Genomic DNA, 61,212 nt, shown 5'->3' with positions numbered 1-61,212 from the left:
CTCTGCTGCCCCTTTTGCCATTCTCTGGGTGTGTCCAATATGTTGTTTTTTCCAAGGCTCAGCTCACTGAACAATTTTGCAGTCTCATTTTCAGCACTTGTTTATCCCACAGCAATAACTTCTAGAGAGATAAGAGATTTCCTTGCAGGGACAAAAGAGGAGGGAGAGACAAGGCACAAAGTTTTATCACCAGGGAGGAATAAATTCTATAAATACACTTTATAAGAACCTGTTGTTTTATAAGAGCTGAGCAGCCCTGTAGATGTCAGAGTGCTTTGTAAACATTGGTTTTTCACGAGCTCCCTGACCTCTCTGGTTATGTGCTGGCCCCGAGTCCCATCTAGTGGAGAGTGAAGTTAAAAGGAAGGGAAGGCTTCAGCAATTCCTGACTGAATTCCCGGGGGCTGGATCCATTTAACACGGGTGTCAGAGACTGGGAACACGCTCAGCGGGTCAGCAAAGGGCAGCATTAATATTTCATGGGGCTCAGACACAGAAATCCATCTGTGTGTGGCCACTCAGCGCTTTTCCTACAACAGCAGCTGAGGAAAGTCTCCTTTCTAACGTGCCTGGGGTTCCTCCTTAGTCCGTGTCTGTGCTTTGTCTATTGTCTCATTGCTTTTCCTTCGCCTTTTCCAGGCCTTGAGGCTGATGCAGCCAAGCCACGCTTGGCCCTACAACTCCTGGGATTCGTTGTCTTTGCCCCCGTGTGCCCCTGGAGCTGGGCTGGGTGTCCTCACCAACTCCAGACAAATCCCAGACTGGCCTGGGTTAGGAGGGACCTTAAAGCTCCTCTTGTTACACCATCTCCCACCATCCCAGGTTGCTCCAAGCCCTGTCCAACCCTAAAGGTGCTGGAAGCTCTTAATTCTGAATTCCCCTGCACTTTCCTTCCACAGTTGTGTGGAGCAATTAGACCTGGGTTCCCATTCCAGGGGGTAAAACTTCACCCTCTCCCTCCCATTCCAAGGGCATGAAACCCCACCCTGTCCATCCCGTTCAAGAGGCCGGAATTTCACCCTGTCCATCCCATTCGAGAGGGTAAAACCCCATCCTGTTCATCCCGTTCCAAGGGCATGAAACTCCACCATGTCCATCCCATTCCAGGAGGTGGAATTCCACCTTGTCCATTCCAGGGGACGGAACTCCACCCTGTCCATCCCATTGCAGGGCCATGAAACTCTGCCCTGCCCTGCAGAAACTCCTCCAAAACACAGAGGGAACTAAACCAGCTCTTGGCAAACAAGGTTCACCTGCGCCACACTGAGGAGCTCCAAGCTCTCTGTGGGCAAGGAGAGCCAGGGAATGTCCTCCACAACTGACTCTGTATAACCTGTTTGTACCCTAAGGGACACAGCCAGGGAAAAAGTCCTGCCTGGGCCAGAGGAGAAAGAAGCCCCTGGGAATTCAGGAGCCCTACCTGAGTCCTTGGCTTTCTTGGCAGCATCTGAGATGTAATCCTGTGAGCGCCCATCCGTGAAGACAATGCCCACCTTGGGACCCGGGCCGGGCTCCGTTGATGATGGAGAGGAGCTGTCCACAAGGTACTTCAGAGCTGGCCTGTCATGGTCCCTTCTCCATGTAGGACATTTTCTTCACTGCTGCTTTGATGTCCTTCTTGCTCTTGAACTGCCCCAGGGGGGAACTCCTGCCGGACGGAGCTGGAATACTGCACCAGCCCCACCTGGGCCTGTTTGTCCGCACACCTCCAGAGAATCCACGATTTGGTGATGAATTTCTTCACCAGCTCGAAGTTCTCAGGCCTCACACTCTTGGAGCCGTCAATGAGGAACACAAGATCCAGAGCAGACCCCAAGCCACCATTGCAAGCTGAGGGGAAAACACGAGGAGAGGGCAGAAGAAACAGCAGCAAAGACCTCAATAAATGATGTAGGAGAATAGAACCATAATGCCATTTATTGCTGAGGAAATGGGGGTCAACTGTTGGAGTATGAATTCCCTGGGCCAAATCCACACAGGCCCAGGAGTGCCCAGAAATGTGAGGATTGAATTAGAACCTTCAGAGAAACTAAGATACATAATCCACACAGACATGAGGTAGAAATGCAAGCTTATTTTTAAATAGACAATGAAGTAGCTAGCAAGAAAAGGAACTAAAATCTAGCTTAAACCCAGTAGTTTTGCTTTTTGCAAAGCAAACCTCTAGACATAATGAAAACAGTGTAACCTTGCTAAACATTCCTAGATGGAACAGATAGAATTAAATTTGTAGAACTTGTGTAAGAATTTGTGTTTGCCTTCACACATCAATCTTAGCTTAGATAGGTCCAGCAAGGATGTAGAAAAATTCATGATTTAACCTGATTGGCCCAAAATAGAATAAAATGCACTACTTTGAGAAAGAACACACAGAGGTTCATGAAAAACCCAGCTGCAGTTGCTGCTGCTGCTGCTGAGACACTCATGGGACACAGACTGTGGGTTCTGTCACTGCTGCTGCTGCTTCTGCTTGGGGACTTGGAGACTTTATGATAGAGGCTTTCTGCACGCTGGCTCAGACTGTAACAAACTCTGCCTTCATAAGGCTGATCTAGCCAGGCAATAAAGGACTTTACTTTTACACCTACCCCAGTGCCATAGTCTTCAATTAGCCACCTCGAAAACTTGACAGTTAATGGAAGAAAACCTAACCAGAGATCACAGATGTTTGAGAGCGATTCTGGCTGGTGGGAGCAGGGGTCCCTTTTCTGCCATCTCTGCGCAGAACACCGTGGTGCTGTCCCCCCTGTCCCCATGTGACCCCTGACGTACCGGTGCAGGTCCTGCCGTCGCTGTTGAGGCTGAAGCCGTCCCCTGCCAGGCACACCTGTAGGTCCCTGGGGTGCTGACACACACCTGCTCGCAGTCGTGGTCTCCCGTGGCGCACAGGTCCGACACCACTGCGGGGACAGGAGGGTGGCTGTGAGCAGGGCCCAGCCCGAGGCCCCACACCCAGCACTGCACTGGCCCCACAGTTAAATCTGCCTTGGCACTGGGACACAGCTCAGCGGTCCTGGAAGTGGCTGAGGCACAAAGACAAAGAAGAAGTTTTCCTTGCAAGTCTCCCTGCTCCAAGGCAGAGCCAGGATTGGAAATCCTCCCCATCCTGAGGGCAAACCAGGCTGGGTGTGGGGCAAATGGCAGCACACCTCCCTCTGCAAAGCTCCTGGGTGAGGTCTGGGTCCCAGCTGCCCCCTGGGCTGGCCGGTACCCAGTTGTTCCAGCTCTGCAGTACAGTTCTGGGCAGGGAGCTCAGCTGCCCTTCCTGGATGGGATCCATGTGTGAGCATACTTGGATTTCACCTCAGAGCTCTCCCTGCACGTGCAGCTCTCAGATCTGTGCTCTCCAAACATTCCTGCTGCCTGTCCTGTGCTGGCTGTGGCTCCGGGATACTGAGCAAACAGCAGCCATGGCAGCGAGGATGGCAAACAAACTCCAGAGCAAACAGGGCTGGGAAGGCAAGTTCAGTTACAAATACGGGAAAAGGGTTCAGAAATACTTTTTGAGAAAGGATTTTCAGAATGGTTTTCAGAAATCCAGCACTGGGCTGGATCGAACTGATGGGAGGTGGAGCAGAGTCTTTCAGAGCTAAGGTTTCTGATTTTGAGCCATTTCTGTTCTGCTCTACCCATATTTTGTATGTTTTTTTGGTCTTTCCACTTCCCGTGGCTGTGCCAGCACTGGTAGATTGTTCCAGGCCAGCTCATTGGGAATTTTACTGCCCCTGGAGCTGCCTGCAGCTCAGTTCTGTGGTTAATCTCACCCTGGCTGGAGCACCAAGGATTTCCTGTTTCCCCAGGAGTTTGCTGAGCACTGTGCGGAGCACTTGGACACTCTTCCCTGCCCTCAGTCCCACAAATCCTGTGCTGTGCCTGAGCAGGGGGGTTGGGTACATCTCTGGGGTGGTTTGGGGCAGCTGCATGTGCAGGACACCATAACAGGCACTTGGACATTCCCCCAGGGCTGTCCTCTGCTCCTGCAATAATCCTGAGCACTTCCCTTATCTCTCAGGGCTTTTCCAAGGGAAGAGCTTTGCCATCTTCCAAGGGAGGCTCCGGAAGGAGTTTTCCCCACAATGGCAAATCCCATGGTGGGGCCTCTGCACCGCTGCTGCCTCCTGATCCCAGGGCAGCCAACACAAACTCCCACGAGGATTCACCGGCCTGGATTCCACCTCCTCAAATTCTGTCACTCTGCCTCCTTTTGCCTGAAGTGTTTGTTCCCCTCTTCTGTGAGCTCCTGCTGCAGTGACACCTGATAATACCTGACTCACTCTGTGTTATCACCTGAGGATAATCCAGGCCTCACTCTGTATCCAAAATTACCCTCCTTTCCACAGAGGAGCCAATTTCCATGACAAAAAGCTGCTCCCCTTCATCACTTTCAGCCGGGAAGCTGAACCAGGAGATTTTACACCTGTCAGAATCTGGAAGTTGTCCAGGTCCAGCCGTGTGTGTTTGGAATTCCAGGTGATCACACCTCTCAGGAAGTGTTGCCACACATTTTTCTTCTAGGGAATGACAGGGAGAAGCCCCTGGGCCTCCCTTGCTGACAGAAAACGGGGGTTTATGGCCCATTCTTGCTGCCTTGGGGCACATTTGGAAGCAATAAACATTCCCAAGTCTTCAGCAGCTTCTGTAGGAGCAAAGCTGCATTTGTAGGATGGTGTTTGTGGGATGCTGTTTGTACGGTGGTGTTTGTTTGTACGGTGGTGTTTGTGGAATGGTGTTTTTTTAGGATGCTGTTTGTAGGACAGGGTTTTTGTAGGATGGTGTTTGTGGGATGCTGTTTGTGGGATGGTGTTAGCGCTGCATTTGTAGAATGCTATCTTGGGTTATGTAACAACAAAAAAAAAGTCTTCTATTTCATCTGTTGAAAGCAGTTGTGGAGATGTTTTTATCTCTTGTGACTCCAGGAGGTTTTAAGGTGGGGCATTGTTCCTTATCTCTCCCACCACCCCTCCTCCCTCCGGGGGATATCTTCTGTTAATGGGCCACTGAGGCTCACCAGTGACATGACACATTTCATCATCCCATGGCAGATGTTCCACCCAGTGGTGGGAGCCAAAGTTCCTACCCAGATAAAAACTGAGAGTCAGGAACAGCAGATATCTAGTGTTCCCACTGGATTCCCAGAGGCAGACCGGGCCCATCTCAGCACCACTGCACCCTTCTTCTACAGGACCATCTCTAGTCCAGGCAGGACAGGACCACAACAGGACCACATCTGTCACTGCAGGAGGGCTGACTCTGAACAGCTTCCAACACCCTGACCAACAGGGCATCAGGTTGTATTTCTGACTCTGTCAGGGTTTTCTAGGATTTCGTGTTTGTTTGTTTGTTTGCTTGTTTTTGTCTTTTGGGGGGCTTTTTTGTACTACTACATTTGTATTCTTAATATTCCTAGTAAAGAACTGTTATCCCTATTCCCAAATCTTTGCCTGAAAGCCTCTAATTGCAAATTTATAATTGGAAGGGGAAGGGGTGGTTTACGTTCTCCATTCCAAAGGCCACTCCAGCTTTCCCTGACAGATACCTGTCTTCCCAAACCAAGACAGATGCTGTTTGTGGGATGCCATTTGGAGGATGCTGTTTGTGGGATGCTCAGGCTCCTTCGATGTGCTGTGCAGACAGGAATTAGATCCTGCTCCAGCCAGGAGAGATTCCTGCTCGACGAGGCTTCCAACCCCAAAAGCAACATCAGGCAAAGGCAACTCAGCCCTGACAGGTGCTGGGACTGTCCCATTCAGGAGGCAGTGCTGGCAGGGGGAATTACAAAACAAATTCTCTCAACTCCCCCAAAAGGGTCATAATTTCAGCTCTGCTAAAATCCTCTTTCCCAGGTTGTTTTCCAGCACCTCCAGGAGCGTGTGGATCGTGTTTACAAACACTCCAGTGCTGGTGAAATCTGGAGATTTCTTTAACCAAAACCTGAAATCCCCTAAACAAAACCCTGCAGTTCTGGAAAAGCAACTTCAAAGAGGCCCTGTCCCACAGGGCTCTGATCCTGCAGGGCTTGGAGCAGGAAAGCAGAGGGGTGAAGGGGGGTCACAGGTACAGCTTCCATGGGAAAGGCTGGAGGGGAATTTTGGAAAAAGGTTTGGAGGGATGGGAGCCAGGGAATGGCTTCCCACTGCCAGAGGGCAGGGCTGGATGGGAGATTGGGAACTGGGAATTGTTCCCTGGCAGGGTGGGCAGGGGCTGGGCTGGAATTGCCAGAGCAGCTGTGGCTGCCCCTGGATCCCTGGCAGTGCCCAAGGCCAGGCTGGACACTGGGACACTGGGAGCACCTGGGACAGTGGGAGGTGTCCCTGCCGTGGCACGAATGCACAGAATATTCTTAGCTGGAAGGGACCCACGAGGATCATTGAGTCCAGCTCTTAAATGACCCATACAGGGATTGAACTGACATTATTGATACAGCACCATGCTCCAACCAACTGAACTAATCTCAGGGTCATGGGATGAGCTTTCCAGTCCCTTCCCACCCAAACCATTCCAGGATTCTCTGCAAAGCTTTAAGGTCCTTTCCCACCCAAACCATTCCCAGTTCCCTCCTGGCTGGCAGTCCCGCCTGGGCTCACCACAGAAAGCCTCCTGGAACTTGTGGGTCAGCTTCTCGATGACGCTGTAGCTCTCCACGTAGTCCACGTGCTCATCCAGGGGCTCGCTGGCCATCTGCCTCAGCGTGCCCATGTCCACCCTGCCCACGCCGATGGCGAAGATCTCGATGCCCGCGGCCCTGGCCCGCGCTGACACGTCCTGCACCCCGTCCTGGGGCCGGCCGTCGGTCACCACGATGGCCACCTGCAGGGGAGGGATGGCCGGGTGGGCATTGCTGTCCTCATCCACCTTCCATAATGGTTGTGGATCAGGCTGGGCTAGGAGGGAAGGGTTTGCATTCCTAAAATGAAGGGAAAAGGGAATCCCGCCAGCTCTTCCCATTCTTTGGAGATCACACAAACCATGGCGTTTTTTAGGTGGAATTTGTTTCTTTCCAATCTGGAAAAATTAAACTGCCAAGGGTTGAATAGTTTCACCAAGGGACAACTGCCAGAGACTGATGGTTTTGCCAAGGGACATCTGCCAGGGATTGATGGTTTCACCAAGGGACAACTGGTGCATGCCCCTCTAAGGAAACTAAATTAAAATTTGTGGTTTTTGTAGCCAAACTCGAGCTCAAGCCAAATCAAAGATTTTCATGGACACTCAGGACAAGGCCAGCTGAGTGTGGGACTTCACAGCATCTCAGGAAATGTTGTGGAAAGGTGAGATGAAGGCTTCATCCTGTTTATAGGTGGAGGAGCTGAAGGATGGAACTGAAACCAGCTCCATGGGGAGAGAGGGGAAGGGGCCCGAGGTCACACTGTGTGACAGGCCCTGCTGGGATTTGTGATTCTCTGTTCCAAAATAAACAGCAGGGATTAAACCCCACCCCTGCTAACCTCAGCATTAAAGTAGCAGCTGGTTTAAGCGGGAACTGGATTTCAGCTGGGATTAAACGGAGCCCTGAACCAGTTAAAATCTTCCCAGAGTCCTGCATCTGGTTTGTCTCTTTTCCTCTTTATTTTTCTTCTGAAAGAGACTTTGCCACAAGACCTGAATTCTTGCTCTTTGCCAGTTCTTCTGCCCCTCCACTTTCCCTTACAACTGCTTTATTGTGACACCACTGCCGACCCCAAAGGAACGGCTTGGACTGGAATGCAGAATGGGGAAAGAGCTTCCCCTCTGTAAAAAACGGGAGAAACAGGAAAAATGAGGGGCTTTACAATCAAATTTAATCTGTTTATCTGCACTTCCTAAGGGCTGCACAACTAAAAATTCCCAGGAGCATCACGATTCTGCAGCTGGTGCCTCCAAGAGGTGAAAAATAAACAAATTCAAGCCTTTCTCTTCTGGCGTGGCAAAAACAAGGCAAAGCATCACCTGTGGCCGGTGTGTGCAGGGTGTGCGGTGTGGGGGGATGTGCCAAAGGAGCTCCGGGGTTTTGCTGCGGTGGGAGCGGGTCCGTCCGTGCAGTGGAGCCTTTTGCCAGGAGAGAGAGCCCTCGGCTCAGCCTCCGCGGCAGCCGGGCTGATCCCCCCGCAGCTGCCCGGGGCTGCCAGGAGCCCTCAGCCCCGGCCGGCAGCGAACCAGGAGTTATCGGATCAGGGAGCACGGGAGTTATCGGATCAGGGAACAGGGGAGTTATCAAATCAGGCATCTGAACAGTTATCAGATCAGGGATAAAAGGAGTTATCAAATCAGGGATCAGGGGAGTTATCAAATCAGGGGAGTTATTAAATCAGGGAACATAAGCATTATCAAATCAGGGATCTGAACAGTTATCAGATCAGGGATCACAGGAGTTATCAAATCAGGAATAGAGGAGTTATCAAATCAGGAACAGAGCAGTTATCAAATCAGGGATCTGAGCAGTTATCAAATCAGGGAATGAGGGTTATCAAATCAGTGATCAGGGGAGTTATCAAATCAGTGATATGGGGAGTTATCAAATCAGGAACAGAGGAATTATCAAATCAGTGATCAGGGGAGTTATCAAATCAGTGATCAGGGGAGTTAACAAATCAGGAACAGAGGAGTTATCAAATCAGGGATCAGGGGAGTTATCAAATCAGGAACAGAGGAGTTATCAAATCAGGGAACAGACGAGTTATCAAATCAGGGATCTGAGCAGTTATTAAATCAGGAACAGAGGAGTTCCTCAGGAACAGAGGAGCTATCAAACCAGAGATCAGAGGCGTTACCAAAGCAGGGATCAGAGGTGTTATCAAATCAGGACCAAACCCTGCCAGCAGGTCCTGTCAGCAGCCATGTGTCCTCCTGCAATTCTCTTTCTAAATCAAGAAATTCTCCACGTTTTATCAGCTCCACTCGATCTTCAGCTAAGCCCAAGCCCAGTTAAGCCCCAGACGGGGAGGAGCTGCAGTGTCCACACCAGGATGTGGTGGGAAAGCTCCTCATAATGCCTCTGTGACAAAATCTGCCATAAAGGACTCAAAATTCATGTTGCTTTCTGTCCTGCTGTTGGAGAGGACAAAACTCCTGGATACAGAGTCAGGATTGGGAATTAACCAGAGAGCCCATGGGGAAAATTAATATAACAGTGAGAGGAAGCCAGGGGACCTTTCTGTGACAGCCTGACAGAAGGAGTGTAAAAAATACTCAATATCACATTTGGTTAGCCCAATCATCAGGAAATCCTGTTTTTTTCCTAGGATTCCGACCACAGATATTTTCCCTGCATCCAGCTTGAGTCAATGTGAAAAAATGTCCATTTTCAAACCTACCTCCAAATTATTTGCAGTCTGAGGACCTCTGTAATTCCCTGTCATTGAAAAAGCTGAGTCCTGGTATGTGCCTGGTTTGGGAAAGGCTTGGAGGGAAGGAACAGGTTCTGAATCCTGGAGGGGCTGGCACTGCTCAGCCATGTGAGGGGAATTATGAAAAGGTGAAGCTTCTGTTTCCTCCAACAGCTGAATTTTGCCCTCACCCTCAGTTTTGCACTGGGAAAACTCAGAAATTTTGTTTTTCAAGGTCAAACCTCGTGCTTATTTAACCAGCAGCCTTCCCTGTGAATTCCTGACATTCTGGATCTCTCCTCCTTCTGTCAGACAGCAATCCCTCGTGTTCTGACACAGTTTATTCCTGGTTAGCTCAGACACCTGAGCATTCCTGAGTATTCCTTGGCGTTCCCAGGTATTCCCAAGCCTCGGGCTGGCATTTCCCACAATCCCACAGCTAATGAGGGAGCGATGGCTCATTATGCCCTGGGAATGTGATGTTCCAGCAGAGAATTGGGCAGGAAGCTGCATAAAGCCCAGGATTTGCTCAGCAATTTGCCAATTTATTTGTTGTTCTGTTCTTCCCTGAAAAATAAGGTGGAAGTAATTGGGCTCCCCGCGAGTTTTGAGGAAGGTGGGAGCAGGTTTTTCTCGGAGCTCCTGCGGAAACAAATTGTGCTTTTCCCTGGCTGGGGTTGACATTTGCTGCACAAAGCAGGAGCAAAGCACCGTGTGATGTTTTGGGATGTTGACAACCAGATTTGTGTGAGGATTTGTTGGATTTCTGCTGTGGGAAGGAGCAAGGACCGTGTCCGGTGTTTCTGGAAGCTTCACCTCCCTAAATCCCGGCGTGACCTGTTCCTCCTCCCAGTCAGGGATGGGGTAACCCTCAGCAGAAGGGGAAAGCTGGCTGGACTTCAAGGCAGAGGAAAAGAGCGAAAGAATAACCAGGGAACCAAAAATACAAAGGGTTGTGGAGTTTTGCACCTTGGAGACATTGAAAAGTCACCTGAGCACAGGGTGAGCTCCAGAGACCCCCGCACAACCCTTCCTGTGATTCTGCCTCTTGGATCAGCTCTGGAGTGGAAGGGAGGAGGGAAAAGCAAGGAGTGATTTCCCTTCCCTCCGCCCCCTCCTTTTTTTAATGCCTTGGATAAATCATTCCAAAGCCCACTGGGCTCAGCTTTTCCAGCTGTCCAGGAAAGGAGGTTTCAGGGACACACTGGAAATCCAGGACAGTTTGTTCCACACAAGCAGAGGTGACAGGGAACACCAAGGCTTGGAGGAGCTGTCTGGCAGCAGGAAAAGAGTGCACGAGGAGAGGGGACACTGAATGGCGTGGAAGAGATTCTGGAGATGAGGATCCAGCATTTTCATGGACATCTCAGTGGAAATGTCTCTCCAGTCTACAGGACTGGCAAATGCTGAGTGTAATTGTCAGACTGCATTCAGAACAAAAACTGAGACTAAGACTGAATATGTCAGAGTGAGTTTTGTGTCGTCTTTCACTAAATCCCAAGGATGAGCTTCTTTTTCAAGAAGAATTGAGAAGTTTGAACCTCCCAGAAATTTTCAAGAACTGAGAGATTTGAAGTTCCCAGAAGTTTTCAAGAATAATTTAGAGGTTTGAACTTCCCAAAGGTTTTCAGAAGAATTGAGAGGTTTGAACCTCTTGGAGGTTTCCAAGAATTGAGATATTTGAACCTCCCAGAGGTTTCTGAAAAGAGTTGAGAGGTTGGAACCCCCCAGAGGTTCCCAAGAATTGAGGGGTTTGAACCTCCCAGAGGTTTTAAGGAAGAATTGAGAGGTTCAAAATTCCCAGAAGTCCTCATGAATTGAGGGGTTTCAACCTGTCAGTGGTTTTCAAGAAGAATTGAAAGGTTTGAACCTCCCAGATGTTTCCAAGAAAAGTTGAGATGTTTGAATCTCCCTGAAGTCTTCAAGAATTGAGAGGTTTGCACCTCCCAGAGGTTTCCAAGAATTGGGAGGTTTGAACCTCCCAGAGGTTTCCAAGAAGAATTGAGAGGTGTGAACTTCCTGGAGGTTTTCAAACTCCACTTTGCACCTCCCAGAGGTTTTCCACCTGTGACAATCAACCCCCGTGTGTCCACACATGATCAAAGCCCAGAGAAAATCATCTTTCTGCTTTTCCCAACCACTCCATGATGAGTCCCAAGCAAGGAGCAGGAGGAACCAGACCCTTCCCTTGTCCCCCATACTGTCGTCGTTAGGGTGGACACAACACACAGTGACACAGTAAAATCTTCAGAAGGCTCAGAAGGCTCTTTATTACGGCCCTGTGCTGTCTTTTGTACAGTTTTTACAAACCTCAAGGGCAACTTCTAATTGGTTAACAGCTTTCTTGTTAATTATTCTATTGGTTAGTAAAAGGTATTTTACTTGTCCATCAGATCTCTCTGTTCTCGGATTGTTTGTGCATTTTCTTTACTGATTCTCATGGCACAAATCCCTTGTTATTACAGGTGCACTTGTTTTTCACCCTCAGAACAGATTGTTGTGTTAAAGGAACTTCTCATTCTCAAAACAGCTTCACATGGGAACTCACAGATTGCTTGTCAGCAGCACTTAGGAGGGACAGGCCAGCTTTTTACCCTGTTCCTACACCTTACTGCAGCCCTGGTTTGTGCTTGAGGTGCTTTGGTTTTCTGAAATTCTTTTCCCAGGGAATTTTCTGTAAACAGGAGAAATGTTTTTGTAACTGTAACTTTGTTATTCATTCCTTTCCCCAGGAGGGATTTCTCCTTGATGTCCCTCTGCTCTGACCAATGGCAGTGAAGAGGTTTGTCTTTGTGTCACGAATCAAATTGGTCTGTGTGAAATAGTATAAAAGGGAGACACATGACAAAAATAAAGGAGTCATTTTCAGCCTTCTGAATCTCGGAGTCTGTGTCCTTGTGGTGTAAAACAGCGCCACATGGGAACACACAGATTGCTGTGTTAGGAGGAACAACAGGCCAGCGTTTTACCCTATTCCTACACCTTACCTTTTTGAAGTTGGGTGTGCCATCCCTGCCGCCCTCAGCGGCGCTGAAGGCGCGGCTGACGGCGAACTGGATGGCCAGGCCGGTCATGGTGCCGGTGGAGAGGGGCTGGATCCTGCGCACGGCCTGCAGCAGGGCCGCCTTGCTCTGCGGGCCCCGCAGGGACAGCTCGCTGCGCACGGCGCTGGCGTAGTTGATGACGCCCACGCGGGTGGCGTTGGGGCCCACGTCCAGCGCCTCGATCACCCGCGACACGAACACCTTGATCTTCTCGAACTCGTGCGGCCGCACGCTGCGAGAGCTGTCAAGGATGAACACCAGGTCCGTGGGCTTGGTCCTGCACAGGGTGCCTGGGGACGGCAAGGACAGAGGGGAAACCTGAAGGTTGTGAGTTCCATCCTCACACGGGGCACCATTAAATGGTTATGTTAAAATTCATCTTCTATTCTGTTTGTTAGAGTCAGGACTAAATGCTCGAGAGACGGTGTTTCATATTCTGACTCAAATGTTTATTAATTCTTATCTATAGTAGAGTGTGGGAGTATGAATCCCCCCCTGAGCCAAATCCACACAGGCCCAGGAGTGCCCAGAGACGTGAGAATGGAATTAGAACTTTCAGAAAATCTAAAATACATAAATCCAGACAGACATAAATGTAGCAATGTATCCATATAACAGGCTGTTCTGATGCACCAGACAAATTGGTTGTGAGTAATATTATCAAACCACCTGCAGTTTTGTTGTTAGAGCTCTCAGGGATTCGTCAAGGTCACTGAGAAAACAACAGGATCAAAAATAGGAAGAGAGCCTGAGAAACTGTTTACAAAAAATGTAAACCCTGATACGGAAAGCACAAGGTGAGGATGGACATTGACCAATTGGATGTCCTGAAGGATGTGTGCCTTCCTCAGGAAGAAGCAGCTTGACCAACCCAGAGATGTGTGCCCATGTGGACAGCAGACCCAGAATCTGTATCTGACAAGTAAAGTCAACAATAAACGGCTTCTGTTGGAATCACATTGGTTCTGTTATTCAGTGGCCCATTTCCCCCCTGCACATAAAGTAGAAATGCAAGTTTAGTTTTAAATAAATTGAAGATTTTTAAGTGCCTTAGAAATGAAAACTTAGTGTTTAGTGTTAGTGAGTAAGAAAGAGACCTAGTACCTAGTTTATAGCTCAGTGATATTGCCTTTTGCAAAGTTAGTGAAATTCTAGTCATAATAAAAATAATGTTTCTTGCTAGAAATTCTGAGATAGAACAGATAAAGCTATATATGTAGAATTTGTGTAAGAATTTGCATTGCCTTTGCACAACAATCTTAAGATTAGTCCAGCAAAGATGTAGAAAATTCGTGTATATATCTAATTAGCCAAAAATACAATAAAATGCACTACTTTAGGAACACACACACAGAAGACTCACAAGAACACCAATACCACTGTTGTTACTACTGCATAGACTGCTACTAATAAGAGGGTCACGACACACAGACCACCAAAGCCTCTGCTGTTGCTGCTGCTTTTGCTTAGAACGTGGAGACTTCACGTTAAAAGCTTCTGTGTGCTGCTACAGACCCGAGTAACTTTACCCTCATAGGAGTAATGTAACAATGAAATAAAATATTTCTTTTACAATTAGCCAGCTTTTAGTCTTCAATGAAAACACACCAAAATCTCAGTGTCAAATGGTGCCCCGTGTGAGGACTGAACTCATGAGTACAGTCTCACAAGCTGTGAGTTCGAGCTAACAAAGTAGAAAATGGCTGTGTCTCTATCTCTCTACCAGTTCTTTTAAGGACAAACTGTCCAATTAAGAAATGACACCTAAATTACTTTTCCTTTTAACCTAATAACCAACCACCCATGGCCCGCAGTGCGGATTTTTTTACCCAATTACAAAACACCACCCAAACCCTTGAAAAAGAAAGTGAAAAAAGAAGGACTCAGCCTCTGCCCTAAAACCTCCATCTTGCTTTATATATATATTACTGTATTCTAGAATGTTAAACCACCCTGTGATATCACACACTTCTATTCGAACTCCACACCCATAATCCCAGTGCTATAATCCAGTTTTGGAAGCCTTTTCCAAGGCCTCAGGTCAATGCAGTGTTTGCTTGGGGGTCAGCACAGAAAGTCTAAAATTCTAAAGGGTTCCAACAAGGAAATCAAAGGGAAAGAAGGGAAAAGTGTCCCGGGAAGGAGAGAGAATGGCACTGGTAAAGCAACACTGAGCTGCGGGTTTCAGTCCTTTCTCAGCTTTAACTGAATATTTGAAATGTTCTTTTTGCTTTTCTAGGGAAGCACCTGTGGGAAAGCAGAGTTACCAGGGGGTGACACGGACTTGTGATGAGCAGGGTGTCTCTTGTCACCCTGGGCTGTCTTTGAGGGCTGCAGGAAACCTCGTCCCTCTACAGCAGCACGGAGAGAAGGAGGAAGGGATAAATGTTTGGAATGACAGAAAAAGAGAGAGGGATAAAGTTGAGGAAGGAAGGAAGGAAGGAAGGAAGGAAGGAAGGAAGGAAGGAAGGAAGGAAGGAAGGAAGGAAGGAAGGAAGGAAGGAAGGAAGGAAGGAAGGAAGGAAGGAAGGAAGGAAGGAAGGAAGGAAGGAAGGAAGGAAGGAAGGAAGGAAGGAAGGAAGGAAGGAAGGAAGGAAGGAAGGAAGGGAGAGAAGAAGGAAGGGAGAGAAGAAGGAAAGGGAGGAGGGATAAAGCTGTGGACTGAAACCTGAGCTGCATTTCTGCATCCAAAGGAGGCTGGAAAGGGATTACTGCACCTCAGACCTGGATAACCAACCCCCACAGATCTCAGTTAATGGGAATGGGACCAGACCCAGGCAGGACACTCAGCAATCCGCTGGGATTAGGAACAACACTTCCAGGTTCGACCCCCAGCACAGCAGGAGCCAGACCCCTGTTCCCCAGTGATGGCACCAATAATAAACCCCAGTAACAGCACGGAGCTGGTTCATGTCTGGGGGGGGAAGCAACAGAGAAATCTGGAACCCGTAATTGATAATTAATAGTCTATAATTTATCTCTACAGCCTCATGAATACCCACAGTGAAAAGGAGAGGCTATAAAAAGGAGGCATCAGCAATGCAACAAACTGAATGATTGTTATTATTATTATTTAAATTTCTCGCTTTCACTCCATTTTCCATCTTCGTTTTTTAGCTGTGGCAAGACATAAAAAAAGGCCTGGGATATTTTATGATTTCCTAAATGAATATCCCCATTTCCCCCAGCAGATCTATGGCATCCTGTTCTCTTTATTTTTTTTCCTCTCATTTAGCCTGTCTCTGTCAGGCACCAAGTGCTCTGTTAATATTTGATTTCTGCAAGGCCCAGGGAGTTCTTGTCATAAAGGAGATTTCTGTGGACAGATTTTTAAATGGGAGCTTTTGGGCCAACAAATCTGCTGCAAATGATGACATAAATACTACAGCTGGTCCTCAGTGTGAGATCTAATGGGGCTTTCAGTCTTTGAGGCAGATAAAAATAAATACCCTGCGATGGATCCGTAAAAGAAATAATCAGGTTTGTTTCCAGAGAGACATCGAGGCTGAGACTGCTCCAGAAAGGTCTGGGAAGGTGGGAGCAAAACAGGCAGTGGCCACTTTGTCAGGAGCTCTAATTCCCACTGAAATACAATCTAACCTTTTCCCATATGGATGAATTTCATTTCCCCCAATAATTCATTGCAGAGGAAGGAAAACTCCCTGAGAGATCCATCTGCAGCACTGGAAATCCCTTTTCCAGGGGTTGCTTGTGCCCAGTTTACAGGTGAGAAATGATGGTCCAGGGAAAGGCTCAAAGCCTTGCAATTAATTCCTCCAGAAATAAAACACAAATCCCCCTTTGTGCTGATGAATCATCCCTGGATTTAGTGACAAACCAAGCAGGAAAAGTTATTTTATTTCCCTAAGAACAGCTGGAGCCAATAGAAATTTTGAAGTCTATCTATTTTATTTATTTCTGCTCTATGATTTGGCCCTAAAGAACATTTTAACCTCTTTTTATGAGAGTGGAGTCCATTTCAGAGAAGGGAAGAGTAAAGAAAGGATATAAAGTGGGAGATTTTTGGGACTTCTGTCACAGTCAGGATCTGCAGGACAGGCCCTGTTCTCTCCAGGAGATGACAGTCACTCGCTCTGCTTGACATTTTAACTCAGCATAGTTTAGTTAAAACTGGAATTAAACCAGAAATAAAATCTTCCTCTATACTTACAAATACCCACACTAGGAATTAATGAGGAATAGACGAATTAATGCCCTGATTTAGCAGAAAATCCCTCTCAGGGCATCTTTGCCATATCCATTAAAACACCAGGAAAACAGCGCAGTAACTAAAAGGAGTTTATTGTAGAGTGGTGACTGCTCACAGCAGGGCTGAGCTCAGTCACTGCTCCGATTCATTTCTCAACTTTGCACAGCAAAGAGACGCCTCCTTTCCCAAATTCCTGAGAAGAAAGCGGCCAGTTTATCTGAAATCCCCCCTTCCTCAGCCCCAGGTACCTCTGCAGTCACTGTCACATTGTACAGCTCAGACTATGTGTGAGGCATCACCACCAAACCATCCAAACATTTTTAATTCCCAGAAGTTTGGCCTTGAGCCGACTCCTGCAGTAATTTCTCCAGAGAAATCTGGAGCCCGGGGAAGAGCAGAGATGCTTCTGAGGACCAGACTCCCCCTGCCCTGGGTGTCCATCCTTTCCCTGGGTGTCCAGCCTTTCCCCGAGTGTCCAGCCTTTCCCCAGGTGTCCATCCTTTCCCCAGGTGTCCAGCCTTTCCCCGGGTGTCCATCCTTTCCCCGGATGTCCATCCTTTCCCCGGATGTCCATCCTTTCCCCGGGTGTCCATCCTTTCCCCGGGTGCCCATCCTTTCCCCGGGTGCCCAGCCCTTGCTGGCACTCATTCCAGGCTGGGGTTCAGAGCCGTACAAGCTGCAGAGCAGGCAGCTCACCTGCTCCTGGCTGCCCTACTCCCCACCCGGGCAGCCAAACAGAGCAGGATTTTGCTCAGGAACAGATGAAGAAGGTCCAAGGAAAGTCCCATTCCCAGCAACCCGACCCAGACCTCCTGCTCGTGAGGTGACCCAGGGGCGTCCGGGCGATTCCTGCCCAGCTCCCAGCCCGGGCAGCCCCTGTGCGGCTGCGGGGAGGAGGGAGGCAGAGCCCTTGTCCCACCCGGGCCTCCTCCAGCCCCACGGGGGGACCCGGCGCCGCTGTGCTGTCCCCTCGGGAGCCACCCAGCCCGGGTCCCGGGCCACACTGGGCACGGGGGACACACTGGGCACAGCTCCTTCCCTTCCCCGCCTGTTGCCGGGCATTCCCTCCTCGTTCCCCGTGCCCGGCGCCGGCCGGAGGCACGGGGGGAGCCCAGCCCCGCCAGCCCCCGGTCCCCACTCACCGCGGGGCTGCGGAGGGGCCCCGCCGGCGGCCCGGCTGTGCACCAGCAGCAGCAGCGACAGCAGCAGCGCACAGCAGATCCTGGCCATGGCTGTGCGGGGCCGGAGCCGGGCCGGGAGTGCGGGGCACAGCGCTGGCCACGACTATTAACCTGCCCTTGTGCCGAGGCTCCGAGCCAGCCCCTGACACGCCGGGCCCGGGGGGGCAGCGAGGGGCAGGCGGAGGGAGCAGAGGAGATGCTGCAGGGTGGGGAGGGGGCGATGGCAGCCCTGCCCTGCCCTGCCCGGCCCCACAATGGCCCCATTGCTGCCGGGACAGCGGCGCTCTGACGGGCCCGGGGCGGGGAAGTGCCGAGTGTGGGGCTGGAACAGCGCTGAGAGCGGCCGGGCTGCGGCTGTGGGGCCGCAGAGCTGGGGAACGGGGGAGGGGACACTGCGACACACGGGTCACCTCTGTGTCCCCTGTGCCGGGGAGGGGACAGTGCGACACACGGGTCACCTCTGTGTCCCCTGGGCCAGGGAGGGGACACTGCGACACACGGGTCACCTCTGTGTCCCCTGTGCCGGGGAGGGGACAGTGCGACACACGGGTCACCTCTGTGTACCCCTGTGCCGGGGAGGGGACACTGGTACACACGGGTCACCTCTGTGTCCCCCTGTGCCGGGGAGGGGACACTGCGACCCGGGTCACCTCTGTGTCCCCCTGGGCCAGGGAGGGGACATAGGGACACACGGGTCACCTCTGTGTCCCCCTGGGCCAGGGAGGGGACAGTGCGACACACGGGTCACCTCTGTGTCCCCTGTGCCGGGGAGGGGACAGCATCCTGTGGGCTCAGGGGTTTCCAGCAGCGGAGGAGAGGCACAGGCAGGCAGAACAGGGTTTGGGCGCACGGGTGAAAACCCGGGATGCAGAAGAATTTTCCGGCAGGGAACAGGCGCCCCTCTGTGTGGCTGAGCCCCTGTGAGCAGAGCGGGGATGGGAGGGCGGCAGAACCCGAAGCGGGTAATCAGGAGGGGCTGGGGACAGACGGACAGACGGACAGACAGACAGAGGGACGGACAGACAGACCGACAGACAGACAGACAGATAGACAGACGGACAGACAGACAGACTGACAGACGGACAGACAGACAGACGGACAGACAGACAGACGGACGGACAGACAGACGGACAGACAGACAGACAGACGGACGGACAGACAGACAGACGGACAGACAGACAGACAGACAGACTGACAGACAGACTGACAGACTGACAGACGGACAGACGGACGGACAGACAGACGGACAGACAGACAGACGGACGGACGGACGGACAGACGGACGGACGGACGGACAGACAGACGGCTGCGGGGTGTGGTGGAGGTGGCAGCGCACCGTTCAGCTCCGTACACACGAGGGAGATGCAGCTCCTGTCAGAAAACCCAACAATCTCCATCAGCCACCAGGGCTGAGGGTGCTGCAAATGAGGCGAAATCCGATGTTTCCTTTGTGGAGGAGCAGCAGGGAGATTTGGTAGCGGGGAAAGAGAGATTTAATGATGGCTTTGTCACAAAGCAGTGCATCTTTTTCTGTTTTTTTGACGACTGTTTTACACTGCTGTCACTTGATTAAAGCCCTTCTCCTCGCATGGATTAGGTTTTGCTCACCTTCTCCAGCAGCACATCCTTGGATCCCTCATCCATTTAATCTGCATTGTGTGAGTGCAGGGCCATGCAAAGTGCCTTTAACTCAAAGCCCACTTTCTCTTCCCTTATCCAGAGTCATTCTTTCCTCCAAAAGCTCTTCAGCAGCCTGGGAGCTCCTGGGGAGAAAGGCTCTTTGATGAGGGGATAAAAGAGCCTGTCCTCACTGAAGATCCCAAGCTCCTCTTAACTCTTTAACATTAAAAATGTTAATTATAATACCAAAATCTGGCGATTTTCTCATGCAAAATCAGTATATGGATTTGTCCCACTGTCTTCCCACAGCACCAATGGCAGGCTTGCAGCCAGCTCTGGAGCTGACAGCTCTGGGGATTTTCAGTCAGGTGAGGGATGGAGCAGCTCTGGCATGAAAAAAGGGTGGCAGGACTGGGATTGTTCAGCCTGGAGAGGAGAAGGTTGGGGGTGACCTCACTGGGACCTTCCAGTACCTGAAGGAGCTGCAGAAGAGATGGAGAAAGACTTTGGACAAGGGATGGAGGGACAGGACCCAGGGAATGGCTTAAAATTGAAAAAGAGTAAGATTAGATGGGATGTTGTGATAGAATTCTTCTTTGTGAGGTGGGCAGAGGCTGGAATTGCCAGAGCAGCTGTGGCTGCCCCTGGATCCCTGGCAGTGCCCAAGGCCAGGCTGGACACTGGGACACTGGGAGCACCTGGGACACTGGGAGGTGTCCCTGCCAGGGCAGGGGTGGCACTGGGTGGGATTGAAGGTCCCTTCCACTCCCTTCCCTTCCTTTCCTCTATGGATGCTTTCATGGATATATTTATAAAATCGTGGATTTAGGGCAGTGCAAGCACATCAGTCACCTCCCGTGTTCACACACACAGAGTTTGCTCCCCAAATACACCAAACTGCCCCCGTCCATTTCTGACCATCATGGCCCAGAGTGAAATAAAAGCCTGAAATCTGGGAGATTTTGCCCTGGACCCATCTGGGCTGGGGTTGCTCCTGTTTTGCCTCCCTGCACACAAGGATCTCTTGGTGCAGACAGCACTTTGCTCTCTGTGAATGGGGATCATTCAGAGCTCTCCATAAATGAAGCCTCTATGGCTGTTCTTGCGGGGAAAATATAAAGTTGCTCTGTGTCATTCTGCTGTTAATTAGCAAAGATAAATACATTTCAGGTGGATATTTTCACCAGCAGAGCTTGTGGCACACAAGCAGCATTAAAGCCTTGAAAAGAGGGCGAGAGGCAAAGGTGTGCTGGGAGCTCTGGGGCTGCATTGATGCCTCTGGAAAAGCAGTGTTTATTTTTAAAATATGAAACATCATTTCTCCCCAGGCCCCCGAGAAGGAGAACACTGGAGTCAATATTTCAGGAGGAAAATATGCATTTCGAGCTCTTCCCCAGCCTGCCTGCAAGGTAAACACATGAACCATGAATGGCCCGTGCTGGCCCCAGCGTGGCCCTGCTGCTGTTGTGGCATTCACGTGTCCTGGCACAGGAAGGCTTTGCCTCTCCTCCAACACCCTCAAATCCATGGATCCTGACTCCAAAAATGCTGCTTTAAAACACCAAATCCGCACTTTCCACTGATGGAGAAACAGAAGATTTTGGTCCCACCTTGCTCCTGCTGAAGGCAAAAGGTTCAGAGTCCCCCGTGCTGGGCATTGGTGAGGTCACACCTCGAATTTTGGGGGCAGTTTTGGAAAAGAAAGGCACTGAGGCAGAGTGAACACTTGGAGCGTGCCCAAGGCAGGGAATGGAGCTGGGAAGGGTCTGGAGCCCCAGGAGGGGCTGAGGGAGCTGGGAAGGGGCTGAGCCTGGAGAAAAGGAGGCTCAGGGGGGACCTGGTGGCTCTGCACAAGTCCCTGCCAGGAGGGGACAGCCAGGGGGTCGGGCTGTGCTCCCAGGGAACAGGGACAGGAGGAGAGGGAACGGCCTCGGGCTGGGCCAGGGGAGGCTCAGGGTGGATATTTGGGAACATTTTCTCAGGGAAAGGGTTGTGAAGCATTGGCTCAGGTGGAATCAAGGAAGTGGTGGAGTCCTCATCCCTGGAATGTCCTAAGAGGTTGTGGAGGTGGGGACATGGTCAGGAGTGCTGGGTGACAGAAGGACTTGGTGATCCCAGAGGTCCTTTCCAGCCTGAGGAATTCTGTGATTCCAAGACTCCAACGTGAGCTCAGGAGCTGCAGTTTGTCCTCCCCAACATGGACAACTGGGAATCATCACCTGCACACAGGCAGGAGAGAGTTTTGGTTTGTCTTCATTTTCAAAGTTCTGCAAGATTCCCCAAATTCCTCATGGCTTCCTCGTTGTTCTTGTTCTTCTTTGGATCCTCTGTCATTTTCCAGACAAATTTCCTGGTTTGCAAATCCCTGCTTTGCCAGTTCCCCATGACAGAATCGCACTCTGCTGGATGCCTCCACCTTTGTAGTGCCAAATCTGACAGTCTTGGAGCAGGGAAAGCAAAGCCTGGGCTAAGGATAAATCCTGAAAGTACTCGTCTTAGGCTGCAGTGCAAGATGTAACCAGCCATGTGCATTCTATCACCATCTGTAAAAACCAGGTGGAGCAGGGTTCTTTATTCCTGCCAGGACCCATCCCTCATCACTCCAGGGGCAGGGGCTGGGGCCTTCTGTCCCTGGGCAGCTGTGAAACCAGCTGGGGCCGTGCTCTTTATCCCTGCCAGGACCCATCCTCCCTGCAGGGATATCTGCTGTTCATGGGCCAGCCAGGCTCACTGCAGGGCTCAGACAATCCCAGCAGCCCACTGGGACAGGCTCCACCCAGGGGGAGGAGCCCAGCATTCCCCCCGGGATCAGCCCTGGCATTCAGAAGCCCAGCACAGGCTGTTGGCACTGGATTCCCAGAGGGAGAGCGGCCCCAGCTCAGCACCACTGGGCCCTTCTCCAGGATCATCTCTGCTCCAGCAGAAGCACAGCTGGCACTGCAGGAGGACTGCACTGGGCTGACAGCGACAGCCACCAACAGGGCTCAGGGCGTCTGCTGACCCTGGCAGGTCTTTTTGGTGTTTTTTTTTGTTTTTTTTTTTTTTTTTTTTTTTACTACTCCATTTGTATTTTTAATATTCCCAGTAAAGAACTTTTATTCCTATTCCCATATCTTTGTCTGAAAGCCCCTTAGTTGCAAAATTATAATAATTTGGAGGGAGGGGTTTTACATCTTCAAGGGAGGGTCCAGCTTTCCCTGGCAGTCACCTTTCTTTCCAAACCAAGTCGGTACTGAAAATGAAAATATTAATGCAAAATTAAATCTGGGAGAGGTGGAAACTCCTAATTTGTCATCACACAAATAACTCTGATGGAATAAACAATGTAAGTGCAGATTTTCCATCACAGCCCTTCCCAGGAATGCTGATCAGCTGGGAAAAGCCAGGAAAAACAACACTGGATTTCCCATGGGACTGACAGTTGTTGTTTAGAGGTGGGATTGCACTCATGCCATTCATTCTGCTGCAGTTTTAGTTCAAAACTGCATTTTGGCTTTGGATTTCCATATTTCCAATAAACACCCCCTGATTGTGTTTAATATCTCGCTATAAATTTCACCCTGCAGTGAGCCCAAGTGTTAAATTCGAAATGCAGCAGCAATCCCTGAGTCACTGCCATGGAAATGACCCAGAAAAATGGGAAAGTTTTCTGGGGGAAAAAAGGAAATCAGGGATCTCAAGATGTTCCCAGACTTCCAGTGGAGCTCCAGCAGAAGGCAGGATAAGGAAATCGCCTCAGGTTGGGCCAGGAGAGGATTTCAATGGATATTAAGAAAAATTTCATCATGGAAAGAGTGCTCAGGAATTGGCACCGGCTGCCCAGGGCAGTGGTGGAGTCAAATCCCTGCCATTGCTCAAAAGGTGTCTGGATTGGGCACTTTGGGGTGTGGTTTAGTGGTGACCATGGTTGGACATGAGGATCTTAAAGGTTTTTTCCAACCTTAAAAATTCTGAGTTAAATACTGGAGATTTTTTTTTTTTTTTTTTTTTTTTTTTTTTTTTTTTTTTTTTTTTTTTAGCCCTGGACCAGAAATTCTTCTCCAGAGGGATCTGAAGCGTGCCTGAGTCCCACAGATGAGGCAGAATGAAAAGGCTGGGAAAGGAGCAGCAGCCAAACTCTCAGTTGTTTGCTGTTGGTTTTTATTTCATTCTAAACAAACCCTGGAGTTGTAGTAAACACAGCTCTGCTGCCCTCCAGCCTCCAAAAGCTCCAAGGTTTTACAAATGCTCTGTAATTTCTGCCTATTTCTGGCTTCCTTTGATGTTCCAGGTGAGTGTTCCAAGCTGGATTCCTAGTTCCACTTCTCACCCTGCAGAGAAAGGATGACAATAGCTCCAATTCTCGTGTTTTACCCCCATAATGTTTCTATTTTGGTTTGAGGGATGGAAGGATCTCTCCCAACCTCCTGCATGCCCATTTCCCACCCTGGAAAAGTGGAATTACAGCAGTGAGGGCAGAGCAAAGCATCCAGCAAATGATGCAAAGGAAAGGCTGGGGAGGCAGGAGTGGCTTTGAAAATAACCCCTGAACTGAGTCAGGATCAAAGGAATTTCTGTTTATCCTTCCAGCTGCAAAGAGCTGGCAAATACCCCTGGGGTTTGCTGCTGGAAATAGCAAATGCTGTTTATGGCTGGGCCTTGTTTGTGTGTTTTATGGGTCACACTTATTTCACAAGGATCACTTTTTGTTTGTTCCCCTGCCCGTACCTTCCCCAGGGACTGAGCTGCCTCCTGGGCACAGCTCCTGCTTCTGCTGTCCACCTGCAGGGCTCTGCTCCTCCAGCCGTGCCTGGATTTCTCCACCTGTACAATTCCCCAGTTCTGGCCTGGCCCAGGAGCCCCTGAGGTTGTTTCTGTGCTGGAAATGGCTGGGATGGCTGGAGAACTTGGGGTAGTTTTGGGTGTCACAATAGAAAAAAGGTCTAAAGGTGTTAGAGAGCAACCAAGAAGAGATGGGGAAGGGTCTCTGGAGCCAACTGCCCCAGGGGTGGAAGCACAGCCCCACCATCTGCCATGGACTGATCCAGGCTGGAGAAGGGTGAGGCTCCAGTACATCTACAGTACATCGATGACATCATTGTGTGTGGGAAGACTGCAGCTGAAGTGTTTGAGAAAGGAAAGAGGATCTCCAGATTCTCCTGGAAGCCGGCTTTGCCATCAAGAAGAGCAAAGTCAGGGGACCTGCCCGAGAGATCCAGTTCCTAGGAGTAAAGTAGCAGGATGGACGGCACCAGATTCCCACTGAGGTCATCAACAAGATCAAGCAGCTGAGGGCTCCTGGTGTGTCCAGCTGGAGCAGAGCACCCTGAGGGCAGAGCTCAGGGATCCGCAGCACCAACCCCTGCTCTGGGCCAGGGACAGCAGCCAGGGCAGGGCTGGAGCTGGGCCAGGGCAGGCTCAGGCTGCAGAGCAGGGAAAGGTTCTTCCCCCAGAGGTGCTGGGCACTGCCCAGGCTCCCCAGGGAATGGGCACGGCCCCGAGGCTGCCAGAGCTCCAGGAGCCTTTGGACACCAGGGGTGACAGGCTGGGGTTGGTGGGGTCTGGGCAGGGACAGGGGTGGATCCATGATCTCTGTGGATCCTTCCAGCTGAGGATATTCCACAATTTGATGATTCTATGAAAGAACAGCACGATAAGATTTACCAGTTGTAAATGTGGTCACTGTGTGGGCAGCTCCTTGTCTCCATGGTGAATGACCCCAAACACCTGACAGATCAAGGCAAGGTACACAAAAGCTCCAGGAATCAGAGGATCCCACAATCCTGGGATGGTTTAGACTGGAGGGGACCTTAAAGCCCATCCAGTGCTGCCTCTTGCCATGGGTAGGGTCACCTTCCACTATCCCAGGTTGCTCCAGGCCCATCCAAAATCACTGTAAAATGCTTCCATTGGCAGGAATGTTCCACAAAATCCCCTTTTCCACTGGAGCTTGTGCTGGGCTGAAAAAGCCACAGGCAGGCAGGGAATTTAATGGTCATTCCTGGAGTCCAGGAACATCTCAAACTCCAGGAGATGTTGTTTCAGTCAAGACCCTCTCACTTATCTGTGCTGCCGGTGCTGAGGTCCTCAGCTCAACCTTCTCACTCCACCAGAGAACTGCTGCTCATTTCTCCCCTGCACTGCCCAAAATCGAGCATGGAGCAGCACTGAGATCCTTGCGTGAGCTGTGGGGAGACGGCAATGAATCAGTTTGGAGAGGCCAGACCAGAATAACAGGGGCATTTTGAAAGACCTTTCTGAGTCTCCAGCCTGGCCCTGGTGGGGCCATGGTGGGCCCGGGAGCAGCCTGGGCTGGGCTGGGCTGTTTGTGTTGGCCGAGCCCTGTGGCATTTCAGAAACCCAAAGCCACGTCCTGTCTCGAGCTCAGCCCTGGCCTGGCTGCGAACTCACAATAAATCCATACATTTTATCAGCTTTGGGGTTTGGAGGCTCTCACGGGGAGCTGGGATGCTGGGATGCTGGAATGCTGAGCGCTGGAGAGAAAGCCCTGCCCCAGGCAGAAGATGGGCTGGGCTGGTTAGAGCCTGGCTCAGTTAGACCAGGTGTGAACCCTCGTCAAACCAACCCTGTGTCTGCAGACACGTCCTGACCATATTAAGCTGCTGCAGCTCTATTAGCCAAGTCAATTAAAGCCAGAGGCCCAGGGACTGATTTACCCTGCTGCAGCCACTCAACAGCCAGGAGCCTTCCCCATTATTAACGGGAATTTAATTAGGGGGAGAATCTGAACCACTGAAAGAGGTGGAGGAGGGGTTTTAACAGGATTGAGTGGGGTCACACTGAGGAGCCCTGCTCTGGTTTGGGAACGAGAGGATTGCCAGCATTTCACGTTTGGGCAGCCCTGGTTAATGGGGTTTTGGTGGAGCAGCCTGGTTGGATGCCCCAGAGCCTTCCCACACCGTCACAGGCTCTGATAAGGTACTTTCAGGGCAAGATGTGCTTTCCCAAAGGGAATCTCCACCGTCAGCCCATCCCAAGGCTCCTCCAGGCCTGGCTTGGGGCAGCCCAGGTGAGAAAGGAGCAGAGCTCCAGCAGCCAGCTCCTGTGGCTGTGACCAAGAGATGTGTGGAATGTTCTGTAACCAATTCCATTAACAATTCAAAGATCGTTTTTAATCTCTCCACAGAACAAAGCAGGAGACTGGGCTGGGCCTTGCTGCAATAATCTGGGCTCTTTTGCAAAGTTTCCTGGTTGAATTTCAAGTTGCTCTCTGCTTACAGTTAAACAATTAGCAGACGTGGGTGCAGAAAATTGATTTTCTGCTTGGAGGATTTGGAGTGGTTTGTGCTTTTGGGGGTGATTTCTGAGCATGTTTAGAAGCACTGGAGCCACTGAGATGTCATTTGGGGCACCCTTCCAGACTCCAGGTCTGCTGTGGAGCATCCTGGTGCCCAGAACAAGGAGACAGAACACAGAAAAATGGAGTTATTCCCCCCTTGATGGGACAATCATCAGGAAAATATACCACCAACATCATCCTCTTCATCTCCATTACAGAAATGCACATCCAGTGAAAAGAGCAGGGACAGTACCACATTTCTTATTCATCCTCTGCAAATATTCCATTGAAGTTTGCTGTTAAATATTCCATTGAGGCTGGCTCAGAGCAGAGCAGCCCCCCGGGCTGTGATCCAAGCTCTGCATGAGGCTGGAATGGAGACTTTATTTAAGACTGAGAAAACCCCACTTTTTTCACACTGTGATGTTTGAAAAGAGCAGGAAATGATCCCGAAAGGGGAGCAGGTGTGGAATTCCAGGGACATCAGCAGTGCCATCAGTGACATCTGCAGGGCCTGAGCTGTGCCGTCACTGGTGAGCAGGCCACAGATCCTTATCACTGCTGATAAGGCAGAGAGGCAGATTTTGTGAGGAAATTGAAATAGAAATATCAGCTTTTCCTTTGCAAGCAGCACAAACATGAGGAAAGATCAGGCCAAGGTCAAAGCACCATTTTTTGCTCGCTAATGTTTCAGAAATCAAATTATTTCTTCCTTCACTCAGCAATCAGACACCCTCAGAAATCAGACTCACAGTTTGGAAGACATTAACATTTTTATTTTAATTGAAACTCATCTTCCAAGTCACATAAAAGCACAGAAAATGCACCCACTCAGGTATGAAATGGCAGAGCAAGGCTGGATATTCTGGGTCGCTGTCAATCATCACAAGCAGACAGAGTGAGAGCTGCAATTTTTTTGGCCGATCCCTTTTCTGTAGGAATTCTGGCTGATGGAGCTGCAGGGCTGGGTTATCCCAGAGAAAATCCCTTCCCCGTTCATCCCTCAATCCCACGCGCTGAAGGTGTCCCTGCTGCGCCAGGGGACAGTCGCCGGCGGTGGCACCGGGCTCAGGCCAGCCCTGCACCCACAGCAGCCAAACCCCAGAGTGCAGGGATGGCAGCCGGAGCCAGAGTGGGAAATGGAGCTTCCAGAGCAGTTCCCGGCAGGGTGGGGCTGGGAGAAGCTGGGGCTGCCCCGGAGTGAGCCCTGGAGCTCTGGGTGGGTCACGTCCCCAGGCTGCGCTCACACCGTCCCGTAGGGAGGGGGACAGTCCTTGGAAGGCAATTCCAGAGCTTCCTCATAGGACGGCAGCGCGGCCTGGAAGGGACCAGAGGTTATGGGATGGCGGGGATTCCATCCTGGAGGGCTCCCCTGCCCGCCCCAGAGCACGGACACTGACCCCGGTGGGGTCTGGGCACCGAGGGCAGGAATCCAGCACAGCCAGGGCCAGGATCCGCCCTGTGCCAGGGCCACCCCTTCCCGGGACAAGAAATGGCCCAGGGACCCCGAATGGGCCAAACCCCTGCCCCATTCCCAAAGAAAGATGAGGAATTTTGCAGAGGAGCACAGCTGGGGCACCACTACTGGCACAGCAGGGCTCAGCAGAGGTGCCAAGATAAAAACCATCCCTCAGCATTCCATCTCCTCAGCATTCCCTGTCCTCAGCATTCCCTGTCCTCAGCATTCCCTATTCCTCAGCATTCCCTATTCCTCAGCATTCCCTGTCCTCAGCATTCCCCATCTCCTCCATCCCCTCAGCATTCCCCACCCCTCAGCATTCTCCATCCCTCAGCATTCCCTATCCTCAGCATTCCCTATCCCCCTCTTTCCTGCCCATCCATCCTCTCAACACTGAAATTCCCGAACACTCAGACAGAAAGGTGAAGAAAAAGCTGATTTTAAACACTCTTAGCTATGGAAGCCAAAGTCCAGCTGGAATGAACCCCAAATTCCTGGATCAGGGATCACATGGGATTCATTCCCATTTATCTGCCATGCCTGAGTTTCACTTTCCTTGCACATTGACTTTAAATATTTTATGCAGAGGTAAAATTAAATGGATATTTTGTAATTAAAAAATGACTATTAGCACTTGCTTCTGGGGATTTGAAGAGTTGGAAATTCTCCTAGATCCCAAAAAAGCAGAGATAAAGATCACCAGTCTACAGGATTCCTGACGACAGAATAAATCCACTTTTCCTCACCTTTCCAACTGCTTTTGAGTCCATTTTCAGGAGTAAATTCACTTTTATGCCCCTTTTCCACTTCTTGTGGCTCCACTTCCAGGAATAAATTCATTTTTCCTCACCTTTTCCTCTGTTTTGTATCCACTTTCAGGAGTAAATTCACTTTTCCTCACCTTTTCCACTACGTGTGGCTCCACTTTCACCTCCTCCCTCCTGCTGGCTTTGATGTACTTAAAGCAACTCAGGACACACTTGAACATGTAGGCCTGGAAAAGAGGGAAAAGGGAAGGAAAAGAGCAATTTTCCATGGCATTTCCATTCTTGCCACCAGCTTGGGATTTTCCTGCTCTTTTCTCTGGAGGGAGAAGTTTGGGACCGTGATCCCAAATCCGGGTCTCCGTCCTTCCCTAGGGATATGATGGTTCCATGGATTCAGAACAGGACTGGGATCGATAACCCAGCAAATATAAAGTGATTAAACATAAACCCCAATAAACACAACACTGAGAGCTCTTGGAGCACAATATCCTGACTAGGAAAGGAAATGGTGGTTTTGAGGTAATTTTTGTTATTTTTTACAGGTATTTTTTGTATTATTATAGGTTATAAAGTCTGGATTCCATGAATTCAGAGCAATGCTGGGATGGGACTGGGGTCAAAAATCCAGGAAATATAAAATGATTAAACATAAAACCCATTGAAACACAACATTGAGACCTCTGAGATCAGAATATCCTGAGGTAGGAAAAGAAATGGTGGCCTTGATGTCATTTTTCAGAGCAGCTTGTAAAGTCTGGATTCCTTGAATCCAAAACACTGAGGTGGGACCGGAAATCCAGTAAAGATAAAGTGATTAAACATAAAATCCATGAACCACAACACTGCACCCCTCTGAGATCACAATATCCCGAGGTAGGGAAGGAAATCGTGGCTCTGGTCTCATTTTTCAGAGCAGGTTACAAATTCGGGATGCCTCAGGAAAGGCACCACAGCGATCCAAGGACTGCCCCCAAAATCCCTTCATTCAGCAAAATCCCATTTTCGCACCTCCCTGGCAGCACCTCCTGGCAGCCCGTGGACTCCTCCGTGCAATGAACGGGGCTTTTCTGAGGAAAAAGGGCTGATTGAGGGGTTGTGGCCCAGGGAAATAAGCGGGGTCTGTGGCACTGGCCCTGGTAAATCAATATTTTCCTGCTCAGAGCAGCACGGCAGAGTCGTGTGACTGGTGTTTGTGTTGGCCTGGGAATGGGCTCGGGAACACACTGGGATTTTCAGGGAACACAGGGAGCCACAGATCCCAAACCTGGGCTGTGCAGCTGAGCACTCCCAGGACAATGAGGGCTGTTTGTGTTGACACCAGGCCAAGGCAAAGAGAAAAAGAGGGACGAAACATCTGAGCTGTAAAAATCAATCCCAGCATCCCAGAGATCGGAGGTGAATCCAAACTTCGAGCATCTTTTGGGAATATTGCAAAACCCTTCCTGCTTCCAAAGCCTCTTCATCCAGAGAGCAAACCTGGAGCTGTCACAGAAACTGGGTAAAAACCTCCACTCATCCATGAAATAAACCCAGTAAACCTAAAACATAAATCAAAATCACACAGCAAGGGAATGCACTCCCTGATTTTGGTTTTGAAATAAAGAACATAGAAAAGGACTGCATTCCCTGATGTTGGTTCTAAAATCCACCAAAATCATACAACAAAGGAATGCATTCCCCAGTTTTGATTTTGAAATAAATTAAAATCATACAACAAGGAATGCACTCCCCAATTTTGGTTTTGAAATAAATCAGAATCATAAGGGATGTTTTATTCCCCTTAATTTCTGCTTTCTTCTTCCTGTGGTGCTGGAGGACTTTATGATTCCAAAGTGCAAAAAGATTATTGGAATATTTGCCCACCTCCCATCCCTGGAAGTGTCCAAGGCCAGGCTGGAGCACCCTGGGACAGTGGAAGGTGTTCAGGGATGAGAAGAAATGAAAGGTTTAGGGTCTCTCTGTGGATTTAGGATCTCTCATGATGCAGAGACCAGCACGGGGAATTACAGGTGCCAAGGCAGCATCACCCTGCCCTGGGAATATTTTTTCCAAAGAATTTGGAACTGACCCTGTCAGGGCCCTACAGACAACAAAGACCCAGCCCCACACTGCCCTTGGAATGTTTCTTGCATGGAATTTTGAACACAGGAAGTGCAGACCCAGCCCCACACTGCCCTGAGCTGGGAGGCTGCAGGGAGAGAATTCCATGGGATTTTACCCATGGAAGAGGAGAGGGATTAGCCCTGGGATTAAAGGATGGGAGTCCTGATGGCATTTTGGGGAGTCCTGGGGGTTATATTATCCCACCCCATCCCTCCTCTTACAACCCCAGCACAAAAACCCATTGCAAATCCTGCATTTTGTGGGTAAAGCTGTGGAAAATTCTAATTAATCCATTTGCCAGGTCAGGGAGATTCCTGCCAGCTGGGGCTCAGGGTTATCTTTGCTCCTGCTGCACATTCCATGTACATATTAAAAGATTTTAAAGCCATGCCTGAAGTGCATCCACACAAAACTCTCCACTCCTCACTGGCTTATCTGGCCCACCTGGAAGGCTCAGAATATAAAATGGTTCCCAACTCACAAGCAGCACTTGCTGCCCAAGTACCTGGAAGAATCTGGTTTTCTTCGTGGGGCTGAAGGTGAAAAATCAGTTCTCTGAGCCACTGAGGCAATAAAAGAATAAAAACCCCTCTCCAGTGGAGCTTCCTGAGGCACCAGCAGGGTTTAGCTCCTGGTTTTAATGAATTTTTGGAGTATCAGGGTGGAGAACCCCTGTTCCCATCAGAGTGGGCACAGCCACTCACAATGAAAGATCTCAGCTGCTGCTCAATAATCTCGTTTATTTGGGTTTGTTTGCAACCTTTCTCTCCTTCTAGAGAGGAACGGGCAGTGATGATTTGGGGACATAAGAGGGATTTATCTTTGTAACTCACACAGAAGTGTACAAGGAGATATTTGGATAAATAATCTCAGATAATCTCAATAATCTCGTTTATTTGGGCACATTGCAGCAGAGGACTTTGCTGTGTTTGTTTTCAACCTTTTTCTCCTTCTAAAGAGGAATGGGCAGTGATGATTTGGGGACGTAAGAGGGGTTTTGCTTTGTGACTCACACAGAAGAGGGAAGGCAGAGATTTGGATAAACCAGACGGAGGCACAGCTCCCACTGTGCCCGAGGAGAGCCCAACAAAGGCCGATTTGGGAGAGAATTAAAGCCGAATTTTCCTGGGGGAGCCTCAGTCCAGAGCCTCTTACCTTGAGGAACAGCACAGCCACGAAGGCAACGGTGAAGGTGATCATCACTTTGGCATATTCCTCTGCTGGCAGCTTCTCCAGGGCTGGCAGGGGGCCCTGGGGGAAAGGAGAAGGTCTCAGCCCCAGACACTCGTTCCCTGAGCCAGGGGCACCCACGGGGAGGGGTCAAGGTTCAGGCAGAACAACACACAGAGGATTCCCACTGGCAGCAGGATCACAGGGATATTGTTTTCCTCCTGCTGTTTCCACTCCTTGGGCAAAGCCCTGTTTAAATGAGAACTTTGAAAATTTTAATTTCCACTCTTGCCACCAGCCTGAGGTTTTCCTGCTCTTTCTCTGGAGACAGAAACTTGGGACCATGATCCCAGGACCTTAAATCAGTGTCCCCATCCATTGCCCAGCAATGTGGTGATTCCATCTATTCATAACAACACTGGGGTGGGGCTTATTAAACATGACTGTTTAATAAAGATGAAATTGGAGGATTTGAGGCATTTTCCATGCAGGCATGGAATCCCCACCTGAATCACTTTCCTCTGCAATTTGCATCCATCAGAATCCTACAGGGAGAAACCAGGTGTGTTTATGAGGAACACAGGAGCTGTCAGTCAGGAGCAGCACTGGGGAGAACACAGAAACCCCTCTTTGTTGTCAGCCTGAGCAGTTCTGGATGTTCCAAAGGGCTCAGAGAAGCTGCACAGCCATGGAATGGGACTTTATAGGAGTTCCCAGTGTGGAAAATGAGCAGAGCTGGGTCCAGACCTACCCCGCTGTCCACAGGCTTGAGGCTGAGGTAGGTGGGCACCTCCATGTAGGAGCTGCACAGGGTGAGGATGCTCAGGCAGAAATCCAGCAGCTGCAGCGCCAGCAGGGGAATCTTGGAGTGGCCCTGCTGAGGGGGACAGGAATTGGGTTACAGTCACAGCATTGGGTCACTTCTGCAGATTATTCACACTTCACACAGAGCCTGGGGTTGGTTCGCCTCGAGTCTAAGTCCCTAAATTCCCTTAAATCCAACCCAAACCTTCCCTTCTGCTGGCCCAAAGAGCAAACCACTTGTGGGGCTCCATCCGAGCTCCACAGACGCCTCTGGCTGGAGCAGTGACAATCCCAGCTCATCTCCAGCAAACCCCTCCAGAGCACCTCCCTCAAAGCCAGGAGGAAATCAGCACTCCAAGGCAGGAGTGAATAAATATCCCAGCTGCCACTGGTTTCCTTCAGCCTCCAAGGACTGCATCCTATCTCCAGCCTGCAGAAACCACCTCATATCTGGATTCAGGATCATGAAAGTCTTTTCTATCCTAAAGGATTCCATGACAAACCCCAGCCCCAGGTAATGATCCTTTAGTCCAAGCTTCCAGGATCCTAAAGGTCTTTTCCACCCTAAATGATTCCATGAAGAACCCCAGCCCCAGGTAATGATCCTTCATTCTGACCTGAATGATTCCATGTGGAACCACAGCCCAGGGTAACCATCCTTTATCCCAACCTCCCAGGACCCTAAAGGTGTTTTCAGCCTAGAGGATTCCATGACAAAGCACTGCCCGGGGTCAAGATCCTTCATTCCGGCCTAAATGACTCCACTGTGAAGCACCCCAAGGCGGGATGCTCCATCCCAAAAGGCGAAAGGTGTCCTGCCCCGGAGCAGGAGCTGTCACAGCTGTCACCCACCGTGTGGCCCAGCGAGGACACCGAGATGATCACTGGCACCTGGATGTAGGAGCTGAACATGGTCAGGAGGCTGAGGAGGAAGTCGATGACTTGCAGGGCCAGGAAGGGGATCAGGAGCCGCTCCCTCATCTGAGGAGGAGAAGCAGTGCTGGTTATTTCCACCTGGAAGGGCTTAGCTCGTGCTTCAAGGATTAACTCCCCTGGGATTTCTGATTTCAGTGACAGCTGATCCAGGGAAAACAGGGCATCAAGGCTGATTTTTTCACCCCTTTGGAAAATTCCTGAATTCTCACTCTGTGACACTGGCATTTCCCATCAGAGCTGTCACCATTAGCTGTCCCTAAAATTCACCTCTGCAGAGGGAGAACTGGGTTATTTGGGTGGTATTTAATACTTAAACCTCTGCCACCATCAGATTCCTGAGGTTTCCACCCCAAGGCCTGGTCATTCCTCCTCCTGAACTGGGAAATGAGTCTCCAGTGCAAGAAGGCAGTGACAGTTCTCTCACAGGACCTGACTTGCAACAGAGCAAGGAAATGAGGCAAGAAAACCTTTAAAATCATAAAATCTCCTTCATTCAACACCAAACATAGCCCAGAGGGAAACGTTGCCCAGATTTGGTAAATCTGGGTGTTTGAAACTTTTCATAAGAACCTGAAGCTTCAGACTGGTCCCTCTCCCCCTCTGGGACCAGAAGACATTTTTATTTGCCTTTTTTTCCTGTTGATTTTGGGATTCTGGGATTTTTATTTACCTTTTTTCTGTATGATTCTGGGATTTTTTTATCTCCTTTTTTCCCCCTGTGTGATTCTCTGATTCTGTGATTTTTATCTACCTTTTTTCCCTTGTGTGATTCTGGCAGGTTTTCCTGCTTTTTTTGACCATCATTCCAGTGGGCACCATCCAAACCCTGAATGTCATTCCTGGGGAACGTACCTTGAGCACCCCAAGCAAGAGGTGGAAGCTGATGATAAACAGCATGAGGATCAGCAGGAAACTGGTGGTGACATCAGCTGAAAAGGATAAAAATGATGAGAGGAATCACCACATCACCAAAAGATGTCCCAACTCCACCAAACCCTAAGGGAGAGTTCAACCTGGCACAAAGAATTGTGTCTGTGGAGGAATTAATGCCCTGCAGCTGGAATTAACCCTATTTTCCCTTTCTACACCATTTTTCATCTCTCGTTGAAGTCCCTGTATCCACCAGGCCATGCAGGCTGTGAGGGAACCAAGGCCTGAAATGTTAAATATCCCTAAGGCTACAAAATGAGGCATTAAAAAAACCCAGAGGGCTTTTGGCTGATAGCGATGAGCTGGAAATTATCTAGAGACTGAAAGGCAGATAAGGGAACCAGCAGTGAAATGCTGAAGGATCTTCAGAATCTCTCAGGTAAGATTTAAATTAAGAAATAAATTTCTTAATTAAAATTTTAACCCCTCCACCATGGCAGCAGCAGTGCCACCCCTCCCATCCTCCCTCTGCTGACAGAGTTCATTTAAATGCAATTTAATTCATTTCAATTGATACAAAATGGATTTTCAATTCCCCTACTGTCTTCTCTTTAAATCTCCTCCAGAAATGAGTTTGCAGATGATCGGAAACCTTCAGCGTGGAAAGCAGCTCTGCCCAGCATTTCCTCCCCACAGCACAAGGAGCCTCTTCCTTCCTCAGGCTTGGGGGAAAAACCGTCTGGGGAGGCTGCAACCCCCCAGGAAGCCAAAAAAGCTGATCCTGAGGGGGAATGGAGTCATCTGGAGGGGTGGGACACAGGGAATGGTCCAAATTATCCACCTGCCCTGCCCCAGGCGAGGAGGGCTGCGATGGTGTGAAGCAAGGAGAGTTTTTCCTCATAACCTGTTACAGCCCCAGTGCAGGAGCTGCTCCTCCCCAGGATGTGGGAATCGAGACCCAGAGGAGGGAGAAATCTCCATGAACAATGAAGAGAGAACCCCCAAACTCAGCCAACCCTGAGGGAGAGGGGGGAAAGGGCTTTGCCTCTTGGAAAAAACCAGGAACACGAGGGCAGCTCCCTCCAAAGGCAGCTGCTCTCCCTCTGCTCCCAGCGGTGTGGGGAAGCCACAGTTCCAAGGAAGAACAACAACCCCACCTTTGAGGAGCAGGGGAGTAGAACCGAGGCAGGGACGTGGTGCACAGAGCCAAAGATTAACAGGGAACAGCTGAACCCAAAACAGAGCTTAACAAAGGAGCCAGACTCTGCCTTTGTGGGACCAGCCCTGAAGAGCCAATCCCAATCCCATTAAACCCCAAACTCCCAAAGCCTTTTCCCTAAAGGAGCCAATCCCATTAATCCCCAAACTCCCAAAGCCTCTGAATTTTGCCCAGCACCAGCACTCAGGAGTTTGCCCAGAGAGGATTTCTCTCTTTATCCCAGGATTTTCTGGGGTCCAGCACAGCCATGTTTTCCTGCCTCTCTCTCCATGGGTCCTGCTCCAGCTCTCTGGCAGGATCCCTAATTAATTGGGAAGGGGCCATTGCCAGCTAATTGCCCAGATGGATTTTCCAAGCAGAACCTGGATCAAAACCCCTCAAACAAAACAACAAAGAAACAAAACCCCCACAACCCCACAAACACAAAGGGATGGAAAGAAAAGGAAAACCAAGGGAAAACAACTTCCCACGAGCTGGCTGCCTCCAGTTTGCTCCCAGGAAAGAGTCATTCTCCTTCTTCATTCTCCATTCCCCTGTCAGCAGGGATGGGTCGGTGCAATGACAATAACCCAAAAAAACACAACCCCAAAAACCCCACAATCCCCCCAGACAAACAAAACAAAAATCCGCAAACAAGCAAAAAGCCAAACAGAAATCCACAAACAAAAAGCTAAACAAAAAAAACACCTAAAAAACAAACAACTCCCCAAGCAAACAAACAAACAAAAAAAACCCCAAGAAACAAAACCAAACAATCCAAACAAACAAAAACCCCAAACAAGCAAAATTCCCCAAACAACAAACAAAAACAAAAATAAAAACAACAGAAAAAAAAATAAACCAAACCAAAAAACCCAAGGCAAACGAACAACAACGACAAAAGAAAAACCCAACCCAACCCCCCGCCACTAAACAGCAAAACAACAGAACCCTGAAAGAGGAAGGAAACCCTTGAGGTCACACTTGGATCAAGTTCTTCAATTCCCATCAAAAACTGAAATCAGGAACACGTTTTACAGGGAGGGATGGATGGATGGATGGATGGATGGATGGATGGATGGATGGATGGATGGATGGATGGATGGAGGGATGGAGGGATGGATGGGAGGGATGGATGGAGGGATGGATGGGAGGGATGGATGGAGGGATGGAGGGAGGGATGGATGGATGGAGGGATGGATGGATGGATGGATGGATGGATGGATGGATGGATGGATGGATGGGAGGGATGGATGCTCCCATTTCCTTGTGCTGATCTCAGCCCTGGCTCTGGAGCCTGCAGGATTATTCCCTGCAGGATTATCCCCTGCTGGATTATCCCCTGCTGGGTTATTTCCTGGGAATGCTCTGCAGGAAAGGGTTTGCACCCTGCACTGGGGGCTGAGCTGAGCAGAGCAGCCTCCAACACCCCCACAGGAATATTTGGAAATATTGCTCCATGGGAAACATGGGAACCATTGCACTGCCCCTTGCTCGGGTTCCTATCATCAGGACTCACCCAAATTCCCATTTTTTTGCTCACTGATGATGCCCTTCCCCTTGGAACTGGGTGATTAAAGTCCCTTCCAATCCAGACATTCCATGATTCTGTCAGATGAACCAAACCTTTCAGTGCTGATGTCAAACAGCCCTGGGGGATCCCAGTGGTTTTTCCTTGGAAAAACGTGAAGCCAGCTTTTATAACTTGACCAGGCAGTGCCTATCCCTGGTTTGGTGCTTTTCCCTCTTTCTGTCTCCTGTCCTGGGGGCAGGAGAGTTTGGAATGTGCAGGAATCCATACCCAGCCTCCTTTTCCTCCACATACAGGGAACTGCAGCCCAGGAACAGCCTCTCTGGAAAAGCAGGGAACGGCAATTCCTGGCTGCCAGGGGTCGTGTTTTTCTCTCTGTGGGCAGGGATGGTTCAGGGAGGGGGCTGGGTTCCTTCTTTTGCTCCCAGGGTTATCTCTGCTTGTGGTTTTACACGGAAAATGACTCAAAAACAGAAACTCTCCCCTTGCACTTGTTTCTAAACACCTCCCACAGAACATCCTGGTTGGGCAATATGTTGGGGGCTGGGAAGTTTTGTTTTTTGGGTTTTTTTTAGATGGCACCTCAAGAGACAGCTCCAGATCTTTGCAAGGATCTGAGCTGGATCCTTCTGGAGGAATTCAATCCTTCAGGAATTGTGAGCTATGGGACAGCCTGGCTGCCTCTTCCAGCCACCAATGTTCTGGAAAAATACACCAGAGGCTGGGAAAATCTGGAAATGGGGGTCCTGGGAGGAGGAAGGGGTGGAGAGGGTCTGTCCAGCTGAGAGGCAGGAGATCCATGGGAATGGCTCCATGACATGGAGGGGTGTTGGTGGCAGTGTCCCGCAGCCCACACATCCGTGGGATCAGTGTGGGGTGGGATTTGTCCCCTCTGTCCATTGAGGAGTTCTCGGACACTTCGGTGTTTCCCTGGCAGTGCCCAGAATGTGGAGAAAGTCAGGAGTGTGTGTGATCAGGCTGGAATGATCCACAGCTGGGGGAAAGGGCAGGGAATCCAGGATTGCCAGAGGAATCCACAGGAGATTCCAGAGGGAGCTGAAGGACTCCGCAGGTGCTGCAGAGTTTGGATTGATCTTCTGAAATAAAAACTTCTGTGGGCTCCACATTGATCATCAACACAGCCTAAAGCAAACCCAAACCCAGCCTAAATCCCTCCCTGAGCTTTTGACCCAGAATTCCGAATTCTTTGGTGGAAAAGGCAGAGGGAGCAATGCAGGACTGAGGGATCCCTCCCTGCCCCACAGCTGCACTCCCAGGACTCACCAATTCTGTAGTAATCCTTGCCCAGGTCCTTGCAGAAGCCCTTCCCGTTGGCCACCTCCAGGGAATACTCAATCAGGAGCAGGACGCTCATGACCTGGAGAACAAAGCCAAAAACACAATTCAGGGGCCTTGGGCTGAATTCCCAGCAGTGAATTTATTTCCAGGGAACACGGGTTGGATAAGTCTCCAAATGAGCCAAACACAAAGGGTTTAAATCCCAGGGAATTCTGAGACAACAGTTATCAGTTTATTAATACTTTGGGTTTAACTGCCAGCAGAAGGAGGATGGAGAAATGACAGAAGCAGTGAGGTTTGTTTCATTGGTTTTTATCCTGGTTTTATGTTTTGAAATTGCCTTTTGCTCCAGAGTTGGGGAAAATGCAATACCAATATTCCAAAGTGTAAAAAGAAACACAAAAAAGATTAAAGATCCCCCTGTAAGTGTAGCTGTGCCACTCCACTGGCAAAACCATCACCCTCCTTCTTTTATTATTTGAGGAAAACCTCCATATGCTCTTTTTTCACATTGAACCATAATGATTTTCCCCAAGTTTTCCAACAGGACCTCAAACCCCAGCCTCCAGAGTTCATCCTGTCCTGAGTTTAAGGAGCTGGGAGATGGAGGGAGGTCCAGAGCTGTGGGCTCAGTCCTGGCCCTGAACTTCTGCACTCCCCCAGGGGTGATGTGCAGTGAAAATTCCATGTCTGAGCCCAGCTCAGGAGAGTTCCATGGACTCAGGGAATCAGAAAGGATGGAACTTGCTGGGTTGTTCCCTGTTGCCATCCTGGGAGAGCTCTGCAGGAAGGGGTTCCCACCCTGCACTGGGGGCTGAGCTGAGCAGAGCAGCCTCCAACCCAGCCACAGGAATATTGGGAATGGTGTTCCATGGGAAACATGGAAACCATTGCCCACATTTGGAAGGGATTTGCCCATGGGTTGGAAGGCACTGGAAAGCTCATCCCATCCCACCCCAGTGCCACGGCAGGGACACCTCCCAGTGTCCCAGTGTCCAGCCTGGCCTTGGGCACTGCCAGGGATCCAGAGGCAGCCACACCTGCTCTGTTCATCCCTGTCTGTCCCTGTCTGTCCCTGGGTGTCCCTGTGTGCAGGGAGGGGAGAGCAGCCCCAGGCTCTGCTCCAGGCCCAGCGATGGCCCCAGAGCCCAGAGAGGGGCTGGACTCTCCTCCCTGGGGCATTCCAGAGCCATGGACACAGCCCTGTGCACTGAGCTCGGGGCTGGCCCTGCTGGGGCACGGGGTGACACCAGTGACCCCAGGGTCCCTGCGGCTGCCCGTGTGTGCACATGGGGCTGCACAGAGCCAGCTGTGCCCGGGGGTGACCATGGGGCTGTAACTGCACAGAGCCAGCTGTGCCCGGGCTGTGTGCTCAGAAGGGTTCTGTGTGTTCAGAGGGACCCGGGCAGGGTTTAGGAGGCCCAGCCCGGGGCGCTGAGCTGCCCTGCACAGGAGCTGTGGGAGGAAAGGCTCTGCCTTGGCCGGAGAGAAGTGAGGCTGGGAGGGGACGGGAGCTGAGCACAGCCTCTGCCTCTGTGTCAGCTGCAGGAGACCTAGAAATAACCTGAGACCAAAGTCATCAGCTTTCTGTAATCTGAGACCAAATTCATCAGCTTTCTGAGCCTCAGCTTCCAGAAGAGCTGTGGCACCCCAGGGCGAGCACCCACCGGGCACGCTGGGCTGCACGGGGCACTGTGAGCCCCTGGCCCTCCCTGGCCCTCCTGATTTCAGATTCTGTCCGGCGTCTGAATGAGAAGGAAGGATGTGTCAGGTTTTCCCTGGGCCTGCCTGACACCAGCTTGTTCAAGAGTCACTCTGCTGTCTTCCCTTTTTTTGACGAAATAAATGAACTTTGCAATTTGCTCGTGAGCTGGCAGGGAAGGGAGGAATATCCAGATCTCATTACACGAGGACACGACAAAGTTAACACGAGTTCAGCTTAATGGAACAGCATTTCAGCTCCCAGGGCAGCTCTGAAGCCTGTCAAGGATGAAATTGCATTGATCTGAAGTGTCTTTACAGCTGCTGGTGCCCCTTGAGAGGGGAGGGATTTCTTAATGAAGACACATGGAGATCACACCGGACTGCAAGGTGGCTGAGAGGCTTCGTGTTCAAGCTCCCAAACAGGTTTTGCTTCCTTTACTTCTGCTCTTGGTCCAACCCCTCAATTGCCAGCATGGGAAATACGGGCAGAAATTTCTTTTTCAGCTTTCACTTAAAAGAAGGCCTGAGCAAAATGGATGAGCTGGGCCCTAAATATCAGGTTTTTTTCTGAAAGAGGAGTGGGTGAGAGCAGGACAGCAAACCCCCAATTCCCCCATCCCACTCAGCAGATCCAGAGGGTGAAGGTCAGCATCAGAGGAACCCTCTCTGGTGTGTGTCAGAGAAAAACAAGGCCCTGGTTTTGTTGCTGGTGTGGAAATGAGCCACACAACCCAGACCAGGAGCAGTCACACAAGATAAGAACATGGCAGGAAACCTCAGCCCCGCCTGAGAGGTGCAAGAGACTTTTAAGGCAAAAGATGGTTTAAAATTTTCCGTTTTGTGTAGAAAGAAAGAAGCACTGAGCTGTGAGCAGGCAGAGAGCTCCAGGCCTTTCCCTGGGCATGGAGAGCCAGTCCAGCACCAGGACAGCTCTCCAGCAGCTCTTTGGCACGCTGGAATGGGGAACCTTCCTTATTCCTGCAGGGAACACACATCCAAGGGCGTGAGCCCCCTGCAGAGGGGCCTTTTGCAGAGGGGGAAGAAAGCAGAGGAAGGATGGATGTGGTGCCTGCCCTGCACTCCTTGGTCAGCTGCTCCCACTGCAGATCCACCCCTCAGCTCCAGCAGAACCAAAAACTTCTCATTTCAGACACAAAAATACCCGGTTCCCTTTCCCTTTGCAATGCCATAGCAGGAGAAAGGCAGGTTTAGATTTCACTTCCAGATGCTCAAGTTCCAGCCCCTCTCCAGCCTTTCCTCCCTTATCTTCTACAGCTGGAGCTTTTGGAGCAGGCCATTAAAAGGAGCTTCACATTTCTTGGTGGAAGTAATTTGAATCCCCAGGAAATGAACGGCTGGAGCTGGGCCAGGGCAGGCTCAGGCTGCAGAGCAGGGAAAGGCTCTTCCCCCAGAGGTGCTGGGCACTGCCCAGGCTCCCCAGGGAACGGGCACGGCCCCGAGGCTGCCAGAGCTCCAGGAGCCTTTGGACACCAGGGATGACAGGCTGGGGTTGGTGGGGTCTGAGCAGGGCTGGACTGAATGATCCTGGTGGGTCCCTTCCAGCTCAGGACATTCTGTGATTCCATGATATGCTGAAATAATGTAGGACTGAGATCAATCCAGTCATTAAATCAAGGGAGATAAATTGGGGTGACCTGGATGCAGAATGTGGCACACAGAGCCCCAGTTCCCTGGGGATAATCCTGCTGCAGAGGGGTTAAACTGCTCTTGAGGTCGTGCTGTGCCTTTTTCTGTCTGAAATATTTGCAGCTTGACTGATCTCTAGCTGATTTATCTTCATGCACGTCACCCTGGTGTGAGGCTGCTCCTCTTCTGCTGCCCAAGGGGTTTGGTTTCTGCAGGGGGAGCCTGAAGGCGTGGGGAGCAGGGGACACTGGGGTCAGGGTGCTCTGGGTGCTGAGGGCTCTGACACGAGCAGGGGACACTCAGCACAAAGAGCTCTACACAAAAACACTGCCCTGTCACAGCTTCACCTTCTCTCTCTTGAATTTCCAAGTGGCTCTGGTGGCAGCTGAGGGTGAAGTGAGGAGTGCTTTGAGCTCTCATTTGGTTTCCTTTCCCAACGTTTCATCTTCTCCTGCTGCCACCTTGGCTGTGCTGCTTTGAGAGAAGCTCTGTGAGACCCTGGGTCAGCCCCAGCCTGGTGAGAGCTCAGTGAATCCCACTCTGGGCTCACCTGAGTCATGTCCAGAGCTGAGGACAGGAGCTGGGAGGGTTCCAGAGGAGAATTTCTGCTCTCTGAGTTGCAGAGCTGCCAAAGAGAGGAGCTGGAGTGCAGCTGAGGCCAGACAAGGTGCTTCCCAAGGCTTCCCAAGGCTTCTCCGGCTCCAGTCAAGGACCAGCAGGAAAGGAATTCTGTGCCTGCACAGCAGCAAGTTTCTTGATCCTGGATCTCTCTGTCAAACACCTTGAGGCCTGTTCATGGCTGGAGGAGCTGATGAGCAGGACAAAGTCCCCAGTGCTGTCTTTGAAAGTCACCTGCAGGTCACATACCCGCACCCAGTGGAGCTTTGCTGATCACAGCCCCATCCTCTCCTCATTCCCCTCCTTCCTTGTCTGCTCCACAATGCCCAGGATTTATTCCTGCTGTCTCTGGACATCAGCAGCGAGGCAGAGCTGATTTATGGGAGGAGAAGGCATTGTCACAGAGCCTGAGAGCTCTTCGATGGCACTGCTCTCACCCAGCATGGCTGGGATTCATCCCTGGTGCCTGCAGCAGGAATTTATCCTGATCCAAACCCCCAGCACTGATGGAGCCAATCAGCCAAGGTATAAATCCCCTTTTCACTGTCCCTCCCCCTGCCCAGCTGCAGCTGCACCATGGGGAAGGGGGAGAAGAGGAAGGGGAAATGGTTGGTATTGTGTGGTATTCTTAAAGAAGGAAGGCAAGGCCTATCCAAAATTACCCTGTTTGCCAAGGGCAATGGGATGGTACAGCCCCTGCTGCTCCAGGGAAGAGAAGGGACCTTGGAATGTCCTTCCCATGCCACAGCTGCCATTGCCATGGGATTTCTGCAGGCTGCAGCTCTCCCTAGTGCCCCTCTCTAACGTGTCAGAGCCCCATTATGACCCCAAGGGCACCAACCCCTGACTGTGCACGCCCAGAGCTGTGGTGGAACCATGGAATGTCCTTCCCGTGCCACAGCTGCCATCCCCATGGGATTTCTGCAGGCTGCAGGTCCCCAACTCCCCTCTGCTGTCCGAGGAACCTGTGAGAGTCCCGTTATCCCCCCAAGGGCTCCCAAACCCTGACTGTGCACACCCAGCACAGCACAGGGGTTATTTTAATAACCCAGCCGTGCAACAAACCACATCCTCAGGATGGCTGAATGCACCTAAAGCTCCTTAGTGCTGCCTGGAGCGTGGGAGAGAGGCCTCCAGGCCCTGCTGCTCTGCCATCCCTGACCTGAACAGCTTCTCTGGCTGCCTGGGAGCTTTACACTGCCGTGATCCCAATGGAAACCAAAAGAGACACAGAGGAGGCAACTCTGCCCATCACTCTCTGCTCATCCAGCTCCCAATTCCCCCCAGTGCCCCATTCCCACGTGCCCACTGCCAGTGCTGCCCATTCCCACCGTGCAGGTTTGGGATACAGTCGGGCAGGAGCTCCTGCACTGAGCAGGAAAACAGGAAGCAGAGCAAATTTCTCTGAGCTCCCATTGGCAGAGCCAGGGTAAAAATCGTTCAAAACCCCTCCCAGTACAGAAAATTCCACTTCTCCCTGTCCCCCACCACCTTTTGTTCATCCCTCTTAACTCACTGGGTTTTCCTCTTGGGAACAGAGAACATTCCAGTGTCAGGGAACCCCGTGAACAACAACAGTGCGCCTCCTGGAGAGCTTCCACCTCTGTTTTCCTGTCCCTGTCCCCCTCCCAGGCCCAGCACTCACCATGTGGAAGACCCCCAGGGCCACAGTCGCTGTCTTGATGTTGAAGCAGCAGCATTTGGGGGGCTCAGGGTGGGTTTGGGGGGTCATTTTCGGGTCCCTCTGAGCACTGCGGAGTTAATGAGGTCGAATTTGCAGCCGCCCCACGGAAAGCGAAGCGAGAGCGGCTCGGCTTCCTTCCTGCTCTCTGAATGTGTGAAGTCATCTACAAAGTCACATGAGGCCTTTGGGTTTCTCAATCACAAAGAAAGCCAAACTGGGGGGCTTTTAGAAAACAGCCAGCTGGGAAATGGGAGCCCCAACGCTGCTCAGGTGCCCAGCACGGGGTGTCAGGGAAGGAGGATCAGGAGAGGACGTGGCTTTGTCCTACAAATATCCTCGGGAACAAAAGCAGGGGCCAGGAATTTCACCTCAAACTCACCCTGCTGATTTTGCAGCGAAGCATCCAAGTTCCTCCCTTTGGATCTGGCGTTCCCTGCTGCCGAGGCACCATCCCCTGGAAGTGCTCCTGGAGCTGATGCTGCAGCAGCCCTGGGCTCTGGCAGGGGGAGGAGGGCAGAGGGTGTTGGTGCCTTGTTGGGACCACCTAAACACAGAGGCCAGACAGAATTAAGGGGATCAAAAGCAGTTGTATTTATTGAAGGGCCTTCAGGTACATTTTGGGCAGACAAAGCCCCCCCCCCAGGGCTGCATCCAAAACTGGACCACCAAAAATTTCACACTTTTATAAGTTTGGTTCATTTGCATGTTGGGGGTTAATCTTCCAATTCCAGCCTCAGGTAATGAAGTCATTTACCCCAAGTTTGCTTCCCCCAAGTCACTTTTGTTTTAGGCCCTGAGGCAGTGAGGAGTCCCTGATCCCCAGGCCTGGAGAGGAATTGTGTCTGCCCAAAATGGGGAAGCAGCAACTCACACTGTGTGTGTGAGAGTTACACAGCAAAGAATTGCAGGATGACAAACAGATGAAGAATATAAAAGCTAAAATCCTAAGGCATCAGTGTTAGCTGAGGGATCAGCAGCTCTGGCCCCATCTCCTGGGGATGTGATTTGTGTCCTCATCTCCTGGAGAGGAAGCCAGCAGGACCTGAGCCTGGTGGCTTTGTCACTGTGCAGGCCATCGGGCTGTCCCCCTGCCTGAACTCAGCCAAGTGTGCTCTTTGACTGAGATTTTTTACCATCATTTAAAACTCCATTTTTAATTCTCTTTTCCTCTTCCACCACCCCACAGGGCAGAAATTCCATTCTAAGACCCCTGTGGAGTGGATTGTTGGGCTTTCTGACCAAGGTTTGATGTGTCCCAGCAGGGGACACTTCTCCAGCAGGGAAATGCAGGTAAATAAAAAGAGAATTGGGCAAACACTCAAATGAGCTCTTTGGGTGTCACATCCCAAAAACGCTCCCTGAATTTGCTGTTTGATGTCTCTGGGAGTGCTCCCAGCACAGCATCCCTGCAGTGCTTCAGCAGTGGGGTTTCTCGGTTGTTTTTATGGAGTTAAATGCAGAAATTCCACCTGGATGCTTTGTAAATACAATCCAGCTGCAAATGTTCCCTGGTGGAACCTTGGTAGAGCAGGAAAGTGAAATCTCTTCACCAGCAGGAAAAGCACAAAGCTGTGTGTGGGGACTGAGGGCACCACATCCACCAGCACCCCTGGATCTGCATCCACCCCTGACAAATAGGGTTAAAAATCACGTTTATTTTTAAATATAGATAGTTTTGAGCATCTTTCCTTTACAAACCAGATGCAAATATGGGCTTGGCTTTGCCTTCCCCACATAAAATGTGTTTTCTTTAGGGGCTGCCTCTCCTCCAAGCCAGTCTATGGAATGAGGTGCAGGAGGATGAAGAATTTCCTGCAGATCTGAAAAGCTGGTTTATGATCTGACCCTGTCTGTGCGTGGCAAATGCTCCTTCCCTCTGCTCTGCCCCTCGTCCCCTGAGAGGCACACAGAGCTCTCCTTGTGTGCCTGAGCATTCCAGCCCCACACTGAGCTCTGGGTGGGGAAAAACAAGCACAAAACGTGCCCCAGGCTGGGCCTGGAGCAGTGCTGGAGCCCTGGGGGTCACTGAGGGGCTGGCAGTGCCACCACAGTGTCCCCTTTGGGGACTCCAAGTGTTGGGAGGTCACTCTGCTCATAGGGACACAGCCTTGGCTCTTCTTGAAATGCTGGACATGGATTTTAGGTGTTTGGTGGTTCCTTGGCTGTGACTCCTTTCTGGCAGCAATTCCTCCTTGAGAATTTCTGGCAGAATTTCTCCTTGGAGAGGTCACCAGAACATCTCCCACCAGGAAAGGACCAGGAGAGGCTGGGACCAGTCCCTGTCCCTTGTCCCCAGAGCAGGGACAAGTTCCCAGCCCTGTGTGAGCTGCTCCTCAAGGAAAGCTGGGCTGGAGGGTGGGGCAGCCGCTGGGAATAAATCCAATATGGCAAATAAATATAAACATGCCAATAATAAATAAAAATAAATAATATTTTAAATAAATATAATTATATGTATTATATACTTTCCCAAATAAATAAATATGCCAAATAAAATAAACATATCTAAATATTAAATAATAATAATATGATAGATATGATACATATTATATAATGTTATCTAAATACAAATATAGACAGGCCAAATAAGATAAATATAAATAAACATAAATATAAATTAACATAAATAAATATAAATATATGTCTTGGTTCAGGGCAAATTTGGGAGGAAACTTTTGAAGTGGTTTTCTTTATAAAACAAATTCAAGCTGCCCCTCCCCTAACTGGTTCAGAAGACATGAATCTCCTTTGAGAAAAGTGGAGAAAACTGTTTATTTATTAAGCAAAATACTCACAAAACATGAAAATAATTAATAATATTAAACAATGGGACCTCTCATTGTTCTGAAGAGATGGGAAATTCAGAAAGCAAATTCAGGAAGTCCTTTTGTGGACTGGGGAGAGAACGAGAGACGGAGAGAGAGAGGGAAACTCATTTTCGTGGAGCATCCTCGGCATTCTCTCAGTCTCTCCAGGCTTGGATCCGGTGTCGCAGCCGCAGCTTCGGGACCCCTGGACCAGTGCTGGTGTTTCCAGAGTGAACAATTCCAAAACCCTTGTGGCCTCAGCTGACAAAGCCAAAACTCTCAGAAAGCGAAGGCGAGCTCTGTGCCGCTGTCCGTGAGGAGTGCGGGGAGCAGGGCGGTTTCTGCAGCTTCTCCTTTCCTCTGGGAACCAGCCTTAACACTGCACAGCTTCACACCCAGCTGCCTTGGGCTGCAGTGCAGGAGGGAACCGGGGTGTGTCCTGTCATCATCCGCTGAACCCGGGCAGGGAGCTGTGAAACCAGCTGGGGCCGTGCTCTTTATCCCTGCCAGGACCCATCCTCCCTGCAGGGATATCTGCTGTTCATGGGCCAGCCAGGCTCACTGCAGGGCTCAGACAATCCCAGCAGCCCACTGGGACAGGCTCCACCCAGGGGGAGGAGCCCAGCATTCCCCCCTGGATCAGCCCTGGCATTCAGAAGCCCAGCACAGGCTGTTGGCACTGGATTCCCAGAGGGAGAGCGGCCCCAGCTCAGCACCACTGGGCCCTTCTCCAGGATCATCTCTGCTCCAGCAGAAGCACAGCTGGCACTGCAGGAGGACTGCACTGGGCTGACAGCGACAGCCACCAACAGGGCTCAGGGCGTCTGCTGACCCTGGCAGCGTGGCCAGGAGTTTTGTTTGTTTGCTTGGGTTTTTTTTTGTACTACTCCATTTGTATTTTTAATATTCCCAGTAAAGAACTGTTATTCCTATTCCCGTATCTTTGCCTGAAATCCCCTTAATTGCAGAATTACAATAATTCAGAGGGAGGGGGTTTCCATTGTCCATTCCAAGGGAGGCTCCAGCTTTCCCTGGCAGACACCTGCCTTCCCAAACCAAGACACTGGCATAAACAGAGCAGAGCACTGGGATACTGGTGCCCTGGGAGGCTGCCTGGAGCAGAGGCTAGACACAGCTAAAGGAATAAAGTAGGGATTTATTCAAAGGCCTTCAAAGGACACACTGTGAGAGCCCAGCCCAGGTTACACCCAAGATGTGTGGACATGGGATGTGGATTTAATTAGCACAGCCAGGTTTTGATAGCCAAGGTGCCTTGGCAAGAACAAACAGCTTTGAAGATTACAAGAAGATGGGATCAAGACTTGGGACAGGAAAAGAACATTGAATCAAACTTCTGCAAGCAAGAGATGTTGTAAAATGTATAAATTTCTCTGTGTGATGTTTAACCTAATCATTGTGGTAAAAAATAACTGTGATGGTTCTGGCTTCTTTTTCTTCCTTGCCAAGGTCAGGATGAATAATACACAGGGTTTGTAGGTTTTGAGTTTGGGCTTGGATGTTTATTATTTCTTACCTATTTACAGACCCACGAGCCATGAGCTCTAACCAGCAAGTCAGAAATGAGGTAAAATGGAGCACCTCTGACTCTTTCCAAGGTTATTTAAGTGATAATCCCCCAATAACGAGGTGACACCTATATCATTTATATTTCTGACCCAGTAATGACCACCCAAGGCCTCTAATTCAGACCTTTCTCACCCAGTTACAGAAAACCACCCAAACCCATGGAGAAGCAGGAGGAAGAAGGACTCAGGCAACATCCAAAATCCTCCCTTTTAACTCATAAGCATTACTATACGTGGAGGTGGGCGGAGCCCCGGCTGCTCTGCCCTGGAGGGAGCTAAGTTGAGGAGTCAAGGAAGAATTTCGCAACTTCACCCAGAGCACCTAAGACAAAGACAAACCTCTTAGCTACGGCGACCTGGTTGGAGACCCATAAGCCCCCTCGGGATTTTATGTAGATCTGTTACAATTGATTGGTTCTGTACCCTTTTCCTCCCACCCTGGTGTCCCATAAAAACCCCTGAGTTTCCTCTGGTCAGCAGAGGTTCTTCGTCCCTGGATCCCTTTCACTGGTACCCTCTCAATAAAGTACCACCTGCGGAAATTCCATACAAGACCTCTCTCTCTCTCTTACTACGATCGGCTAAAAGAGGGGCTAACTCACAAGGGCATGAGCTAAGAGCACTGGGCTGAAATCACTGAAAGCTGAAATCACTGAGCTGAAAAATCACTGCTCTGCCCGATGCTGAGAAGCCCCTCTGGCCAGCTGAGGAGCGCCCTGACCCCCCAAGGAGCTGTTTCTAGCGACACTTCCTTTGGGGTGGCTGTGGCTCTCTGGGTCCCAAGCGGCGGACCCCATCCACCAGCTGGCATAACTATATACTAAAATCCCCAAATCCCAGTTTCCAGAATTCCAACCACGAGCCTTCCCAGGATAGTGTAAAAGCATTTGGAAATCACTGTGAAGATGAATTCTGATCAGCAAATCAGTCTTTTCATCTCTCTGTCAATCGTCAATATCCAAAGGACACACCTTAGGCAGTACAGGAGCCTGGCCAAAGCTGCACCCAAGATGGACCCAAGGTGGACCCAAGATGGACAACGGGTCATGAGTTTTCACACTTCTATATAAAAGTTTTGGTCCATTTCCATGTTGGGGTCAATTGTCCAATTACACCTCCAGGTTATGCAGTCCCATTCTCCCAGTTTGCTCTCCTCAATTCACTGTTTGCACGTTTTGGCCCTGAAGCTGGAATGGTGTCCTGGGGCTGGGAGAGGATTGTTTTGTCTGACTGAGCTGTGAGGAGACCTGGCTGACACGTTAAATGAAGTTCAGAGTTATGTATCAGTGCAGTACAGAATCTGGAAAATAGGAAAGCTGAAACTTAATCATCATGAAGTCACCCTAGGACTATATAATAATGCATTTGGATAAATGCATTTGTTACATTATCTAAAGATACAGAAATATAAAAAATACAAAAAAAAAATCCATGCCAAAAAAAATTAAGGAAATATAAAATCCTTGGGGGAATTTGGGAGAGGTTTGGGGAGGAGTGGGGGGCTCATGGGGGATTTGAGGGGGGCTGGGGAGCATTTGTGGAAGTTTGGGAAAATTTGTGAACTTTTGGGAGGGCTTGCAAGGGTTTAGGAGGCTTGGAGAGGTTGGGGAAAATTGGGAGGAATTTGGGGGGACTTGGGCATGGGGAGGTTTAGAGGGGATTTTAGGGGGTTTGGGGAAAATTGGGAGGGATTGGTGGTCTAGGGGAGATTTGAGAAATTTAGGGGGGATTCGGGTGGGGTTGGTGGAGAATTTAAGGGGATTGGGGAATTTTTGGGGGGGGGGGCTTAGGGGGAAATTTGGGGATTTGGGAGGGACTTGGGAAATTTCCCTGCCTAACCCTTTCTTCCCTTTCTTCTCAGACTTGGTTTGGGGCATTCATTGCTCCAATGAATGGAAGGGACAGGAATTAGGGTTAGGACACAGAGCTCTGGCTCTGTGCTGCCTTCACAGGTGGGCACCCAGAGCACAAGGAAATTCCCGAGTTTTTCCCAGAGCCCAGCTGGGCTCAGCTCCTGCACAAACCTCCTGTCCCCACCAGCCCCAGTCCTGCTCAGTCCTGGGAAATGTTTCCTCTGTCCTAATTGGCTTCTCCCAAGGCTTTGCTCAGTGGATTTATCCTGCACCAGGAGCCAAACAAGGTGAGAGCCCTAACGAGGGAAATGTTGCATTAATTGCCAGTGGTGCAATAAATCCCTGCCTGAGCTTGGCACTGCGGCTGCCACCACAAACTCCTGCTGCAAACAGGGAGCCTCAGGCAGCTGCCAGGGAAAAGGGAGAATCTGGGTGAGTGGCTGAGGAATGGTTTCTGCTACTGGAATGCCCTAATTAAATGAAATGGATTTTTGAAAACCCCAAATTGGTTTGCACAGGGAGTTTGGTAAAAAAGCATCGATAATGGGATGGGAGGTGAGGAGCTGTGCAGTTGTGGAATCACAGGAGCTGCCAGATCCCAGCTGGAAGAGTTGGGGGGACAAGGGTCAGGTGGGGCTCTCTCCAGAAGTCACAGAATTATTGTCATAGGATCATGGAATGGTTTGGGTGGGAAGGGACCTTAAAGCTCATCCCATGGCAGGGACACCTCCCAGTGTGGCAATTCCAGCCCAGCCCCTGCCCACCCTGCCAGGGAACAATTCCCAGTTCCCAATCTCCCATCCAGCCCTGCCCTCTGGCAGTGGGAAGCCATTCCCTGGCTCCTGTCCCTGCAGCCCTTGTCCCCAGTCCCTCTGCAGCTCTCCTGGAGCCCCTTTAGGCCCTGCCAGGGGCTCGGAGCTCTCCCTGGAGCTTCTCCTCTCCATGGAGCACCCCCAGCTCTCCCAGCCTGGCTCCAGAGGGGCTCCAGCCCTGGAGCAGCTCCGGGGGCTCCTCTGGGCTCTCTCCAGCAGCTCCAGGTCCTTGATTTTGGATGTTCCAGGGCCGGGGCAGCTCTGCAGGTGGGGTCTCACCTGAGAGGGGCACAGAGGCACAATCCCCCTTTTCCTGCTGCCCACTGGGATCAGCCCCGGGCTGGGGGGTTCTGGGCTGGGTCATGTCCAGTTTCACCCTCTACCAACCCCAAATCCTTCTCCCAGGGCTGCTCCATCTCTCCTCCCCAGCCTGGATCCATTCCAGGAGTTTCTCCACCTCAGGGGCAGCAATGAACTTGGCCTTGTTAAACCCGAGTGGTTCCCATGGGGAGGGGGCTGTGGCTGGTCTGGATTTTCCAGCATTCCCAGTTTTGTCCCCCCAGGAGCAGAAGTTGCTGTCCTGTCCCTGCCCTGAGTGTCCCCAGCCTGTCCTGCTGTGTCCACCCCCCTGAGCCCCGCACCAAATGTCCTCAGCCTGGGAGGGCTTAGAGCTGCTCCTGGCACTCAACAGAAGGGTTTGCAGGTGTCAGAAATTATTCATTTCTGAGTAAGGAACCCCAGCCCCTCCCAACAACAGCTCTGAGGGCTCCAAAGATAAAATTATCATTTTGCTTATTTGGAGTGACAACAGAACCTCTCCATTAATGTGACTTTCAGCCAGCAGCTCCTTACGCTTTATGTCTGTGCTGATGTGTGTTTGGCCATTTATTATTCTTGTTCTCCTCATGCTGGGCCCTGCTTTAGGATTTATGGCTGCCCTCTTCCCTGCTTTATTCCTTCATTATATTTTATGGCAGCTTTGCTATGCTTGATGTCCACACCGCCTCCCTGTGGATCCACCTTCCAGGATTTCATCCATTACGTTACGGCTCCTGCCTCACTCAGAGATAAAAAATAATAACCTGGAGGATATTTAAGTGCTCACAGAGGTAAAAGTCCATTGTTTTCATTCAGCTGGATGGAGGGAGCTGCTGCTTTAGCTTTTCCTCACACAGCTCTGCAAGGAGAGGACAGTCCTTTGGTTTGAAGGGAGGCAGCAGTTTCCCTGCAATATTCATCCAGCGAGGAGAAATCAATAAACCACTGCTGCTGGTTAATTGTTATTAATGGGGGATTCATGGGGAGATCCCTCCCACCTCGATAAAGCCTTATAAAATTAAATGCTGGGTTCAGCTTCCCATCAGGAGACTTCACAGGATCATGGAAGGGTTGGGGTGGGGAGGGATAGGATAGCTCATCCCATTCCATCCCCTGCCATGGACACAGGGGGAATATGGGAATATGGGACACATTGCACTCTCCCAGGTTGTTCCAGAGTGCTGCTCCTTCCCCTGGAGCTGATTTGTTCTCTGACTGTCCAGTCTGAGATATCTGGGATGATTCCTGCACAGAGGAGCTGGGGTGAGGAGCCTGGAGCAGCACTGGCTCATAACTAACTCACTTTTGCAATGACCCGGAAACCACTAGCAGATCACCCCAAAATGGGGACGATTTGGGGCTTTGAGTGTGTCCCACAACCCCTCAGAGCCCCCAGGGTTGGGAGGCTGTGCCTGGGACAGGGCTGGGACATGAGGGATGATCCCCCATGCAGCCACAACCCCCAAAATGCTGCTGGAGCACAGCTCCAGGCTCCTGCAGCACCAGCTCAGCCCTGGAGCATCCCCTGGGCTCCAGCGGGCTGGGAATGCCGGGGAGTGCTGGTCCTGTTCCAGGGCAGGGATCAGGGCAGGCCAGGGGACAAAACTCCACAAGGGCACTTCACATCCAGAGCCAAACTCAGCTCCGCTGAGGGCAGAGAGGAGCCCAGGGCTGCGCCCTGCCCTCTGCAAACCTCAGCACATTTCCTCCACCAGCTCTTCCCACTGCAGGAAAACAGGATATTTCTGGGATTTAACCACCAGGAGTTTATCCCTTCCTGAGCTTCCCAGCCCAGCTCTGTCCCCTGCCTGCTCTTGCTCCCTGTCACACCTGCATTACCCCAGTCTCACCGTTCCATCCCTGCCTGGCTCTGGAAAGGGAGAACAAGAAACCCCTGGGGTACTGAGCTGGAGAGGACACACGGCTGCTGCCCCCACAAGATTTATTAGGAGACACAAGAAAGGTGAGAGCTCTGCACAGAGCTCAGCAGACACCCCGTGTGGGTAACTCGGTGACATCTCCACTATTTCCACGTTCCTGGGGTCTATGGGAGGGAGGCCGCTCCTGCTCCCATTCCCAAACGGATCCACAGCAGGGAGAGCAACTCCTGAGATGTTTCTACATCAAACCAGCCACGGCCAGCAGCAATAGCCAGGAAATGAAGGAGAACAGGCATTTTTGGGCACAGAGTGAAGCCTCTTCAGGCACCCAGAGCTTTAAGCTGATCTCAGAAACGTGAGGAGTTCCTGGAGACGTAGTGGAGGTGGAGGAGTTGTGGGGAAGAAGGGAAAATGGATCACAAATCCTGCCTGTCCTGAGTGGAAAGGGAACTTCTGCTGTGCTGAACATGAGCAGCTCAGTAAAATTCCACAGGGGAAGGAGGAGACTTTGCCATTTGATCCGTGCTCTGTTTTCTCCTGGGAAATGGGGAAAGGAACCAGCTGGTGGCTGCTGTGCACTTTGCAGAACAAACACCTTTTTTTTTTCCCTCAGAGAGCTGCATGTGGAATTACTTCTCCAAGGCTGGAGAGCTCACTCTGTCCCTGCAGGGCTCCAGCTCCTGCTCACCCCCGTCCTGCAGGGTGCTCCCCACGGCTGCCCTCCACAGTAAATCCCATTTTTGGGGATTTCCTCAGCACAGCCCCATCCCTGCTCCCTTCTCCCTCCGGGCAGGGGGTGCTGGGCCGGTCAGGGTGGTGGCACCTCGGAGTCACCCTGGGCTGTGTCTTGGCCAGGGAATGTCCCTGAGTGTGGCACTGCTGTCCCCACCTCAGCACAGAGTGGCTCTGGATGTCCCCACAGCACAGCTGACCCCAGCTGATTCCAACTGATCCCAACCCTCTGGAGCTGGCTGGGAGAAACCTTCCCAGCATTTTCACCCTCTCCTGCAAGGAAACATCGACATTATAGGGCTGCAAATTCTTGTGATTATCCCCAGTACCACTGATCCCAACTTCCTGTTTCATTGCTGTGTTTGTGTGCGCAGATCACACAAAGCCCATTTTCTGTGTAAGGATGAGAACAATCCATGTTCTCCAAATATTCCCACAGTTATCAGTGACAGGGGTCCTGTGCAGGTGCCTCACCTTTACCACAGACCACACAAAATGTTGAAGTCTAAACCAAAATATTTGAAGCCCAAAACTCAGCTGAGGAGAAGCTGCAGCTCTCCACAAAAGCATTAAGGCTTGGCAGAGTTTTTAAAAAGAAAAATCCTCCACCCACAAATACAAGAACGGGAACATTTTGTTTTGCCATTTCCCAAATGAAACATTTCACCTCCTCAGGTTGAGAAAACATTTGACCTCAGAATATGTCTCTGAGTTATATATGGGAAAAAAACCCTGCAGCAATCAAATCAAAATGTTTCACTTGACCAGATTTTGACAGCCTGGTTTTTTGGTACACCACAGTTCTGAATCCTTTCAGGTTGGTTTTCTTTCCTTTTTAATTCCAAATTTCAGCACTGCCCAAGGCCCCACACTTCAATCATTCCCAGCTGTAATTAGCCAGAGCTTCTCTACATCTCTCAAGAACCCAATCAATGATTACTGGAGCGAGCTGCAGAGGCCTTGCAGGGATTGGAGCAGGGGAAGAGTCCTTAAGTTGATTTCCTGGCCAGAAATTAATTTCATCACAGGTAGAAACAAATGGAATTTATCCTGCAGCCCCTCGTGAAGGGGCTGAGATTCCAATTCCTGCTTCCTCTGGGTTAATGAGGTCCTGGGATGGGACTTGGGTTTGGTTTCCAATGAAGTGTTTGCACCTCTGGGGTTTGCACAAAGAGCCCTCCATTGTTCTCCTCATCCTTCACCCCAAACATCCACACCCCAAAATCCTGCAGGGCCTTCAGTGGAACGGCTGGAATGCACCTGGGGCAGGTTCCACGTCCCTTGTGGAATCAGGGAATGGGGGATGCGGGAAGGGACCTCCCAGTGCCACCCCTGCCGTGGCAGGGACACCTTCACTGCCCTGGCTCTCATTTCTGAGGGTGATTTGCTGCCTGCAAAACTCAGTTTGGGGCAAAAATTATGGAGAAACTTTACTCCAGTAGTTTTCCCAGCAAAATCAAGGATTCTGTGGGACTGGAGCACTCAGCCCTCATGTGAGTACCTTTATTTGAGTCATTTTAGTGCTTTAACCTGAAGCAGAAACCTGAATACGGAACAAAATCTCATTTAATGGTGAATTTTGTCCAGATAAATTGCAGCTGGAGTCAGGCAGAGCGGAGATAGCTTAGACTAGGTCTGCCTCAGATTTAAACAATTCCTCATTAAAATGGACCTTGGCTTTAAAACCTCAATGACCACGGGGAGTTTCACTGAAATGGGCCTTGGGTGAAGCCCCTCCATGATCAGAGGCAGTTTCACCCCCAGGAGTGGAATTTATAACAACAATTTTAAAACCCTGATCAAAAGTTCTTCAAAAAGATTGAAAGGGATTTCTGTGAGAACTTCCCGATGCAGTCGTGGGACTGTGGAGTTGATTGGACCTTTTTTAATATTCCAGTGGAGGAAAAGGAGGAAAAATAGCTGGAAACATTTGGCAATTACTGACCCATTCTTCTGCAGCAACACAGCCTGAACCAGAACAAAACACGGAGCTGCCACTTCCTCTCCTTCCTGCACTCCAAGAAAAATGATCTGAGTGGAGCTTTTTATAACCCGGCAGGAGAAAGGAACAGAGATCCCATGAAATTCGCTGATGACTTCATCTGTTTTCTGTGGATACAGTTGGAAGGGCCCAGAGATGGGGCTGATGGGAGGTTTTTCTGAATAAAAATATCCTTTCTTTACACTGCCATTGGCTGTTCCCATGGATTTTCAATGTTCCACAGGTTTGGGAGCAGCTCTGGAGGAGCTGGGAGTGTCCTCTGATGCCAGTGCCTGGCCAAAATCCTACTTGGATTTCCAGGTTTTCTCTTTAGAGGTTGAAACTCAGCCCAGGAGGGTCAGAAGATTTTAATTCTGGCAATTCCTGCTTTTCTGGTGCCCTTTGAACCCGAGGAGGTGTCTGGGTCCAACCAACCCTCGGCACCCCAACCCAGCCTCCAGGGCTGCTCCCTTCCCTGCTGGAGGCACTGAAAGAAAAGTTTGGCAAACTTCATTTTTAAATGCTGGAATGAAGTTTTTGTGGGGAAAAGATATGTTCCTCTAAATCAGCTGTAATAAAATGGGAATAAATGGGAATTTTTTTTCACCCAATAGTTTGATCTCTTAGATAAAAAACCCCAAAACTCCCTAAATTATTCCTGTGCCATCTCTGTGTCCAGCTGCCTCTTTTTTGGGATAGTGCCTCAGGATTCCTGGGTTTTCTTGTCTTCAGGGTTGAATCTTGGAGATCTGAGCCCACAGAAGAGGTTCTCTGCTGGCTCTGGTGGTGCCGTCCCTGGACACAAATCCATCCATCCCCTGGGCACAGGGAATTTCTGCTCAGGGAAAACCCTGTCCCCACAAGGGAATGACTGCAGGAATTATGGACACAGCAGGGAGAGGACTCTGTGCTCTCCCTGGGGTTGCAGCCAGATTTTGGGATCATGAAGCCAAATTTTCCCAACCTGACTCAGCAGCGGCTCCACAGCTCCAGCAGGGAGGGTTTGGTGCCAGGGGCAGCTTTCCCTGGAGGAATTCCTGATTTACCATCAGAGGAGCCTCTGCTGGGAGAGCTCCAGCCCTGCCAAGCCAAAGAGTCGGGATGGGAATCCCGGGAATCCCTGAGCTGACCTCTCCTCACTCCTGGGCCACCCATGGAGCAACTGCTTTCCAAATCCCCACAGACCTAGAAAGCTCCAAAATTCCGACAAGACTCCTGGAGAGCTCCAAACCCAAAGAGGAGATGCCTGGAAAGACCCAAAATGAAACTCCTGGATAGTGCCAAAACCCCAAAGAAGACACTCCTGGTTCCTGGTTCGGAAAACCCCAAAGAAGACCCTCCTGGGAAACCCCACCGACACTTTCAAGGGAGGATCACAAATCCACATTACAGGAACTCTTGGAAAAGCCTTGGTGTGAAATTCCCACTCACCACCACATTCTCGACAAACAATAGGTCCTGGAAGGGCAGCAGGAGCTGTCCTGCCCTTGCTGATCCCAGATGGGCCCTGTCACAGCCAAAATTCAGGGCTCTGATTTATCCAAAATCTGCTTTTGAGGAGCCAGATTCTGTTTATTTTCCATTGTTGTCTTCCCAGTTCTTTTCTTGGTGCTCCATCAAACCCAGGATTGGGAACGCAAACATCTCTCTTCCAACCCCAGACATGGGAATCGTGTATCCCACCTTTCCCCCCTTCCCCATGCCCTGGTTTAACTGGGAATGAGGATGAGGCACGTCTGGCACAGCTGGAGCTGCTCAGTCCTCCTCTGGCTCCTCACTCCCAGAATCTGGAGCCTTGGAAGTGGCCTGGATTCTGCTCTGGAAAACACAGAGCAGAGCCTGACCTGGTGCCATCCTCACCTCCCCAAATCCCCTAAATCCCAGGGCTAAAGGTGCTTTTAGACTGGGGGTTGTTTGGATGAAGCCTTTCCCAAACAAAGCTGCAGCACCATCGGCATTAACCAGGAGAGATTGAGATTGACCTCTCCAGAGTTAAAATTCCTGAACGGCACCTCCGGAATGAAAATCAGAGTTTTCTGTTTGCCTCAATGAACACTGTGGAGTAATGGAAGGAATTAATGTGGAATTGGAGGAGCCAGGGAATGGAGAGCGTGCAGAGAGGAGATAATTCCTGGTTTTAGCAGGGAGTGTCCTTGGGAGCCACCAGAGGAGTGAGGCTGAGATGGAGGCAGCAATCTGGGACAAGTCTGGGATTTCTGAGGGGTGGTTCTGGTGCTCCTGCCCAGGTCAAGGTGATCCCAATGGGATCTGGAGCAGGGAATGAGGGCTCTGAGCACATCCATGGGATGCAAGAGTGCCCAGGTGAGGAGCAAGATGCAAACTGGGGGAGTTGGAGGAGACAAAAGGGGATTTGGGAGGGTATTTGGAGCTGTGCACCCAAGACAAGGCCACAGAGCCACCAAAGCAGCCTGGAACAGGACTTGTCCAAGATTTTCCTCTCCCAGAACATTCCTGTGCCCTTGGACACAGCAGGTTCTGACCTCATGTCCTGCCTGCTCGTCCTTCCTGGCTTTTATTCCAGCAGATCCCATAATTTTCCTGTGGCTCTGGAGGAAAGCTGCAGTTTCACTGGCCTGTGTTCCCTACAGCAGTTCTGACACTCCGGAACGGAACAACACACTCAGATTTTGGGATTTTCCTCAATCCCATTCCTCCAGTCAAGGACATAAACATGACAGAGTTCCACACGCTTCTTCCCAAAAAATAACCTCCCATGATCCACAGGAACCTGGATCACAGCCCCTCCTTTGCCCAGCTCTCCACACAAGGAAAGTTTCTGATGCTGAGATCCCAGCTCTGCACGTTCCCAAGGCACAGATCCCATTCCCAGCCTGGCTGTCACAAACCCCGGAGCTTTTCCAGGCTACTCAACAAGAGGAGGAGGGCAGAGGAGAAAAGGCGATGTCTTATTGGGCAAAAGGGATCCCAAATATCCCCTGGCGTGGAGCACACTGGAGTCAATGCTCCCAGGGTAGGAAATCCCATTTAGGATTTCTCCTGTTTAGGATTTCTCCCTAGAGCCTTTCGTGGTGCCTCGGGTCCTCTCTGGGGCTGCAGTTAAACACAGCACTGATAAAAAGGCAAGATCGAGGTGGAAGTGACTGAAGAAAATGAGCAATTTTGGGGTTTTAAATAAATTGGATCTTTTTCCAGTGAGATCCGAGCTGCAGCCCCCATCCCTGGGAAAGAGGGAGCTCTGTCCCTCTGGGAAATACTCCCAATGTTTGTGCCTTTCCCCAGAGCAGAGGCGACTGCCAGGATCTGTTAGGGGCTAACGAGGACAGGTGAATCCATTCTCTGCAGGTGTAATTAATTGTAATTAATTCCACCTCGAATGAAGCTGAGTTTGGCCTTTTAGAACCTCAAAAATTCTCTTCATAACAAAATCTCATTTGCTTTAATTTTCTGCTGAGAGAGGAAAGGGAAAACGACAAAATCCAAAATCCACAAAAAATCAAGTATTTGGAGTGGTTAAATCATTCTTTATGGCTTTATTTGGGGTTTTCCTTTTAAGAATTCTCCCTGCAACCAGAACCCCGGAGTGGAAACAAATCTGATTTCATTTTCCTTTCCTTGGGCAATTGGGCTCTATTTATTTCCCTTTTTTTTTTTTTTTTTTTTTTTTTTTTTTTTACCAAGCTAATCTATTTTTGGAGAGAGTTCAAGTTGAATCTTTCTATTCCAAAAAGGAGTTCCAGCCTTTAATTTCTTCACTGGAAAATCCAATGTTGTCACCTCGGAGCAGGTCCCCTCTGTTATCCCCCACAGCTGCAGGGGAGCACTGGAGATACGGAATTGTTCTGGGAAAGAAAAGCCTGGAGTATCAAGGACTTTCCCTCCTATTTCCATGGAGTTTGTGTTTCTTCTGGCATGAAACCAGAGCAAATCCACTCTTTTGTAGGACTGAGTGAATCCACGGGAAAGCAGCTCCTGTTCTTCCCTCTGGGGTGACCCTGGGGACACCAAACACCCCCCAAAGCCTCTCCCAGAGCTGGGCAGGGAGAGAAAATGGAACAAAATGGTGTGGGTTGAGATCAGGGTCAAGAGAGATCCCTCCATGGTGGGGAAACCAGGCTGGAATTTGGGATTTTAATCGGATTTATTGCTAAGAAAATAATAATGAGAAGTAAACCCACCTTAAAACGCCTTTCCCCTACTCCTTCCCAGCTCTCTCTCCTCCCCACCATCAGTTCCACATCCAGGTCTGGCAGCCACAGGATTTTTGGGTTCCCAACCAGCTACGTTTGAGGTCTCAGGGATGGAGGGAGAGGCTGTGGCCACGTTCAGAGCAACCTGCACAGGAATTCTGCAGAATTTTGGAGCTTTCCTCGCATTTCCTCTGTCACCCCCTTGTCCCTGTGGGATCCCATGGGAATGCAGCACTCCCATGCTGGGAAAAACACGGGAAAAATGCACTGGAGAGAGCAGCAAAGGGTTCCATTTCCAGCCCACTCAGACATTTCACCAAAACCCCGCATTTTCAGCCCTAAATTCTGCTTTTCACAGTGGTGAGGTGAGAAGCTTGGCTGGGTTGGGAGCAGTGAGGTTTGGGCTGGAAATCAGTTCTTGGCCTCTCCATGAATTCTCACAGCTTTTCTTGGTTCTGCACCTCAGGCTGGGAATTCACCTGACATTCCCAGAAGGCAGCAGGGACACGAAGGGTGGGAGTGAGCTGGGTGAAAATGGATTTACAGGAGTTTGTTTGTGGTTAAACACAGCCGGGGATGAGGCAGAGGGTCCTGAACTCACCCCAGGGCTCAGGTTTTGTTTTTTCCTCCTGCTCTCACAGCAAAACT

The 61,212-nt window shown here is 50.4% G+C and overlaps 2 protein-coding genes across 8 annotated transcripts; both read right to left on the bottom strand.

The window, feature by feature from the left end:
- Nucleotides 1–1,223: 1,223 nt before the first annotated feature.
- MATN1 (matrilin 1) lies at nt 1,224–17,786 on the bottom strand. The gene is given in 9 exon segments (XM_066335514.1): nt 1,224–1,282; nt 1,421–1,566; nt 1,568–1,641; nt 1,643–1,830; nt 2,773–2,812; nt 2,815–2,900; nt 6,585–6,807; nt 12,290–12,636; nt 17,699–17,786. Coding segments are annotated over 9 exon segments (1,251 nt in total).
- A 9,604-nt stretch (nt 17,787–27,390) lies between these two features.
- Nucleotides 27,391–44,593, bottom strand: LAPTM5 (lysosomal protein transmembrane 5). Of its 7 annotated transcripts, XM_066335497.1 has the most exons (10): nt 44,388–44,573; nt 42,675–42,859; nt 38,759–38,852; nt 34,728–34,804; nt 33,792–33,920; nt 32,887–33,012; nt 32,642–32,680; nt 32,121–32,216; nt 28,997–29,089; nt 27,391–27,954 (listed from the first exon to the last, which is right to left on the bottom strand). In XM_066335497.1, exons 1-10 carry the CDS (start codon nt 44,440–44,442, stop codon nt 27,880–27,882), a joined length of 969 nt encoding a protein of 322 aa, XP_066191594.1. In that variant the 5' UTR covers nt 44,443–44,573; the 3' UTR covers nt 27,391–27,879. The 7 variants fall into 7 exon arrangements, with proteins under 7 accessions (XP_066191594.1, XP_066191597.1, XP_066191592.1 ...); XM_066335495.1 differs by lacking the exon at nt 27,391–27,954 and having other exon boundaries at nt 28,412–29,089; nt 44,388–44,579; XM_066335496.1 differs by lacking the exon at nt 27,391–27,954 and having other exon boundaries at nt 28,455–29,089; nt 32,887–33,009; nt 44,388–44,571.
- Nucleotides 44,594–61,212: the final 16,619 nt, after the last annotated feature.

The sequence above is a fragment of the Sylvia atricapilla genome, chromosome 24 (genome assembly GCF_009819655.1).
Source record: "Sylvia atricapilla isolate bSylAtr1 chromosome 24, bSylAtr1.pri, whole genome shotgun sequence".
Taxonomy (NCBI): Eukaryota; Metazoa; Chordata; class Aves; order Passeriformes; family Sylviidae; genus Sylvia; species Sylvia atricapilla.
This window is presented reverse-complemented; position numbering and strand designations above follow the sequence as displayed.

Excerpts from the sequence above, each read along its gene's own strand:
- LAPTM5 (XM_066335495.1), bottom strand. The coding sequence starts at position 44,442 with ATGCTGCTGCTTCAACATCAAGACAGCGACTGTGGCCCTGGGGGTCTT. Across the intron at positions 33,013-33,791 it reads TGTCCTCGCTGGGCCACACG|CAGGGCCACTCCAAGATTCC; the intron begins GTGGGTGACAGC and ends TGTCCCCCTCAG. Across the intron at positions 29,090-32,120 it reads TGGCTGTGCTGTTCCTCAAG|GCCTACATGTTCAAGTGTGT; the intron begins GTAAGAGGCTCT and ends CCTCTTTTCCAG.